Source organism: Zonotrichia leucophrys, chromosome 2, assembly GCF_028769735.1.
Source record: "Zonotrichia leucophrys gambelii isolate GWCS_2022_RI chromosome 2, RI_Zleu_2.0, whole genome shotgun sequence".
Lineage (NCBI taxonomy): Eukaryota > Metazoa > Chordata > Aves > Passeriformes > Passerellidae > Zonotrichia > Zonotrichia leucophrys.
Genome location: NC_088171.1, coordinates 9,047,051 through 9,119,139, shown reverse-complemented (window position 1 = coordinate 9,119,139; position 72,089 = coordinate 9,047,051). Strand labels below are relative to the sequence as shown.

Sequence of the window (72,089 nt, the reverse complement as noted above, 5' to 3'; positions counted from 1 at the left end):
CTCCCAAATTACTGAACAATAGAGAATTGGATAAGATCACTCAGGCTATTTTTCTAATATTTTAGAGTAGTAGTTGCCTGCTCAAGCCTTTGATCTCATAACATTGCCAGCTGACAATAGATAAATAAGTGTTACAGACAATACAGCAAGAATGAAAATCGGTGCATTTTCTAGGGAGGCACTGAGATGTGAAGTGATAGGAGATTAAAGTGTAAGTGAAGGGCAAATTTTGCTCTCAGCTGTCTGATGCACATGCAGCCTTCTGAATATGGCCTGTTGCAGGAGGATCAGCTGAAATTGTTGATTCAACAAATAGAGAAAAAAAGCAGTTATCCAGTGTGGGTTTTGGTTGTGTTTTTTTTTTTAATTCCCTCAGCTGATGGGACACTTATTTGTTAATCATGTTATATATATTATATTAACATCATTTGTTAATCATGATATACAGTTAATAATGCTGAAGGAAAAGGGCAACTGTATAACCAAGCAACTGAAAAACCATTCTCTCCAGGAAGGAAAAGATGGGAAAAGAGACTCCCATTTTATATCTGTTCTTCTGGATTGAGTGAAATAAAAACTCATCAGGTTTCTAAGGCGCCTTCTCAGAGTCTGGGAGGAGCAGTGAGGCAGAGCTCTGTGAAGCACTGGGTTCTGAAGGCTTGGGGGTCCTGAGCCCTCCAGACTCAGGGGCACAGCCACAAGTGTGCCCAAAGGGACCATGGAGGCTCAGGGTGGGTGTGCAGCCACCTCAGCATCCTTTCCAGAAATATTAAGGGCCACAGATGAAGCAAATGGGAGATGGTTGCAAAAGGCCACAGAGCACTCCCAAAGCCACCATAATTTTGTAGTAAAGAGAGATGGGAATCAGCCAGAGAACAGCTGGTAAAACCAACTCTGCTTTCCTATTTCACTGGCTGGTACATGAACTGCAGGCATTGGGTAAAATAGATATTACTGACTCCTTGGCTTGGTCAGTGCAGAAACACATTCTCCTGAAGGACCTGCCCAGAGTTTTCTGTAGGCAGTACTGTGTGTATTGAGGTGAATAGGCTGAAAGGAATACACCCATACATTTTAGCAGTAGTATAGGAAAACAAACTTTCCTTTTTTCCTTTTCCTCACACCAAATAAACACCAATAACACCCAGAGACAATATTCAACAAAGGCACAGTGATCTCTGGATATCAAGGCCCTAAGACCCTGGTTTGTTACCCCTGTGGGATTTTGCTGTGTGACTGAAGTCCAACATAGAACTTGGCTCTGAACCAAACCCAAGGCCAGCAGAGCCTGAGTTTGTAGTTTTTTAAGAGATCCAATCCTGCCATATGTTTACCAGCGATATCATAATTGTCTGTGCATCCTCAGTCTGCTATGGATTTTGCAGCAGCTGTCAATAGCACTCATTCATCACGGGCCCAGGATAATTGAAGCGCTCCATCTGCTGCAGGGCCACTATTACCAACACTGATACTTGTGTCAGTAACTTACTGAACAAGGGCCTGAACTTGCTCCTAGTGGGAAATCAGTGGGAGGATTCCTGTTGGCAGAGGGGAGGCAGCCCTAACCCTTTCAGTACTGGAAACCTCAGCATCCAGTTCACCATCCAGACCCTCTGTGCCCCTGGACCTCTGGGTGGGAGCAAACACAGGCACAGCTCTGCTGTGATCACACAGCCTTTGCAAATTTGTCTTGCAAGGCACTTTGGAGCACAAATCCCCACTGAGGGAAAGGGCAGGTACAGCAGAAAAAAGCTCTGGGCTGAAGGAGCACATGATGTGGGCTCACATGGACAAGAGAGGCAGAATTTGAGTTGTGCACTCAGTTTAAAGCCTCTGCCTGCATAAACAGACAGACATGTTTACAGGAAAGTGCTAAAGGAATTAATCTGTTACTCAGCAACACTAATCAAGACTCCTACCCCATGCAGTTCACAAAGTCCTACATCTGTGCATACCTTTATATTCCTGTTCACAGCCAGCACCATTCCATCTTCTGTCTGCTGTACAAACAGAAGGAAAAAACAAGATCTGCAAAAGAAAACTGGCTATTGTGATAAAGCATTATTTTTCTCACATAAAAAGAATATTTTGTATCATTTGCTTGTTCTCTTTTCTCTTATTTTATCTACTTATTTTCTTGCAAGAAAAGAACAAACTTTTGAAAACCAAGGCAAGTTATGACCTTTTTAACAAAGAAGGGAAAACAGGAGCTGTTGTCATGCTGTTGTGAGTGCAGATGAGATCAAACTAGAACTTTAAATCAGAGCACCCTTGAACTTTCAAGGTCAGGTTCACCTCTAAAGTTTGCTGCTAAGGCAAGTCAAAGCCTCTGCTCAGATGGATGGGGATAGCTCCCACTGAGCTCAGCCTGCCCTCCCCGATTGTCACGGTAATATTTTTGTTGTGCTTGTTTACTCCAGTGCAGGTTCTCAAGGATCTGACTTCATTTTCATTCTTTCCTGTCCGTACCCAGTATAAGAAAGGCCACTTTCTCAAATATATTTAGGTTCTCTCTGTGCACACAATGATGTAATCGTAGGAAAATGAGAACTTTAGTGAGGACAGCTGTCCCTGAAGTGTCACTTCAATGGCAAAAAACAAAGAGTGCTGAAGGTTCAAAGAAGATAACACTACAAGGTCTCAAAATACAAAGCAAAACCCAGTGATTTCTCTTTTCATCACAGGAGCAGAGAAAGTGAGGCCCCCTTCTTCTGGGCAGTGATTTAGATGTTTTTTGAAATATTTTGTTGTTTGGTACATTCTAGACCTGAAAGGTTTCAACAGATAGATAGCAATTTTTAAATTGGATCAATGGCAATAGCAGAAAAGGGCAGCACTTGTTTGAATTTCCCGCCAGTGAAGTCCTCCAGAGCATTTTATAGTACCACAAGATGGAGGAAATCATATAAGATCTCTGCATTGAAATGACTGGAAAAACTGTAAAGGAAATTTCCTTTACAGCTGTCTTTGTCTTCTGTGCATGTCTCCTTATTTTTTCCAATACACCAGGAGTCAAGGTAGCTTTTTTTTTTTCAAGCAAAATGGGCAGGGAGAAAAGAGAGAAGAAAAATCAACAATGAGGAATAGTTTGATGAGTGGCTGAAGTCAAAATACAGACAACCTAAAAAATCATAGACATATTCCTCTGGTAAAGAGAATAATTTCATATCAGAAGGAAGACAAAAGATTATTTTTTTATAAACTTTGATTTTTAGAAGAGACATAAAGAATCTGACTAAAAAAAAATACCTTTCTTTTCAATATTTAATGAGCCTTTATTTTTGTCCATCTACTCTCAGGACATGAAAACAAGCCTCTAACAGAGGAACACACTCTCCAGCTGCAGTGTAACAGATGTGCAAACCATTAGTATCTGCTACCCATTCCAAGTCATTAAATCCGAAACCCTGCAGGAGGAGTCAAAGGTACCACCAGGGGACCTGTGGCAGTGATGGTGTTTCTACTTAGCTGATTTCACTGGAAAGGGCCAGTGCTTCACCTTGAGGCACAGAGGAGAGTGAGGAACCCAGATCTGGATTAAACATGGATGATATTACTATGGAAATGTACAGCTGGAGTCATAAGATGCATTTTCAGACCCCCTCAGCGTGGTGAAGGGGAGATACATGGTGTGTCACTGATGAGGGAAGGTGTAAATACCATCCAATGGACAGAGTTAAAACAGAGAAGACCCTAAAATGCTGCAGTGTCTGGGGAAAAGGGCAGAGGCAGGGTTTGTTTCCTGAGAGCTCAGCTCCAACAGAGAAATGGATGGTTCAAGTTGGACTCGAGAGAGTGTTACTGCCCAGACAGGGTCTGTGCGCACCAGGTGACCCAGGATTTGGGAACCACCTTGTCATTTGCATCCAGTGCCTCTGAAAAAAAACCCCTCATCACAAGGTAACCAGCACTGAAGAGGGACAGTCCAAGGACTGAATACAAAGATGGATCTGCCCATGAAGGCAACAAAAGTGCAAGCTGGGGAGCTGAATCTTCAGAAATGCCCCTGGCCCCTGCCACCAGTCTCCGTGGTGGGCACTGAAACTGGACCTCAGCAGAGCCTGACCAGAACAAAATTAAACACCTCAAGCATCTCCCAGAAAGCCAGACAGCTTGGTTTGCCTCAAGCACATCCAGATGCCCTTCCCTCCTCAGAAGACACTGTTCCTCTGGGACAGAATTCCTCGATCTTCAGACGCCCAAATTCGCGGCATTTTTGTCGGCTGCGTGGCATTCCAGCCGCCGGCCGGCTTTCTGATGTCGCATGTGGGTGAGCTTTTGCTCACTCCCTTGCCATCTCTCTGCAAGCTGTGGGAGCCAGAGTGGGGCAAGTGTCACAGGCAATATGCAGCAGCAATTCCGGAAACTTTATTGCTCAGAAGTGGCACTCGGCCAGGAGAGGAGAAAGAGAAGAGCTCATGGTTGTGTGCTTGCACACACTGACAAAACTGCTACTGATGAATCAGAGGGAGAAATCTGGAGAGGTGACCTTGGGAGGTCACAGAAGACTCGTTTTTGCCAACAAATATGAACATTTGCAATCATGCTGTGGCATGATGCCAGTCACTGTTTTATGTGCTATCTCATCAAAACATATGAATTTTCAATAGCTGTTTTAGAGTCCTACTTGCTGCGGCGTTATATCTCTCCCACTCCTACAGGTTTTGGATTTTTGTACAGATACAAAAGCAGGGTATTGAGGAAAGCTGGCACTTGGGGTGGCATTGTTTCCCATGAACATTTTCCTGCATTCTGAAAATCGCCGACTGGTCAAGTGCCGGAAGGTCACTAAGCAACGTGGCAAAACTGATGACAGAAGGGAGGCAAAAAAATCTCTGGAAAAATGAAACTCCTCCACTGTCCGGCCTGGAAGGTCAAAAACTGCCATTTTGAGATTGCTTGTGTTAAGGGAGGCTCACCCACCCTAGGTGTCAGCCCTTCAGAGAGAACTACTGTAAATATCGCCATCTGTGATGCTCCTGGTGAAGGACTCTGCTGATGTAAAGGTTATTACTCATTTATAAACATATGGCTGCTGTAATCCTTCGTTCCTCTGTTCATAGTGGGGTTTGGGTTTGATTGAGCTCGGTTTCAAAACAAAGATTTTTTTTTTTTCCCCTACTCAGCACTAAAGGGACATTATATATTTGATTTATATTAATAAAAACAACAAGCAACCCACTGTGGCAAATTTTTAAATCAATAGATGTGATCTGACTGAAAAAAAAAAATCCCATTGAAAGCAGTGGGTCTGAAGGAGCACCACCCAGTGCTGCCTGAAATCAAATCTGCAGTGACTGAAAAAGATTGTGAACAAAAAGGCAGAGGATTCTGCTATTCATCATTGTCCCAACTAAACAAAATAATACAAAATAATCTAACAGCAAATGTATGCTTTTCTGGCATTATTTCCATTTTGTAAATCCAGAGAGATAAAACACTGAGGTTTGTAGTACGTGAGCTGACAGCATCTTTCAGTGATACTGTGGTGGCGAAGGCTCTGAAAATGTGTTTTCAAACTATGGATTTTATTGCCTGTGTGTGTGATGTGTGAATACTTGAGTATATACATGCCTTTCAAATGAGCCCTTTAGATCTAAGATCCCATTTCCTCCATATAGTCAACAAAGACCATAAAGCAATTTCTGTAGGAGCAAGAGTTCACATAGAAGACCTGAAAGCTAAAAATTCCCACCAAACCAGTTCAGACACAATGCACAGTTTACCTGTTGTCTGTCTGCTTCCAGGAGCAAGGGGACCAGTTCATCTGGCTTATTGTAAATATCTAGCCCAGGCTGAGATGAACTGCTTCCTAAACTCCTTTGTCTTTGGGGAGAGTTTTATAAGGCCCTTGATTAAGAGTTTTGATGGCAGCAGAGCCTGTGTGTGCATGGCTATCCATAATATTATGCAAACCCTGGGGGGGGGAAGTATTTTGTTCATTGCTGCATTGAAATACCTTGCAGCAAACCACACCCCCATCCCCAAATGGGCATGGCTGGATTCACATAACAAGACATCTCTCTCTATACTTTTGACCAGCAGATTGAATAAAATCAGAGCTACCAATATATGATCCTGTCTCCTGAGAAACATTTTTCCTGATGGGGATCTCATCTGCCATATTTTAGATAGTGTCTAAAAAACCTTGTCACTGATATTGCCTTGGATTACTCTAAAAGAATACTTTAGCACCCAGCCCACATTTCATCATTAATAATATTTATGTAATGCAGCTGCAAGGCTGAGCAGCACATTACGTCACCTCAGCTGAATGAAGAGCAAGTTGCACTTTCTAGATCACAGCACTGCCATGTTTGCATTATGTATGCTGGAATTCAGTAATGAAAAAATTTAAATGATGGGAACAATTAATCTGGCTTTGGGATTTTTAAAATTAAGGTTGCAGAATGAAGATGAAAATGTACTTCAGCATCTCAGGGGTTTTAACTTTTTAATGTTTAAATCAACTTTGAAAGTATTTCCTTTTATGGAATGCTGAGGTAATTATTTTTATATGTAATCTTTTGTTAAAACTAATTTGTGAGCCCCTGAAATAGAGTTGGAAAAAGTAATGGAATTTATTGAGGGATCCTCACATCCATGAGAAAGCTTCAAATACAGAGATCTAAATTATTTTTTTATGTGAAAGTGCGTGAACATCCCTGATTTATGGCATCTGAACACCAAACTGCCAGTCCTTCCTGGATTGCTGTGAGATGGCATTTGCACTACAACAGAGCTCTCAGCACTTTCTTGCAGCAGAATTAAACATATCCAGGCAGCTGGCTGCTTCATTTTCTGACAGAGTGTGTAAATGTCCAGGTTTTGGAATGTTTCAGATGGTAACACCTAGTATGCTGAAAAATTTCACCTCTACATGTTTGTGTTTTTCCTCTCATCCATGTCATGTAGCCTTTGAGCATGCAGGGTTTCACCCTTGCTACATGCCTGGAAGAGATTTATTAATTGCAGCTACTTGAATGGAACAGAATAGAAGCACAGAGAATATAAATGACTTGGCAGAGCCAGAAATAGAATCAAGATTTCCTAAAACCCATTCCTGTGCCTCAACCACAAACCTATTCCGGGGAAAAGACCAGGAAGTGTACCATAACTTTTTTCCCAAACATTCATTCCATTAAATCTCTGCAAAAAGGTCTGTGGACATTCTTGCTACAGTTAAAACAGCAGCATAATTCAGTTTACCTTGAACCTGTTCCCAACAGGCTTAAGACAAATCAAAATGCCTGTGCAGTGCAGGTATTAGCTTTATTTTTAAGCCCAGTGTTTAAGTGTTGATGATTTTTCATGCCCTGAGTTACGTGTCAGAAGAATTCAAATCTGCTTCTCACACCTTGTAAAATTCAGAAATACTCAGATTTAGGGACTTTTATTCAACTAATAATTACAAGCAGACCATTTCTTGCAGATTTGCTTCTCTATGAATCTTAGCATTAAGCTTTTAGCTACAATCACTCTCCACAAAGCTCAGAAAATTGTCTGTTGTTTCAAGCTCATTGTTTAAGAGTTTTTACAAAACAGCTCCAGAGGGCAGTTTCACCATTCCAAGGCACCATGACTGGTGAAAATACCTGCAATACTTCTTTTCGTTTTCTCCCCCAAAATTCCCTAATAAACACTAGAAGTGAGTTTGCCAAGTCTGTACTTACAGGCGTAATCTCCTATTGACACATGTATAAATTACAAGGGCAGAAGCACTACCCAGTCACAGGGTAACGCTCTATCAGTGAGATTTCTGGGATTTTTCAGCAGTGTACTCTGCATATGGCAACTGCTGGCTAGTGTTTGCCTATTCTTCACTTGCTTAAAGCCTCTGGTTTTGTCTTGAGGGTCCACCTAAGGTCAACTTCCCACCCCCCAGCAGTGGCATAGAAAACTGCTCTGAAGGTGGAAGAAAATGCCTCTCCTCACTGAGCAGCCAGTGTTGATAAAACAGCTCTCTGTTGGAATAGCTCTAAGGGCAAACAGTGAGGAGGTTTACCCATTCAAACAAAGTTAAGAGTGAGCAAATTCTCTTAAAGATGTACCTATGTCTGAGATCTTTGTTTCGTTTTCAGTTACTTGATAGAAAATAAAGATAAAGCCAAGAGCAGGCTGCATTGAAAAAATCCTCTGTGCTCCTGAAGATATTTCCTTTGTGTTCAAGAGAAAAACACAAGAGAAGGCCACTTTAGCTAAACTTGTAATAATATTTTTTTAAAAATAAATAACAAACTCTTATATGTATATATATACATATTGAGCCCTTTTTAACCTTTGCTTTCTCACTGTTTCTAAAAAAGAACAAGAATGGGGAAAGTACATGTTTTGCCATGTCTAGTTTACTCCCTTTTATGGGGTCAGGTCTTTAAAGAAAACCATCCAAGGTGAAGCTGTGTGATTTGTAAACACAAGATGGTGATTGTATCATGAAATCTGCATATAATTCTGTCACCTGTTTCCACTTGCCTGTCCTCTCCTGGTGTGTCTGGGGGCACCTCTGGCAGCATGTCCACAAGGACTTCCCTAAAAATGTGTCCACTGATAAAGTAGGACTGTGGGGTTTTCTTAGGGGTTGTCTGGCTTGGGGATGAGATTTGACAGGTTGGTCCAGTTTCAAATTTAGACAAGGGCCAAACTGGAAATTCAAGATGCTGTTAGATGAGGACCACAAACGAAGAACGAGTTAAGCCTGAAACATGGAGGCAACCCAGAACCGCCTCTGCCACACACACCAGGATCAAATAATGACTCAGAGCCCCCTGAAAGAGATGCAAGTCAGGAGCCTGCCCCACACAAACACACCTCCTCCTGCTTCCAGGGATGTGTCCTTTGAAGTAGATGTCCTGAAATTCATGTGTAGAATCCCCAGGGATGTGAACAATGGCTTGACTGCCGCTCTTGTTTAAAGGGGAGGAAGAGAAATCCTGAAATCCCCTGTACCTCCTCCAGCCTCAGCTTCAGCTGTCTTTACATTTTCTGCTGTTTGAAGGTGAAGGGCTTCTCTCTGCTGCCCATCAGCAGACTGGCCTTTTGGCCTCCTCCATGCAGCCAGTCACACCGAGGTGCTGCTCTCCTCCCAGGGCTGAGCCTGCTCTGGGCTGGCTCGACAGGCAAGGTGTGCTCAGCAGAACTGTGCTGTAGACTGCACATCTTGCTGTCTGGGGGCCAAATCATCGAGTGCATGGAATGGCTTCAGCAAACAGGCTTTTGGGAATGATTCTGGGCCTTGGGGCTGTCAGGACAGCATCTTCCTCCATCCTGTTTCCCAGTTGCTGCCTGGCCACAGGCAGGGAGTAGTTTCTGCTGCCTCAGCCCAAACCCAACAAACCTGTGGTGATAGACAGTGTGGAAATGTGCTCTGTATTGGGTGCCTGGGCTCACTCTGACCCTGCAGTCCTCCAGTATATTTCCATGGATGGCTCCTGCATCGTGAGCTGCTCCTCTTGCACCAAGATATCTTCAGTGAAGCCTTTCCGCATCTGCCTGGCTGGCCCTGCTCTCCAACAACAAGAAAGCATCCTGGTGTCCTTCCAGTGCATATTCTCAATTTAACAGGTTCTTACACAACCTGACTGTTTCTTTGCTTACCTCCCAGGTGGCATTTGCCGTGGTGAGGAGTTCAGGCCTATTCAGTGAGAGCAGGACCACATCAGAAAAGGCAGTGCAGACAGAAAACTTCACCTTCTCCAGAACTATGAGCTCATTCGCAGAGATAGAGCACTTAAAATGAATTAGTGTATTCCAACACAGCAAAAGCTATAAATAGAGTGCTTATAAATAAACCAGTTTTGTCCCCTGCTCAGGCACCAATTCAGCAGTCTCTTCCTCTGTGTCTAGCACAAGCATGTACTTACATCCCGCTGATTGCAATGGGATAAGGCACTTGCTTTCAATTAGGCATGTTTTGCTTAATGTAAGCCATAATGCTAAATCTATCCAGGTACCAGCCCTCCTTTCCTGTTAAATCAATAGTGCTTAGAAGCCTAACTCCCCACTGTGAATCTGGATTTTACATTTTAGGACAACTTCTATGTTTTATGAATAAGAGGTAGATATTTCCTGTTTCCAAGGCTTCTGTTTGCTGTTCCTGAGGGACTACCCTTCCCTGCATAAGGGAGCCACTATTTGCATAGACCATCTTCCTTGTTCCAGCACATGAGCAGCCTCCTGATGATGTTGTGAAAGAGAAAACATCACAACTGTTAGCAAATCTCCTGAAACAAGGTTTAATTTGAAAGCAAATACGTGCAGTTATCACATGTAAGCAACTCTAAACACACAACACTATCGTATCAAACACATTTTGATAGGCCAAATCTAAAAACCCTGAATCTTTCAGAGATGTGCATTTCTGGATTGGCATGAGGAGCCAGAACATATGGCTCAAAGACATCTGCTTGGCCAGACACCCTGAGGACAGTGTTGGCATACCCAAGGAAGTGGCCAAAAGTTTGATATGAACCCATGCAAACTTGGACACAGGTTCATGCCACCACTCAAACCAACTAGGCACAGAGTGAAAATATCCACCAGACATCATTATGCAGAGATGCTTAAGATGCCCAAATTGGACTCTCTGAGCCTATAAACAGCTTTTCATAGTAATTCAGGCAGGGAGCCTGGTGTGAGTGCACAGAACCATAATTTGCACCATAATTTCAGTTCTAACACACCATCTCTACTTATCTGATTTTGCAGTTTAAGTCTAGCTTGAAAGCTTATATTGACACACAGAAATACCTGAGGTAAGAAATTGCCTTAAATACAGCCGTTATTTACCTGCAAATTGCAAACATGGTTTTGCCCTTGCTGTGTTTGCCAGCTCAAGAAATGTCATGTGGATATGTGAGACGCCTCTGAGCCTGCCATCAGGTCACTGGCCTCTCCAATGAGTCTGGCTGCCTCTTTAACCATTTTCTCCTTGGCTGCTCTTTACATCAGAGTGCAAAGCTTTTTCCTCACAGAAGTGCTGTGTTTTCCTGCTTACCATTTTATTTTCTTTAAATTTAGCTGCAAGCTCATTTTCTTTGCTTATTTTCACATGCTTTCTGTACATGCACCGAAAATACAATCATCAGTGCTTTGTTTTGTTTTTAAATACAGCAGCTAGTTCCAGAACAAGCTGGTGCAAGCAAATGAAAAATCTCCCACATTTATATCAGCTGTGCAGCAGAGCAATGCCCAACACCAAGATAAGACATTGGCTTTTGAAATGGCCTTTTTCTCCAGCCTTAACAACTAGGTCTTCTGATTCAGCCTTAGCACTGGGAAGAATGTCATTGTTTTAAGGAATTCTGACATAATTAATATCCTATATTAAACTTAATGCTGGGGCTGAATTTATACACAATTAAGTCAGACATTTAAAAAAAATCCCTTTCCCCACCGAGATGCCAGGATAATCTTTGCCTGGGCAAGTGAAGAAAATTATTTTCAATCTCAATCTCTTTAAATGATAAAGGTCTCTGTATGTACACAGGGTAGGAATGGTTTCGGTATCTTTTGGACTGTCAAATGGCAACTGTTGGGCTCTTCCACCCTGCCTCTGAAACCTTCTGAGCACAAAAACCTCTAAGCACAAAACATTCTGCAGAGCCCCCTTGTCTTCTGTGGGCTTTGAGGGAGCTGTTAGGTTCAGCTGAGCACCCCACCAGGCAAAATTAACCCCATTTCTTGCTGGAGGTTTCTCCTGCCTTTTGTTAAGAAGTGGGGCCGAAAGAAGTTTTGGGTTGTTCACATCTGAGCTGTTTCAGAGAAATCTATTTGTTCTCACAAGGGAAATACTTTCTTTGTATAACTTTGATTTGATTTTTTTTGCAAGGAGAATGGTAAGAACATTGAAAACAGTAGAAAATTTCATTTTATCTTGGTCAGCTTGCTCAAAAAAAATCTTACCCTTTAAAACAAATTTGTAGTGTGTTCCAGCCATGGTGTCTGGAGATGCCTAAAGAATCTGCCAATGTCACCTGGACCTCAAGAACAAACATATCCATCTTGAAAGAAGACAGATTAAAATAAAGGGGCGAGCTCTACTCCCACAGAAATTTACCCAGCAGAAACATTTCTAAAGCACCAGCAGTGGCTGAGTCCTCAAATATTCTGTATTAAGTACTGTCTCTGGAGAGGTGCTTAAAAATTCATAATACGGTGTGTCTATTGATGTATTTAACGGAACTCTGGAGTAAGGAAGTGGAACTCTCCACCACTGTCAAGATAACACTGCCAAATTTTCCTTTGGATCTGTACACCTCCAGATGAAAACCTGAGTTCCCTAGGGGCCCAGATATTATAGTTGGAGCTGACAGCTTGGATCTCTATTGTGAGAAATTATTCATGATATTAGCAGTTCTTTCCTCTTAAGGCAAGCATGTGAAATATTACATCTTCACTCAGATTTCCTGCAATAACCTGATACATAACTCAATATTAGGGGACATTCATCAGCAAAAACAAACGTGTAAGTGTTAGTGCAGCAGTATAATATAACAGAACTCAATACCAGGATGTAGCTGCTGAAATGAACTTGCAAAAAATAGCAGCTCTACAGACATTACATCAAGTGTGGAGCCTTTTAGGGAAGGCAGGGAGATACATGCACTGTGAGCTTCTCTTGCTATATATCACATCTTTCCTCTGCATGAGAGAAGTTCAGCTTCAGAACGGAACTGCACTCTCTATTGCACTGTGAAAATATTTGCCCTTTTTTTATCTGTTACCCCAGTCTAACACTGTCAATAACCTAATTGTGGAATATATGGGAGTAAGCTGTGGGTTGCTATTGAGATGCTTCCCCTGAAGATCTGATACCAAACATGTAAGAAACAAGAGGGGGTTTGAGCCCTGCTTTGGAACAGAGTAAAGCTCCTCCTTGGGTGATGGTTTTCTGCTTATGTGACTCTGAGCTCAGAATTTACCCCTCAGGAGTAGTGAGGCATGAGGAGAGGACACGTGCAGGGGACGTGCACTACACACACCTAAAATGAAAGCAAATTTCAGTCATAAAGGAGTCTCAGCTTGAATAAAGTGCAAATTAAAACAGCCGCCATTATTCTCTGCATTTAACCAAAACCTGGCTGTACCTAAAAGGCTCTGAATGAGGTAGTTTTTATAATTTTCATATTCTTATACAATAAATCGTACTTTTCCCTGAGCAAATGGACAAGGATGCAGTTGATGATTTGACTTCAAACTTTTGATTCAGGTTTCACAGTGTAATCATCTTGCGGAGTGTAGGCTCTCTCTGCTCGCTCAGGCCCACGTTATGCAGGCTTTGAAACACAAAGAGCAGCAAAGACTGAGTGAAAACCCTTCTAACTTCAACATCTGAGTGACCCTGTTCTCCTTCTGAAAAGGACATTGAGGTTTAAAAGCAAATTCTGCCCTGTGGTCTACACAATTTTAAGTAATCACAGGCCCATATAATGAGCAGCTGTAAAATCCTAAAAAATGAAGCCTCTTTTCCCAGCAAAAGAGGAATAATTCTACAGTGCTATTTAATTTATACTTTTCCAGATGTGTTTGAAAAGCAGAATTATAGTCTATAGCTCCTATCTGCACTGGATAGCTTTATATGGCATCTGCTTTTCCAGAATCCAACAATCCCTGAAATACCTAAGGAAGTCTAAAGTCTTAAGAGGTCACAATGCAAAAGACTTTGGCCTGAATTAGCACAAAGTTCCACAGCACCACATGTAAAATCATATATTCCTGGAACTAGGATGAAGGGCAGGATCAAGAGGTAGTCACGAGCATGAGGTAGGCAGGGATGCTTTTGCATGGTAAATAATGCTCCAGAAAAGGTGGATGCACCAGGGATGGGGGCAGATCCAGGCTTGATGATCTATAATGGTGAAAGAAGTTGTGCCTTCTTCCTAAGAGGGATGTTTCTCTTTCCTGGCAGGAAAGCTGCTGCAGCTCCATCCTGCCAGGAACAGCAGCACTTTGGAACAGTGGGGCCCTGGCAGCCCCTGGCAGCCCTGCCATAGGCAAGTGGATGCTTTGTTGACCCCAGATGAATTCACAATACTGCTCTGAAGAGGGTAAAATTTTTTCACAAAATTACAAATGGAAAGATTGAAGGAATTCCTTATGACTTATCTTGTGGCTAGTGGCAGGAATAAAATGTGCACTTCCTGCCTGAAAGCCATGCCTTTACCCATAAGGCCACCCTCACGTCCCACTGACATAGCTGAAGAATTACATTGGATGAGTCACCAGTAACTATTTATATTTGAGGGCTTAGAGCACTTGCTGTTAACCAGAACACAGAAGTTGTGCCGGGCTGATGCAGAGAACAACTTGTGGATGCCCAGGGAAGGTCTCACTTGCATTTCCAATCTGTCCTCCCACACTATCTTTGTCATAGGGCAACAAGTAGCACAGTGGCATTTTATGTGTTGATTTTTTTCCCCACCCACTCTGATTTCCGCCTCCAATTTGACCTTTTGTTTGCCAGAGATGTCCACTGAAAAGGCAACTGGGTCATCACACCAGGAAAGACCAAACATTTTGATGGTCCCCAGGACACTTTTCTACATATTTTCTACTACAGTTCAAAAGGGGAGATTAAAGGTTTGCATGGTGCATTGCATTCAAAAAGATCCCATGGATTCTTTTAACATTTTGGTCTACAAAGAATTAAACTGGCAAAATATGAATTTGCACTGACTGCACCTTTGGGTGCTGTAAACCTGAATAACATTTTGTAATTCCCATCCACTGGCAACACAGTCCTCTCCCAGTGGGGAATTTACTATGGCCTTTGCAGATTAGGTTAAAAAGTCCAGATTCAAATGGAAGAATAAATAATTGAGCATTATTTTAAAAGCTATAATAAGGCTATAATTGATTCTTAAGGTAGGTTTAATACATGGTGATTCAGTTTAGAGTCCAACAGGTTTCATTTAACCAGAGCTCACAAACATCTATTACATTTCCTTTTGACATGCTTATAACCATCCATAATAATTATGTATGTAACACACTCATAAATCCACTGACTCTATATTAAACCTCTCTGAACCCTTTCTAAGTGGAATCTTAATACAAAGGGTGAGAAAGGAACTCCATTATGGAAATAGACCCAGGTATCAGGAAACATCCAACATTAACAATTTCAAGCACATGCGAGAGAAGAGCAATGTTTTGCCAGTTGTGTGCAACTATGTGTGCAAAGCATATTCTAATGAAATTGGGAGAGAAATCAATACCTATATTCTGAAAACAGTGAACTGTGGAGCAGTAGATATCTCCATGATGCCCTATTAATATCTGCCTCATTGCATATGTCAGTATGTGTCTTATTTTTGTTCTTTCAAAGAAATTATATTTTCTAGGGGGTTTTTTTAACTTCAAAATAATAATGAAAACACAGATATGTATTTCTAAACATACATCAAGGCCAAATCTTGCTCTTCACTGCAGCCATTACCCTGAAATTTGAGCACTTTGTAGTAAAAGCACAGTGCTATCTTGGAAAGAAGTTTGCATGGCAGCAGCCACACTGCCTTAATAAAATGCAAGTTTTGTCTCTCCCACATGCAAATTTTTTTCCCATAGATTTCAGCGGCCAGAAACTCTAACACAATCTGAGTATTTTGAAAAGAAACTAGTAGATGGATTAATGCAAAAGTGAAGTGCTCAGACCCTTTTGCAGGGGCTTGCACACTGGATTGTCTGCAGAAGCATTACTCAACCTTTCTGACTCCCTGAGGAAGGAAAAGAAGGAGGCATTTTCATTTTTCAGAGATGCATTTATGCTGTATAATCCTGGGCAAGGATCACTCCAGCGTGATTGTTTAATCATTTCTTTAAAACAATGCAAATGGAAGACAAAGTTATTTTGATTCACCACAGGCTGAAAGGCCTTGGCTGAGATTTCATAGCAGACAATAGAAGAAAGACTGCAAAGAGATAACAAGGAAAACATGATTAAATCACAGAAGTGACATAAAATCAATAGAAGGAGGCAAGGATCAATAATTCTTTGCTCTGAGTAACAGTCAGTCGGGCTTGTACTCATTTTTAGATTTTTCCAAGATTATTTCCTCTTTGATTTGTGTATAGAGAGACTCTCTTTACAATATTGCTCTTTTAGCATTTTTATTAAAACTATTCTTTTGTAGGTATTTATTGCTTATTCATTTATGCTGGCTTATGCAGGAGCCTATGACTAATCACAAAATAATAATATAGAGCAATTATTTAAGAAAAGTTAATGTTACTTCATAGCCACAGTAAAAAGGAATTTTCAGCTTTTCACAGCTGTACAGCAGGTTTCATCTAGTTCTTCATTTATTGTGTCAGTTCACAGTATTTGTTGCTAAATGTCCAGAAGGCAGCAACAATTCATTAAATCCAGGCATTCCAAAAGAGAGCAGATGAAGCAGAGATTCACCACCATGGTGTCAGAAGGATCTATTGCATTTATGCTGGATTGAAGGAGGAAGAGGACCAGACAAATTGCATTCTGCAAATTGCCTGCATTTTACAAACCCATCACAGACCTGCAAGCCTATCTCTCAAGTTTTCCTAAAAATAACCTGTTACAAAGTGCCCAAGCCTCTACAATATTCCAGAATAAAAGACCTGTGCTGATGCAGACCCACAGCACCACCAATTCATCCCATGGTGTAAGAGAAGAATATAAATGGTCCTGGTCCTGGGTTAACAATTAACACAGTGCTAAGCCCCAGCCCCTGACAACTCTTCCTGTATCTGATTGCCACTGGGTCTAAAGATGTAACTGCCCAAATGTTGTGCCCCACACTTTGGTGTCACTGGAAAGCCCTAAGGTGATTGTGCAACATCCACAGATCCTGAAACTTCAATGTCAGCTTTCATAACTATCCTCTGTGGGATTATCCTACTGTACCAGCAGCTTTGACAGTTTAAAATTCATTTGTCAGGCTACAGAAAACATAAGTTAGGATTGCAAACCTTAGCAGGTAAAGAAAAAGTTGTTTTTCTTTGCAATCTAATGCTTTTTCTCTTAGGTTTCATTCTAGTCTGGTTTTCCTTTGGATCCTCAAAGTTTATTTAGGACAGGGGATAATGGCTTTAAACTCAAGGAAGGAAGTTTAGATTAGATATTAGGATGAAATTCTCTGCTATGAGGGTGGTGAGGCCCTGGCACAGGTTGCTCAGAGAAGCTGGGGATGCCCCATCCCTGGAAGTGTCCAAGGCTGGGCTGGATGGGGCTTGGAGCATCCTGGGATAATTGAAGGTGTCCCTGCCCACGTCAGGCTAGGTGGAACTCAATGATCTTTAAGGTGTCTTCCAGCCAGTATCATTCTATGATTCTAATATTATTTCCGCTTTATGAGGGTAGGAAATTATGAAACGCTTACCTGGATGACTCTCTTAACTGATATTTAAAACACCATCAAACCCCAGAACAATTTCACTGTTTTGACCACAATAGAACCAGGAGTTTGTCCCAAATACTTGGTAAAGTCAGGGCAGTTGGTAAGATCAAGTGGTTTTATGTCCTAGGAGTATTTTAGCTCTTACATCTAAAACCTGTGAAGAACCAGCTCAGTTCATTTTGATGTCCTTCTCCCACAATATCTGAAAGAGCTTCACTTCACAGAGAGCGGTTTGAAGTGGGAAAACACCATGACCAAGAGGTCCCTCCAAAAGCATTGAGGGGTACAGAGGTATTCCCTTCAAGTATATTCTACCTATAATTATCTCCCAACTCTTGTGTGCATTCCCTCAGGTGCTTTGACTTCAAGCACCTTCAAATACACCTGATTGTATAATGATAAACTTACTAAAATTGCAATCAATTGGAGTTCTTCACAATCTGCCCTTGATCCTCTGGCCAGATGAAGCAGAAATACACACAACGGAGCACACTCTGATCATTCTAGAGGTGGCAGAAGTTTAGAAAGAAATATATTGTAAGGACAAACAGAAAAGAAGAAATCCCACAGCTCTGGGAGATGAAACAACTGTTCACCTTTAAGTATAAGGAATGGGAGGTCTCAACAGCACACTCTACATATTCTCTGGTGACTTCTACATGAGCAGAGCGCAGAAAGCATGGATCCCTCCTGATTTAGTGATCATAAGGACAGGAAAAAAGAGACAATCTGCTGAACTATTTGATCACTAAAACACCCTACCAAGGTGAAGAAGACAGTTGGAATAAAGCTGTGATGGCAGGAGTTGCAGCCACGTGTTAATGCTGCCAATTTTGGTAATAATTACACACTCCAGGAAATTCAGATTTCTGCCTGTACACAGGACTGGGAAAGTCCTTGAACACTTGGTCAATATCCAAGTGCACACAGTTGATCTGAGTGCCTCAGGTACATGAGGCAGGTACCAGAATTATGGAAAGCAGCATTCTCCAAAAATATCCTCATTGCAAAATACTCCCCCTCAGTGGAAATTGGTTCATTGTAGACTATATTAGGATAATATTATATGTCATATATAATTATATATAATATACATTATATATAATTATATGTAATATTACCACTGAAAACCATCTTGTTAGATCTTATAATCATCTCACAACATTTCCTTTCAAAGTCATGTCCAGTGCTGAAACTGGTTCAGAAGGGTCAAGAGGAGACACCAACAACTGTCAAATTTTATTCTTTGGAAGCTCCCCAAGAAAGAGAGCACAGGTTGCCAAGTTTCAGAGGAGCTGAGATACCATTAACTTCATAGATCCTTCCCATTCAGGCCAATTCTTCCACAAATTAAAAAGGCTTCTGAGAATGGATTATAGAAATATAGCATAAATATGACACAGGGAATGCTTAATACAGCACCTACATTAGAATCAGAGATTCTAATGCATCTTTAAAGCAGAGTTGCTTGGTTTTGATTTTCTTACCTTGTAAATATAGTGGAAGAATCATGTATGTATTTTTGTCCATATAAAGCTCCTTCTAGTGGTCCTCTAAAAACAGAAAGGAAAGAGACATGACTGCAGCATCTCCACTGTTTGGACAGGACATTAGTATTTGGCAGGGATATAAGAAATTACACCAACTTGTGTGAAATCCCTATTGCAAGGGAAAATGTAGAATTATGAGATTTCAGCAGCAGTCAGCTAATGGAAAACTCAGCCTGTTTGTGCCTTTTTGGTCTGTCTGCAGATCAGAAATGTCCATATGCCCTAGAAATAGCATATCACTAGCTGCTGTAACTGCCAGGGCTAAAAATTGGTCCCTGTAGATGACAAGGCTGGAATAATGGTGGGTGAACAGTATGGGACTGGGTGGTGGCAGCAGCCTATCAGGACTTAACTAAGTTAAATAAAGGATTAAGCAAAATCTGAATTCACTCTCTGCCCTGTGGCCCTCTCCATCAGTGTCAAAATTGTTCAATGGCCAACACAGCTGGACCCATGAGACAGAAGGAAAAGTGATGAGTAAGATGATGGGTCTCTTTAAACTCAGAAAATTCTAAATTATTTCACTTTTGAAGTGTGTAACGGTCAATTATATGAAGAGCTGCACACAGCTTCATTTCACTGACAGTGGAACAGTGAACAGTGTGAATCCAAACACCCTCGTGAGCCAGAGAGGTGTGATGGTGTAACACCACTGGGCAAAGGTTCAAATGGCATCCCTGGACTGTTTGCACCTCCTTGCTCTGCTCACACCTTGCAAATGCAACCAAAATTGTTTCTATGTTGGCCAATCTAATCTATAATAATACCAAAAAAATCAGGAGCATTTTGAAGGCAATATTTTTCATGCGAAGGCAGCAACAACTCGGGCCAATGCCATACCGGGTAATGCTGCTAAATGGTAAACATGGAAATAGAATATTTGAGGAAAGTAGCTTGGAGAACATTAAAATGGAAAGAGATGTTTTCATTGCGGTATCAAAGTTATTCTCCTCTTCATGAGGACCCACAGGATTTACATTGCTACTTCAGCAAGGAGCACTCTGAAGCACCCCAGGTTCTTCTGTTGGTCCACAGTTCTTCTAAAAAAACACAAGAAAAAAGTCTCTTTCCCTCAGCTGAGCACACTCTGGGCATATAAATAATGGAAAAAGCAATCTGTAGTTGTTCAGGAGTTCTAGGCTTGTATATTCTAAAATTTTCCTCCTGGAAAATATGCTGAAAATATGGGTTTCTAGATGTTTCTTTTGCTCTGTGGTATGAAAAGGGAAAAAAACCACCAAAATATTTAATGATTTTTTTTTCAAAAATATCACATTTTAGTCTTTTATAGTTTTCGGTGATAAGCAGATACTGCCTTCAAGCTGGAAGTTTTCATTTAACTTGTTTTTAATTGCAATCAGGAGTTTATAGTACAACTATATATAACTCCATAAATCATCATTAAAATGCCTCCAGTCACGAAACAATGACCAGAACAATAATCACAAAAGTGAGAGATTTACACTCCAACTGAGACAATAGCACAAGAAAGCAAATGTTTGCACTCTTCAAGAATATCAGTGTCGTTTATAAAGTATGAGTAATAAAATCAATACAGTTGATATTAATCAGTATCTTGGGTGGACCTTGTTCTTGTACTTAAGATAGGCCTTCTGATAAGATAGTTAGCTATTCGTATTCCTTTCCAGAAAATTAAAATATATTTCCTTGAAGATATAACTTGCCAGCTATAATAACGTGCCATTATGCTGATGATTTACAAACATATTGTAAAACACAGCAATGCAACAGCTGTGGAAATAAAATAATCAGCCTTCCACCTCTCTGCTACATCGGGTCAAACCTCTTATTTGCCTGTAATGACAATAAGGAATAAATAAATACCCCAGTACGTGATGAGGGGGGTGAGGCTGGCTACTCCTGAGAATGTGCTTTGCATGGCAATCAATGATGTGTACTGAGGGAGCACATTTAACCACTCACTATTTATAGCACATGGAAAGGCTGTCTGTTCCAGAGACTCTTACCTAAGCTGAACTAGAGAGGCACTTATAAAATTGAATCTGCTGCTCAGAGCTTGGGCTCTGCTGTAAATTACAACCCATAGTCCTGCCTGGCTGCTGAGCCATGGTGAGCTCACCAGGCTGCTCTGTGTGCTTTTTATGCAGCTGTGTCAGGTGCACACAGGAAATAATAATCAGGAGGCAGAGAAACACATCACAGAAAAAGAAAATATTGAGCAAGAGCGGCTTCTGAAAGGATGCATTACTTTGTCTTTACAGTGCACTCCTAGCTCAGCAGCCCTGCTGCAGTCTCATATTAATGTTGGTAATATTAATCCAAACTCATGCCATTGTTTTGAAGAAAAGAGAGGAACTGATTCTTTGCAGGTCACAATCTTTCTCTCTGTTTTCCCTCTGATTTGTGCCTCTTTTATGGGGCTCTGTCGCGCTGTGACATTTGCAGGTCACAGTAGCAGTCATTGGGTGTAACACCTCTTTAAGCTTATCTGCAGAAAAGAACCTGGCAATGATCTACCTGGAGCTTTTTACTGCTGGAGATGATCCAGGTTTTCCTTTCCTTCCTTGCCACCCCCTTCTCATCACATGAAGTAAATACTAAACCTGCCTTGCTGAGCTTGTGTTTTGCAGGAAAGGGGCTGAAGGTCCAAGGTCAACAGAACATAACTTCCTTCAAAACAATGGAATTATTTGGGCCTTTCCATTGGCTTACAGAGAGCAGGTTTCTATCCCCAATCAGCACCACAAACAAACCTGAATCATTGGGCTGTACAGTGAGACACCCAGCACATTGGGTAATTCAGCTGGCTGACGAGCTGCAGCAAATTATACAGGTTTGGGTCCAAAATTAAATTTGCATTATTGCTGTTAAAATTAATCAGATAATGTTTTATTTGATTCAATTCAGTTAAAAGTCTCATAACAGTCCTTGCATACTTCCTACCTTTTGATTGAAGTCACTAAGAACTACCCCCATTGTGCAGGGACCAGCAAAGTAAAACTAAAATATTAAAAACTGTTTTGCCTGCCAAGCACAAAGAAGTGTTAAGCTGGCAGAGCTTGGAGCCTGCCAGAACCTCATGATTTCAGTGCTTGTGTTTGTCCAATAAAAATAATTCTGAACATTTTAGATCTCAACACAGCAACTCACAGCATAAAAATAGAATGCTTTGGGATATCAGTTGTGCCGGCAGACATGCACTTTCACAGAAATCAGCTGCATCCCACAGAGCTGGGACTGCTTCTGGAAAAAGTTCATGCTCATCTGAGTCCAGCAATCCAGTACAGCGCTGCTGAAACACTGACCTCTGTAGCAAGATTGTCTTGTCTCAACCCACCACAATGGAAAATATTGTAGATTTAGGGAAGCACTGATGCAAAGTATGAGCTGGCATGGGTGATTTAGAAAGAAAAGAGAATGGTCAGCCTTTTTTTATTCCTCAGAACTATAAATCTTAGAACAGGGCATGTTTATTGCTATATACACGTGTGTGCACACAGGCAAAATGCGTCTAGAGGTGCTTGTGTGTCCAAAGTCTTTCCAAGACAGAAAGATCTGTCCCTGAAGACAGATTTATTGTTGTGACTGTTGTTGTTTCTCTCTGTAGAAAAATATTTTCTTATCTTGGACCACATTTTTCTCAATACACAAGTCGAGTCTTGTCCAGGTAAGGTAATCAGAATAAGATCAAATGGACGAGAAGTTATAATCTGGCTGAAAAATCAGGTTTGAAAAATCCAGCATTATGTCTGTGAGCAGGAGAAAAGACCTCAGAGGCCTTTCCACCAGAAGTTCTTTCTCTGGAATAATTCTGCAGCAGGAACACCATGATCATGGTGAGACTGACAGGTTTCTTCTGAGCTCCCTCTAGTGAACCCAGTGACCAGCTCCTGCTCCCTTCCATTGAGACACCCTCAGCCCAAGCCAGATTTATAACAAATTGATATTTTCTTTTAGTGTAGACACTCCTTGCTTGTAGACATGGTTATTATTTTTCTCCTGAGTCACTGATGGAAGAAGATGAGGCTTTGGGAAATTAGGGGCGGGATCCTCTTATCACATCTCTATCTGTAGCCCATGAGAAGTTCAACATTTACTATAAACCACATGTCTGGGCTCCACCTATAGTCAGCACAGAGAGACATAAATACCTCCAGAAGGCCATTCATTGCTGTCTATCTCTTTTCACTGGCAACAGGAGACTCCAGATAGCCCTTTCAGATTAGATAACTAAGTGTCAAAGGGATAAAATTAGGTGAGATGAATCTCTTATGATTTGAATTCTCCATTATGAGGCCCTGCTGTTACTCTTCTTTAAACATGTTCTTCTTTAAAAAAAATTATGTTCCTAGCTTCAGTCTAGAATGGTGACCACTTGCATTGAACAGAGCAGAAGCAGAGAAACCTTCTAAAAAGGATGAGCCCAGCACCATTCCAAAGCAGGCAGTAGGGTACCCACAACTGTCTCCAATGGAAAATAACTCCTGGATGTAAATGCTGAACATTTGAGTTCACTGCAAGTTCAGACAACCTTTGAACCATTGACGTAGAAGCGTAAATTCCCCAAGAACTAAGCAAATAGTTGCTGGGGTGAGTTCATCCTTTCTTCTTCTGTGAGACATCCATAGGAAAACATTTTCTTGAATACTTTTACACTGTCACAGATTGGGTTTCTACATGAAGAGATTATTCATTAAAATGTGACTCTGAGAAGTGAAACAAACATTATTAAAGGTTGAAATGCAACATCACCCAAAGGCACTGACTGAAACTGAGGTGCCATTGAGCCAGGGAGTGTGTAAATACCTTGGGGCCAGACTCATGTAGTTTTGATCCCATTGGATAATCCCAAATAGCCTCACAGAAGCCGATGGGATTGCTCAAGGAGTGTGTTACTCAATGGGAATAGAACCAAATTTGGTTTACCCTGAGGACCTTGCAAGAGCAAATAATATGAATTAAATACTTGGTCCTATTACAGACGAGAGTAAAGAAAACAAAACAAAACAATTAATTTCAAAGACCCATATTTGACCCAAAGTATAGGCAAAGAGATTACACATCATCCACCTGCTTGATGCTACATGTTTGTCATTCCCAATGAAAGAAAAAGAAATATGCAAAATTTGTGGGGAAAAACACAATCAAAATTTCTACAAACACTATTATTGGCAACCATATAAATGGACACATATCTCCATTGCACACTTCTCCTTCAGTTTGCTTTCTAATTTGAAAAGATGAATTACACAGTCTGGTTAGGTCACATGACATGGCATTATTCTCTTTCTTGATGGCCTAAACCTAGTGAGAAATGGTTTTGAGCTCAATATTTTTCCATCGAAAACCTCCAGTTACATGAAAACAGTGATTGTGAAAAAGTCCCACTTATTTAGTGATAACACAAGGCCAGAGAGGAGGTTCTGGCCAGAAGAAAACATGTTTGCGTGTATGAGAAAGAGACAGTAAAAGTGTTAATACCCCAATGGCTAAGACATAATGAGGGATTATTTAAAAAAAAAAAAAAAAAAAGCAGATACTGTCCCTATGGTGATGAATTATTTATTCAAATGATCAAGTTCTCATAGGAACGACTGGGAAAATTCACTCCCCACAGGGCACAGTGATTAGGACCCATGCTGGAAACATGGGAAACCCCACCCTTAGTCTCCATTCTCCAGCAAGCAAAGACCATCCTGCAGTCTTTTGCATCTCAGGTGCAAGTGAAGACGGCTGGCAAGTATATTTTTCTTCTCACTTTTTTGTTTTGTTTTGTATTTGTGGAAAATCTGCTGGCTCTTTATTTCACCCTGATGCTAAAAGGGGTTCAAGTTCTTTTTACACTTAATGGTGGGAAAAATCCACTCCAAGTCCTGCCACTGAGGACTCACATCATTCGGGTATTTGGATTCACATCTGTTCAGGGAGCCAGCAAAATAACTGAATTTTGGAAGGAAATCAGGAAACTTTTAGTATGATTCCTTTCAAAAAAACCCAAAAAAACAGTTCTAAACTCATCTACATAAAGACAATTCCTCATTTAAACCTTCACCAGGGCAGGTAGAAGCAGGGCCCAGGAGTGAGCAATACCCACTCTGGGTCATGGGGTGGGGAAAGGACAGAAGTGCACAACTCCAGGAAATGCCTGGAAATGCTGGGACTCCTTTGAATCTGATCACTGCCTGATTGCACCACTGCACACACCAAAAACCACACTGGCTCTCCCAGAGAATGATGCAACTTTGTGGGAGAGCTACAAAGGTACCCTCTAATGCTTCCCTAGGTTAAGATGTCAGGGTTCTTAAAGGAAGTTTTCTGAATATCATCATTCTAACAGCCTCTGTCCCCTGTGAAATAGATCTTTCAATGTGGAAATAGCAGGTGTCGGGAAAAAAGAGCTTTCCACACCCTATATGAAATCCCCTTCACTGAAAATCAACCAGATAATTGTTGGTAAATGTAAATGGAACACAAATAGCTCTTCTTCTATTTTAACCTTCCTGTGTTTTGCAGCATTCACCCAATATTCTGCAGGTCATTAAGAAAATAAAGGTGTGTGAACATCACCAAGAAGTTGGGGGCAAGCTGGGAGTGAGTTGCAGATTTGAACCCTGTGTGTATGTGTGCATCTACACACATTACACAGCAAAATCTCATAGGGTTTGGCAAGTTCATCTTTAACACAGATAAAGAATTTCAGTCAATGGTGGTGTGGCATAAAAATGATAACAGATTGCAGATTTTGATTCATAAACTGGGAAGTTACTGGAAACATTAATCAGGAACACAGCAGGGGAACGCCTAGAAAGCTATTGTTTAATTAAAGATAGTCATAACTACAGAGAAATCATGTATGGAAATCAGCATTCTCAACTCCTGGATATAGCACCATGCAAAAGCATAAACTCATACACAAAGGGTTGAAGGGCAGGTGACTCTGTTCATGAGGAACTGTCTATAGTTTAAGTTAATGTGAAATCAGGCCAGGATAGGACAGGACAACTCAAAAGGATTTGTGTATGTGTGATCATTGCTCATATTGTTATGCCAGTGACCTGAAAGAAACAATGAACCAGGAGATTAAATTAACCAGGTTGTACCTGCACAGAGGTACATTAATGAGAAGTCATTAATGAGGACTCCAAAGCTAGGCTTAATTCACTGGATTAAGAACATGTGATGAATGAAACTGAACACTGCAGATGATACAGACTAAATAATAGAAAATAATACTAAGAACAAGCAAGAAGTATTAAAGAGAAGCAGAACTCTTTAACCCAGGTGAATTTTAGTGCTGGATTGCTCCAACAGCACCTGTTGGAGCAATCCCATCTTAGACAAAGCAGAACTAGGTTGCTGCAGTGATTGGTGTCTCCAGAGTAACATTTAGAGACTGAATACTACAAGAAACTGGATAATGCTGAAAAGGAAAGTTAGAAAAGAATGGAGGGGGGGGAAAGAAATAGACATAACTCCAAGACTGCAAATCAAAGGACACAAGTTTCAGACAGAACAAATGATCTACCATAATAGAGTTTCCAGAGACACAGACACAGTAGTGACCACTAAAGTGGATGATAAACCCTCAAACCAAAGGGAAAGTTGTCATATCTATTGTGCAAATCACTCCTGCACTTGAGTTCCATAACACCCTTTCCCCGTTGTGTTTGTTTCAATAACAAGGTAGAGAGCTGTTTGTGATTTCACACTTAAATACAGCTCAAAAAACTGGGACCATGATTTCAGTAATGGCTTGTGGTTGCCACTGTAATAATAATAATAATAATAATAATAATAATAATAATAATAATAATAATAATAATAATAATTTTAGTTTTGAAAGGATGCAATAGAAAGAGAAGTAATCCAGGGCACTCAGAGCAACACTTGGATTCAGGAAGTTTGTCTGCATCGACATGTTCAGAGAGGATTATTCACATTCATTATAACGAAAAGTACATCTATGGCACATGAGAGCCTGGTTCTGGGTCTTTTAAACTGGCAACATTCTTTTGGTATATTTAATGTAAGGTTTTGATGATGACAGAGAGTATTAGAAAGGTCTAAGCATACTGGGAATGACAGATGCCAAGACCCTGTCTCCATTATTGATAGATCTTTCTTGAAAACAAAAAACCTGAGAAGACAAGGCTGACAGTGACTAGTGAAGGCATCCTCACCTAGACTTCATTTTGCAGAGCAGTTGTAAACAGGAGCTATAACTCACAACCCAGACAGGACAGATCCAGATGGGCCCTTTGGCTTCCTTCCATAACAAAATCTTTAATTTTCCTGAAGAAAATAACAACTCTATGCACATGCTGCTTACTTCAGAGCAAAACTTGGTTTACAAACTCAAGCAGTTTAAGGATTAAAAAGTATAGTCTATCTCAGCAAATGAACTTTATCAAAGTGCAGGGAAAATCAAGCCTTCAGGTAAACAGGAGCATTTGCCAAGTGGAAATCCCAGCTCTTTGTATATTTAGTAATGAGTGAAGATAAGATTTCTTTTTTTGACAGCATGATGGATACAATCATAAAAGGAATCATGCTGCTGTAACAGAGTATACTTGAAGAGTGAATTTGAAGGCTGTGTCTTTATTCCCAAACACAACTTACCTTTCTTTTATTTAGAATACATGAAAGCTAGTTTTTCTGGCATGTGAAAATGTTAAAGTTTTTTGGTTTTTTATTTTTTTTTCTTTACTTCCTGTACCCCAATATGGATGTGTTCTGTTTAATTGTCAAATTCAGATCTGCTTCCCAGTTCAATAATCACTGACTCATTTAAGCATATTTATTTAATTTTTTTTTATAGATAGAAAGGTACAGTAAGCAAAGAAACACAAGGTCTCGGATGAACATGAGCTCATAAATTGTTGCATGTGATTCTGCTACTGTAGGTTAAAGGAGGGGGCAGCACCAAGAATGTGGTGAAACCAGCTGCTTTGAACCCTGGTATTTCAGCATAAAAGCCACAAATCTTCCATAGATTAAAAATGAAATTAGTTTATTGGTCTCAGCCTGTTACACTTTGGATGCTTAGCCACATCACAAAATGAATCAGATCTGATGTGACTGACAGTCTCTGCACTGAGAAAAACCTTGTAGCTGCTGGCCACTGATGACTGAAATCTAATGAGCCAGCTCTGCTGGAAAGCTCATGCACAGAGAAATTCTGCTGTACTTCACTCAAGAGACAGAGCTCCAAGATGACAATCTTATTTATCTTAGCATTCACCTTGAAGGGGCTTGAAACCCTCACAAGAAGGACTTAACTAAGCACAGGTTCCAGAAGTGTGGTGGGCATTCATCTTAAGAGATGCTGTAATAATTCTTGTGAGATTCTCCTTTCCCTCAAAAATGTGCTGAGGAAAGCCCAGGGCACATTACTTCATAAAATTAAGCTCACAAATTGCACAAGTAACAGAGCCATATTCCAGCTCATCTCCTCCTTGGACCCAGGATGCATCAAGAGATTCCAGCAGAAAGGAGATCAAAGTGTGAAAACAGCTTACCCCACAACACATTCACAGGGATAGTCTCTGGTTCCATGATTGGCCTCAAAATGAGCTCATGAAGATGAAATTATAATTGTAGCTGATGTCATCAGGACAAGAGTCCAACTCACCTACCTGGGGAAAGATTCCTGGGGTCACTGACAGCTGTGCCTGGCTGGCTGTCCATGGAGGGAAGGAAGCCTCCTCCAAGCCAAGCCATGTCCTCCACACTACTTAGATCATGCAACAGACATTTGCAAGGCTGAACTTTCCCAGGTTTAACCTCTTATCAAAATTAGATACAGGACCCCAACATAAAATAAGATAATAAAATCATTAAGGTTGGAAAATACCTCTAAGATCATCACGTCCAAAGATCTGCACCTTCACACCAAACAGTGCCAGCTGAGATCCTTCTCAGTCTGGTACTTGACAGTCTAAAAAATTAAAAAATTGTTCTATAGCAGGACTAAATGCTCCTTATCACTCTTCAACAGAGAATGAGCAGGTAAAGTGTACCATTCTGAAAGAAAAACCAGACATTTTTGCTCATATTACTTTTTGAAATGTCTTAAGTTGAAATTTTCTGCATTTCTTAGCAAGGAAGAATAGAACAGTGTTCTCAGGAGGCAAAAAAAAAAAAAAAAGCTGGACAATCTGGACAGTAGATTTTCATTCATAGATCCATGAGAAATCATCCACAAAGATACTCATTGCAAAGGTTGTTGCCTGCAGACCCCTGTTTCCCCAGGAGCAATGGTGAAGGAGAGAAGCCCATTTATGATCAGAGCTGAGAGTATTGGTGGCATCTCCAGCACAGGCAAAAAGATGGCTTCTAGTTGACCCCTAGGTGCAAATTTTCTTGCCTAAAATATGAAGATTGGAATATTTCAGTCATTCCCATAACAATTTCAGAGAGGAAGGATTGAAGATGTACTTCTTAATTTAATCTAGGATGAAAAATTTCCCAGCACAATAATTTTTAATCTTGTTTTTAAAAAGAAATTCAGAGAAAAGTTGTTAGATTTCTATGTCAAGACAAAAAAAATGTAGATTTTGATCAAAAATGTCAATGGTTTTGCTTCTTAGAAACATCTCTTTATAGTTTATGTCTGCATTTTAGAAGGATTACCTATTTGTTCTGGGAACTCTATCAAATTTGAAAATAAATTAAGTTCTTTGGAGCGGAGATATTTATGATCTCCCATAAACTATATTAGACTTCAATAACTCTCTTAAGGCATTCTTTGGCCTGCACACATATAGAAAACCTGGTCTAAGAGAGTCCTACTCAAACAGGTTTGTTCAGAGAGGTGTCCATTCCTTCTGTATATATTCCCATAAAGTGGCCTGCTCACAGTGAGATGAGGGGTTTGAAGAAAACTTTGGATTTTCTTTCCAATCTGGAGAGAAACAGGTTCCCTGATATTTTTTTGTTTTCATCTCTCTTGCTCTCAGCCCATGAGGCCTTTTTGTTCTGTAGAGAAGCATGAATAACGTATATTTTAAATACTGTAGCATAGATCTCAGAAACCATGCAGTGTTTTAAGAAGGCCTCTCCAAAGTCATGGGGATGTTTTACAGAAATAGAGAGTACAGATACTTTGTCAAAACAAGATCTGCCCTCTTTGAGCTTGTCAATGCATTGCACTGACATAATCAGAGGCAAATATTTGAAATCATGTTAATATGTGAATATGCCAGATTACGATATTACTCCTATAATTATTGACAGTATATGAACCAAACATGACTTTTATGGAGTCATTCCAGTGCATTTTGCCAATACAGATCAGGAGTAGTGTTTGCAATAATTTCTTTTGAAAAACATGGGCCTATAACCCTCAACAGGAAGCTGCATGCCTTCCTTGGGGAAGAAAAAGATTGTTCAGAAACTCCAAGAGTCTGAGAAGGATTCTTCAGCCCTCCTCGAAGAGGACTGTGTGGTCAGCAGTTACCTGTGAAGTACCTGCTGCTGGGAAATCTGCAAAGGGCAGAAAGGGGGAGTTGCAGTTCCCTCTTGATGAAGCACAGCAGATGATGTACAGTGTTGTAGCCAGTGCCCCTAATATGCACTTGCTGCAAAATCTGCATTTTTAATAATGAAGCTATGAATAAGTGTAAATATGCTGTGATCCTGATCACACCACAGGTAAAGATGAACATGATCCTGATCTGGGATCAGGAACCAAAGTTAGATAAGTTTCTTGGGATCATTTCTTATAGTATCCCATGTGTTAGGCAGAATCTAAGAGGTTTTTAAACACCAAATTTGAGGATTCTAACATTTTTAAACTTTAGGGGCAAAAAAGATCAAACAAAAGAAAATCTCTATCTTAGATTCAGGGTGTGAGAGTGATTTAATACATTAAAAGGACTAGGATTAGAACCAGCAGCACTGGGCTTTTCAGTATCCCAGCCAGCTGGACTTGGCTTCACAGGTCTCAGTCTGTGTGGATCACAACAGGAATACACAATAGGTATAAACAAAGGCAGAATTTAATTACAAGTGCACATTTTTATTGCACAATGGTCTTTCAAAAATGCCCATGTGAAGTAGAACCGTGAGGCTGAGTTTGATCATTTGTTGGAGGTTCTTTGTTAAACAGAATGAGTGCAGTGTAACACACAGAATACGCTGACATCTCATGGGCCTGACATTTACTAAGGTAATAAATTAAAGTAATTATGTTAATGTATAATAAATGCATTCAACAGGAAATAAAAACTGCACAGTGCAAGAACAAAAAAAATTGTTTTTCTAAGTGGCTGTCATGTACAGAACATTAAGATCTTAGAAGAGGTTTTTTGGAGGCTGATAATCTAAGCATAGATTGAAATAATCCTTATTTCTAGGGAAAATAATAGTAAGCTTTTAACATCAGATTAGAAAATGTGAATACAAATTAAAGATATCCATTATCTTCATTGTGTTTGTGACTTGAAAAATGAAAGATGTGGAGTTCTTTTGCTTCTTTCCTCTGCAGGACTTGCCATTCACAGCCTGATTCTTGATTCACCAAACAACTTGGGCAACATTATGTTACCTGAGTGACATTTTCAAAAGCCACTTATGGATTCAAGGAAGCACTGTGGCGGCAAGGCTGAATTAGTCACCACACTGCATCTCACCAACCATAACGAGCCACTCAGGCTCTCCCAGCTTCCTGCACCTACAAGCAACATGAACTTGCCTAGACTGATCCACAGCATCCAGCTGGGCTGGTGGATGAGAGGCTGGACATGACCCAGCACTGTGCCCTCGCAGCCCAGAAAGCCAATTGTGTTCTGGGCAGCATCAAAATTATTAGGTTGGATGTTGGAAAATGTTCTTCACCCACAGGGTGCTTGGGCACTGGAACAGGCTCTCCAGGGCAGTGGTCACAGCACCAAGGCTGACAAAGTTCAAGAAGAATTTGGACAATGTTCTCAGGCACATGGTGGGATTCTTGGGGCTGCCCAGTGCAGGCCAGAGACTGGACTGTGATGATCCTTGTGGTTCCCTTTGATCTCAGAATATTCTGGGATTCCGTGATTGTATGGAAAAGAATGGTGTCCAACTGGCTGAGGAAGGTGATTCTGAGGGAGGTGATTCTGGCCCTCTGTTCTGCCCTCATGAGAGCCCACCTGTCTCCAGCTCTGGGGTCCCCAACATAAGAAAGATATGAACTTGCTGGAGCAAGTCCAGAGGAGGCCACAAAGATGCTCAGAAGGCTCGAACACTTGTCCCATGAAGACAGAGTGAGAGAGTTGAGGTTATCCAGTCTGGAGACTTGAAGGCTCCGGGGACACCTTATAGCATCTTCCATTACCTCAAGGGACCACACGAGAGCTGGAGAGGGACTTTTACAGGGGCATGGAGGGATAGGGGAAGGGGGAAAGGCTTCAAACTGAGAGAAGGGAGGTTGAGATCCTAGGAGGAAATTTTTCCTGTGAGCATCGTGAGGCCCTGAGAGGTGGCTGATGCCCCATCCCTGGCAGTGTCTCCAAGGCCAGGTTGGATGGGGCTTTGAACACTGTTCTAGTGGAAGGTGTCCCTGTCCAGGGCAGGAGAGTCAGAACTGGATGGTCTCCAAGGTCTCTGCCAACCCAAAGCATTCTGTGATAAACCTATCCTGTACATTTGCCACAAGTGAGGATGCCTTCTCACAGTGACTTGTGAAGCTGTCACAATTCAATTCTGTTCCAGAGATTGCAGATGCACAGCTCATTGCTTAAAAAGGATCACTGTGCTGCCAAATCACCAGGAGTCCTTAAAACCTTTTCCCCCTTGGCTCCGGCCAAGTTCAGAGACTACTGCTGGCCAAACCTCAAAATGATTATTTACACAAAAAGGTGTTTAAAGGGAGAGTTTCCTGTTGGCTCCAAATAATTAATTCTTTCAAAATTACTGAAGCTCACACATCATTTAAAACTGTCTATTCAGCATAGATACTCCAATTATGTAAGTATCCAGTTCTGTTTGAATCACTCTGAATATAATTGCTGCAGCAATATCTGGAGATGAGTTTGGCCAGAAAGCTTTAAAATGTGTGGATGACACCTTCAGCTAAGAAAAGTGATGCATTTCTCCCACTGCATCCTATCAGAAACAGCTGAGGACTTTATAAAAGTTTCATTTTGCTACATCAGAGTGCAAATCATAATATGCCTCATTCTGTAAATTGTTCCACTTACTTCAATGGGCCTTCACACAGATAAGGTGAAGTACAAAAAGTACAAATAAAAGGGTAGGCTCTTTGAAGAAGAGATGTTCTTATATTTGTCTGGGTAAAGCAGAGTAAGGTGCTTCTCTCTTGGCTTCTAAGCTTTGCTGCAATAAACAAAAATGAATAAAAATAGCAATATCAAGCTGCACCAATGTCTGCAGCTTGTTTGGCTTGCCCTGGGATTCAACTGGATACTAATGCACAAAAATACTGATTAAAGCTGAGCAGTTTTGCCCCAAATTGAATTCATTTTAACAGCATAAAGGAAAGGGAAATATTATCCTGCTCTTTGCCCAGAATATTTAGATATAATGACATAATATGCACACATTCCAAAAAATTGCCTGTCTTCAGGTAGTGCATTTTGGAGTGATTTCAAATCCCCTTAGGTTATATCAGCAAAATACTTTCCCCTGCCTCAAAAATCACTAAGCTCTCAGTGCCCAATTGTCTGTGTCACCTTGTTTACATGGTGGGTAATTTTCTAGCCTACGGTCTGTGCCTTATTTTGTCAGGCTGCCCTTATGCTACTCTGTGACGATTTTCAAGTCTCCATGCATAAATTATGATTTATTTTGCTTTCTGAAAGAAAGGCTGAGTGAAGTAATAAAGTGTGGGGTTTTTTTAGTTTCGTTTTTTTTTTTTATGATGAATATTTCAAGAGTGTGCTTTTTCCTTCTGAAGAAAACTCTGCACCTCCAGCAAGTATTTTTTTTTTCTATACAGAAAAATAAACACAGAGAAGAGCTGAAATAAAAACAGCATCCCTTCTTGTTTGAACCTTGAAAGATGCAGAGATCTCACAACTCCAGCACTGGGGTGAGAGATGCATCATACTCCTTGGTTATCAATGTTAATTTGCATTTAGCATGGTTCACTGTGTGCTATGGTATTGCCACTGCATTGTTACTCCATGCCCACAAAGAAGCCATGCACAGAAAACATGGTTACATTAATAAAAAAAGCATCAACATCAACTCTGCCTGATTCTGAGCACTAATGAAGCAAATTGCTCTTCAAAACTTACTTAGATGTTTTTACAACAGCAAGGAGCAAAAGATAAGGCCATAATTGAACTGTTGCCCAAAGGCAATTACTGATTGGAATTGATTCATTCTACAAACAAATTTGACCAATAGATTATTTGTCATGTTACAGCAGATTTGGGCAATACTGCTGCAGTTGTGAAAGAGACACAAACATCCAGCATGAATAGTTAGCACAGTTTGTTACCCTGTAGAGCTGCTTGTTGAATTACTCACTGGGAACTGAGCAGGGCACGCTACTTTGATGCTATAAAGCCATAGTGTTACCTCCCTGCTTTTATGTATGAATCTCAGGAATTGTTAACAGCAACACAAGCAGTTTGCTCTGAGCAACACAAATGTGACGGACTTAACATCAAAGTGATGCAAAATCCACCGAGAACAACAGAAAGGCTCCTATGGAATCCAGAGGACTTTGAATCAAGGCCTACCAGGGCCAAGTCTGCTGTTCTAATGGGTTTTCTAAGGGGATCCTGTGGGAAAATGGAAAAAGGATTCCAGTTTCTTGAATCCAAGGTCTACTGCTGCTTCGAGCTACTGCATCTGCAAAATCACTTGTTCAGCCTCTTTCCTCTTCCAGCCCGTGACAAAACAGCACAGGAGCTCTGAGCTTCATGGTTGCACGAAGGACTCTTTGCATTCAAGAAACTTCCCTCCCTCCCTTCCTCTTTCCCTCCCTCTGTCCCTCCCTTCCTCTGTTCCTCCAGTAAAGATGCTCCAGAATCCATCCAAGGTAAAAAAAATCATTGCTGCTACTCAGAAGGAGGCTGCATGAAAGAGGTCCTTGCATCACCAGCTGTCAGAGGATAGTGGGGTTGAGGTGCTGATCTTCCTGCAGTTACCCAAGTCCTTCCACACTTGAAGATCAAGATGCTGAACTGGGCACTGCTAAACTATTTCTCAAACCAACATGGAAGCTCAGAATGATGTGCAGTGTGACAGACTGCTCCTAGTTCTGGCTTCATACAGGACTCAGAGCTGTGTCAATGACTTAGGGTTTCTGCAAAAATCAAGGTTTTGGTTTTGTCATTGGAAGCCCCACATGGCTTGAGATGAGAGAGCAGAAGTCTTCCTGAACTGTCACACAATTCAGTTGCAGATGTGAACAGTGAAAGATGTTCTGAGGTTTTCTGATGTTAATTTAAGTAACTTTATGAGTTGTCCATGTGGAGGATTGGGCCCTTCCCTGCTCATAAGGACAGCTGATGGAGCATCCCACATGCCATTTCCTCAGCTCCCATATCTACATCTTCCCTTGGAAAGGACAGGGTTTTGTTAAGCTTTCAGGAACATTTCAAAGGCCTTTTCTCCGCTATCAAGGTGTTTTAGAGGGAAAGGGCATAAATGAGCAATATGATAGATACAGGGAGTTCTTATTTTGGTTGGGCAACAGATGAGGCATGTGGGTAATTTATTGCACTATAATTGTGTTATGTGATATCGATGCTGCAGTATTAATGACTGCAAAGTGCCCAGATTGATTCAGATGGCCATTTACTGTCATTATTACAAATCTAAATAAATAAATAAGAGCAGTTGAACTGATGTAGCTGAGAAATGTTTCAAAGTCACCCGGTGACATACATGTAGGCTCTTGTGAACAGGGAGTGACTCAAACAATATTGGGGACACTTTTTATTGGGGTCAGAAAGAAATAGAACAATTAAGTCATTTTCAGTCATATACAATATATTAGGAACTGTTTTAACAAGCACATTGCTAAACTGACTGCCATGAACAAAGCGTTTTAAAAAGCTGGGGTGTAAATATGCCAGGGAAAAAGAAAGAAAACATGTAAACTATGCTCAAAAATAGTCTGCAAATGTAAGGAAACAAGAAAAACTAAGACAATCATGCACATACCTCTCCTGCTACCATGGCCCAGTGAATACAGTGGTTACCATGGCTGGATCTGGCTATGAGGTGGACTTTAGAGGGCAAGCTTTGTTTCTGATCTCTGCCCAAACAGAGAGCCTTGATCCAGTCTGTTGGTTTGTGTACTTTGAACGAGCCAACCTCACACTGCAAGAGCCAGCAAGTTAAGTTTGAATTTATCTCATGCCTTCAGGTTTCTCTTAGCATCCCCTGTCTGGCTGTCATATCACACAGAGGGGGAGATGCGCTATCACTCGATATTCCAAAATATGACTCTGCATTTTTTCCCTAAAACACAACTGTGCAAGTCAGACAGCCAAGAATTACTTGCATTTCCCAATTCTTTTTATGTATCCATGGGGGTTTTTTTTCTTTCTTTTCTGAAAAGAAAAAAACTAAAATGTCGATCTTGCTAAAAGCTAATAATTTCATTAACCATTTGTGGGGAGTATTAACATATATTAAATACAGGCTCTTTATTTACGCTAAACATTTTGTTAGCTTCCAGAGTCATTGATACTGAAAAATATGAGAGCAAGTCTCTTGGAATAAATAGCTTCTTCATACTGAGGTACATTTGTGGATAGGTGGGACCCAAAGACAGCCAAGTAAGAACCTGCTGGTATTGATCTGCATGGAGAAAAAGATCTATTTTGGCTCCTCATACACCCACAACCTCTAACGATCATTGACTCTGTTGCCCAGATAAATTCCTTAGATAAACAACCAAAACCCAAATTAACATACGAACCATTAATAATCCAGTCAACAATTTTTATAACAATGACAACAAGAAAAAGATACGATTTCTTTTGAAGGTTTATTCTTAGCAATGTTTATGTGATGTGAACTTTGAATCTAAGTCACCTGCCAACAACCAGGAAAGCAAGTCAACTTTACAACTGAGACTAAACATTAGATATTCTTGTACTCATGGCTGCTGCTTCATCTCAGTATGTCCTCATTTTATGGGCTATCAGAAGCTAAGAAATATGTGTTGTGGCCATTTCTCACCTCACAATTCAATGGACAGAACAACAAGAAAAATAATATTTGGATATTTGGCTATAAAGCTGTTATTTATGTTTTTCAATTTAAGAAAAGTGAAAAATAAAGCTCCAAAACTTGCCCATTTGGTATGTTGCTGCTTTTTTGTCTTTGTCTTTTTTTTTTTTTTTTTTTTTTTAGCTTAACACCTGCTTTCAAATTTCTGCTGCAGAAAAGCTGTGTAAGCCGTGAGGAAGGTGCTCAGGGGTTACTCCCAACATCGAGCTCCCCTAGCGGCTGCTTCCCTCCCACCGTCCCCGTGGACAGAAACACCTCGCTTGGGATTTTCCCCATTCACGACCAGAAGGAAATGATTGCAAAAGGGATGTGGATACAATCCAAGAAAGAAAAAAAAATTATACTCACTCCCACCTGGGACTTTTGGAATGAGAAACTGTTGGGTTATTCAAGGAGAAATGAAAAGACCTAAAAGAGAAATATAAGGGTTTCTCTATAAACCTATAATCAGACATTACATATTGCCCTGATGAAGATATAAGGAAACACGTGGGAAATTCTGCTTTAAAGTTTGGTTCAACAGCAAATACACAGCAAAACCTAGATAACAATGTCTTATGAATCATTCTGCCTACAAAAATTTTTGCATGTATGATGAAAGGCTCTATTGACCATATCCGAGACAATGATCAGCATTAATCCACTAGCAAATGGATATAAAAACTGCAAAATCAATGCACAGTTATTCTGGAAAGCAAATATTTTCTACTTCTCCATACACACAAAATGTTTTCTTTTCTTGTAGCAGAAATGCTCACAGACTAATGCCAGACTAAGGGCACAGTAAAGTAATACCAGGTTTCATCTGCATGGCATCCTGAATTTTACCATCAAAGCAAAATGTGTGGAAAACTACAAGCTTAATTTTTCTTGTTGGTGCCAGGGTTTTGGCATTTTTGGAAGAAAACACCAAAGAGCAAGACTTGTTCTGCTTGTCATGATAGAGGTGCCAGCTAGCCAGTAATTCTGAACTGAAATTTCCAAGTTGACTTTCAAGATAGGTATTGCAATACCACAAGGATGGGCAACAAGGATGTGCACCAATTCCTTTAAAGAAAATGGGTTAACACTGCCATGAAGGAGGGTGGGGTATATAAAAAGAATCAAACAAAACTTCAGGTGAAAATCCTTCCTGAGTGTCCTTCTATTTACACCAGTTTTACTCTAGTATAACCTCTGTTTTCACTGAAGTTATTCATGATCTGCTTCTTGTTTGCTGTGATCCCAAATTTCTTGGGAAGTGCCACAGGTGCAAAGAGGCTACAAGGTTTCATGCTCTAAAAATGGAGAATTTATTTTAAAAATTATACATGAGGACAAATGTTGGCTATTAAGGATGATAAATAGCTGAGATCCAGTTAAAAGTCACACAGCATTTGCTTGTGTAGTTATCTGTATTTTGAGATTCATCAACCAAAATGTTTCAGCACAAGGAAAATTTGGAAACTTCAAATGGCCAATGAGCAACCTCTCTTGCACACTCTGAACCCTTCCTTAGCTTAATGCAGAGCCTGCAGCCATCAGCAAATCTGGATTTCATAAAAAATAAGGTAAATAATGTCTGATTCTCAAAGAACTTGTCTGGGGGTTGGGTGCATCCATCAGTGCCCCTCTGCAGCCCAGGCTGGGTGGGGATGGCCCAGGACAGCGCTGGCAATGGCCCCATCCATGCCACCATGGTGGGAGCTTCCAGTGGGTTTGGCTGAGCCCCTGGAAGAGCCTGTGTGTCAGTGAGGAGTGCAGGGCCATGGGGCTGTGCTGGGTGCCTGTGCTGGGACTCACTGGGGTTCGTAGGGGATGCTCCCACCATGGTGTGAGCTCCCAGTGGGTTTGGCTGAGCCTGGAAGATCCTACGTGTCAGCAAGGAGTGTGGGGCCGTGGGGCTGTGCTGGGTACCTGCACAGGGACTCTCTGGGGTCCGTACTGGATGCTCCAACATGATGGGACTGTGGTGTGGATCAGGGTCTCGATGACCCAGGGACCCCAGCATTGCAGCAGGGCTCTGGGGGTTGTGAGGAGCTCCACAACGGACCTGGCGCTGTGGGCAGGGCAGCAGAGCCGGGCACTTGCACGGAGCGGCCTCGCTCAGGGGCCTCCCCGGCACCCTCACGCTGGGCAGTCCTGCGGGACCCGGGGCCTATGGGGACCACGGTGGCTGTGGGCTCTGGACCATCCAAGGAAGGCGTCGGTGCCGGCCGGGGGCTGCTGCAGCTCTGGGGTGTTTGCTGTGGGAGGTGTGGGGCGGGCAGGGCTCGGCTCGGGGCTCCCCGCAGCCCGGGGCCGGGGCTGGGCCGGCGGGCCGGGGGCAGGGCCGGGACCCCCGCCCCCCGTGCTGCCGGCAGCGCGGAGCGGGGACTCGGGGGCTGTTGTTTTCCCAGAAGCTGTGGCATTTAAATAATAATTAAAAAGAAAGAAGAAAAGCTCCTGGTGGGGAGGAGAGGCAGGGTGCATCCCGGAGGCTCGGCGGGGCGGGCGGGAGCGCCGGCCCCGTTCCCCCCCGGCTTCCCCCGGTGTCCCCCTCGCACCCCCGGCTCCCCCCGCCCGGCTCCCGGCGGGGCCGCCGCCAGCTCCAGCCTGCGCTGAGGCTGAGCAGAGCCTCCCCGCTCCCCCAGCTCTGCTTTCTTTCACATCTAATTTGATAGGAGGGGGATTTCGAGCTTCCCACAGTTACAACTTTTCTTGATTTCTCCCTCCCCCCCCCCCCCCCCCCGCGCATTTCGCATTTATTACTTGCATTTAATTAATTCCTTCTTTGCGTTTCCTTTCCCTGTTAATCTTTGGGTGACTGCTTTGTACATATGGCAATCTGATAATGAGGGAGTTTGTCCTTATTCTCTAGACTTCTTCACTGCGATGTCCACCCATCCAGTGCCTGGGATATCGATCTTCTTTCCATGGGGAGGGGGACAAGGTAAGAGGGGTGATAAAAGTTTTGCAGTATTCCACACCATTAAGAATAGCTTTTATTCCTTGGCGCTGTTTAATCAACTGTTATATCAAGTCATGCTGTTTAGGCAACCACATCAAAAGAACATACCCTCTTTTGTATAAATTATATATTCCTTGTATCTGTCTTCTCGCATGCACGCAGACGGGGAGATAAAACTTAAGTTTGTTTTTTAATAGCATGAAGCAGGTATTTAGCTGTTATACAACTTGTTTCTGCAACTAAGTTGGTTGATAACAACCCAGGAGCCAAGCTACTGACTTTCTAACTTTTTACCCATTTCCAAGTCAAAACGCCTCAATTTAAAGGTCGGAAAGAGAAATCGACGACTCACTGAAACTCCACAAAGAAACATAAATAGCAGAAGAAAAGCATAGTCTAAGAAAGATGAAAGAGCACCAGTTAGAGTCGGCACCAGTTAGAGTTCGGACCACTTCTTTCACCTCTTTTCTAAAGTTTACCTGAAAAGACTACTTTGTCCCTTGAAAAGTCCGTGCTGACCTGTTTGTTGCAGTCTGCGGATATACAACTTTTTTACCACTTAAAACTAATTTTAAAATCCATTTTTAGGGTTTAAGTTGGTTACTATTCAGCTCAATGTCACAGACCAGAAAACTTCCATCTAGTTTTTCACCCCAAAGAGCTCTTTTTATTTCTTTTTTTTTCCTTTTTCTGCCTCTTTTTCTTTTTCAAACCCCACAACTCAAATAAAGTTTATTTTTTGGATGTATTTTGTTTTTCTGAGAAAATGGACTTTGAATTACTTTAGCACACCATCCTGGAATTTCTAAATACTCCTAAAAAACTTCTGAAACTTTCTAGATCCTAGGACAAATTGTTTTTTCTCAGGAGGAAAAGCAAATGAGCACTTTGCAGGCAGAGAAGTGTTTGTTCATATGGAACTCTACTGTTCTGTCTAACCTGCTCTATCAGCCTCATCTCTGCAATTTTGCTCGTCTCTCAACACCTTTGTCTGATTAGTAGCTTTTGGAGATCGGGATAAAGACATCACTTGCCACGCTGCATGAGATAACAATTAATTTAACATTAAACTTATCCCCTTTCCATTCACTTTGCTTGGATCGATCTCTGTTAATTGTGTTTGCGGATGCTTTCAACACTATGCTTTTCTTAAAAACTTAATGACACCCCGCAAGGAGGTGTAAGAGTCTAAAACGCTCCTCTCCGACTTTGACCAAAGAAACAAAGAATATAGCCCCAGCGTGCTCAGGAGACCATCTATTTTTAATCAGTTGACTATTCGTGCACTTCCGAAGATACAACGTTGTTTTAAACTGGGTGATAGTCATGATTTTATTTAAAAAAAAAAGTGCCCCATTGCAGTTGTGTGATACACAAGTCAGACACACTAACTTCATTTAACTGCCGCTTCGCATCAGACCTGTTTCTGCTGTTAAATGGTCATTTATCAGCTAAAAGGCGAGTGTGTTTAAAAATGTATGTCTTTGGGAGGGAGAGCAATCTCCCTTTTCAGGGGCAAGAAACCTGTTACAAAGCCATTTAGGTGGGTGCGCTCTGAAATGGCATTATTCCCCCCCGGGGCGTTAATATTACCCAAGTATGTTCCTATTTGCACGGCTCCCCGATAATTCGGCATTTTATTTAACCACAACTGCCCTTAGAAACTTGATTTGCACTGAAGCAGCCTGCTAATCTTAATTTTTTTTCCCCTCTTTCAGAGAGGCATCTGTTCCTCTTGCTGACAAATGTACCATTCTGCCAAGAAAGTTTTTGGAGGAAAAAAAAAAAAACAGGAGAAGAAAAAAAAAAAGAAAGAAAAAAGAAAGAAAAAAAAAAGCATGTAATTGATGTTATCCCAAGAAAGCGCGATCTCCACCCCTCTCTGCTCCAAGCCCTTCAGGTAAAAGGGAAAAAAAATCTTTCAAGAATTTGTTGCCTTTTTGAGGGTTAACATCAGAAGACAAGCTTGCCTCGCCTTGGCCAATCAGCTCTCGGCCCTGGCAGCTATAATATAGAACTAAAGGCAGACTCCTCTCACTAGCGTCTTGCTTTGCTACCATTAAAATCAGACCCTTTTTTTGTCTCTCGATTGCTGTCTCCCGACCAAACTCCGATGTGTTCCGTTATCAGCGACCTAAAGCCTGCCATTCCAGCACCTGTCTTGCTAGGGATCGGTGGATAGTATACGATTCAGAAAGCAGACAAGGACATAGGAGGAGAGAGAGCTCTAGAGAGACAGCCAGGGATAGGCACAGAAAGCTTTGAAGTAATTGGATTCAATGGACGAAATGCTGCTGTTGACAAGAATTCTCTTGGTGGGCTTCATCTGCGCTCTTTTAGTCTCCTCTGGGCTGACTTGTGGACCAGGCAGGGGCATTGGAAAAAGGAGACACCCCAAAAAGCTGACCCCTTTAGCCTATAAGCAGTTTATTCCCAATGTGGCAGAGAAGACCCTAGGGGCCAGTGGAAGATATGAAGGGAAGATCACAAGAAACTCCGAGAGATTTAAAGAACTAACCCCAAATTACAACCCTGACATTATTTTTAAGGATGAAGAGAACACGGGAGCTGACAGACTGATGACTCAGGTAGAGCCACAGAGATACCTGTATTTGTGTTTGTTAACCTCTCTGAGCAATCCTAAAGGACGCATCTGTCTTAGTATTTTTGAAAGCCCCCCCCCCTTTCCCTCTCCCCCTCTCCCCCCGCCCCTCCAAACTCGACTAGTTTCCCCATTGAATGTAAATAGCATCTATCCGGCCAAGTTAGCCGGGGCTGGAGCCGGAGCTGTTTCGATATTTGGTGGGGGAATCTGTGTGATACTTACAGTCATTACCGTGCCATGGCGTTCCCTGTAACTTGGTTAGAGATTGCTGTTTGCATTTGTCCCCAAGGATGCACTTTGATCAAACGAATTGCATACAGCTCAGAGGACCCCAAGTGTATAGTGACCGCCAGGCCACCCACTCATTATTACAAACGTAGTCCGCGGTTGCTGCGCCGGCTGACTTGATTTTTTGCTCTATTTATTTTATTTAATTTCTCTTTTTTTTTTTCTTTTCATTTCATTTTAACCTTCTATATTATTATTATTGTTGTCGCGAGCATATTCTAAATTTAGTAGGCATGCAGTCGTGCACTCACAAAAGGCAGCTGAAGCCGGATCGACCATTCCTCATCTGATTCCGTATTATATAGCTCGTATTGCAATACCATCATTTGCAATTGTGCCCATCAGAGCGTAAATATATTGATATTTCTTTAAGGATGCTCGCCGCCGATGCTCTGGTACTTCCATAGGGGAGGGACTTGCAACTTATCGGCATTGCATCACCTTCTGTTTTAAAAAATCTGATGGCACAAGGTTTACAACTGGGTAAATATTGGATTTCGGGTGGAATCGGATTGCGGAACTATTTTATGAACAAAAAGAAAGAATGGGAAAAAAAGATAAAGGTGAGAGAAAGAGAGAGAGAAAGAGAACCGCTCCGAGTCACCTCGTAATTATAATTCATGCTCAACAGAGAGCTCAGCGAAGTCAATTGCTCTGCTAATCCCGGAGTTTCAGAAACTACATGCAATCTAGACACTGGAAATGGGTTTCCTCCAAATATAGGTCAACAGCGCTTTTTTAATATTAATACATTTAAGCCCCACCTTCAGTGCTAGAGCAGGACTCGCCTGGAAGGACTAGGCGGGGAGTGGACGCGGGGAAGGGGGGGTGGGGGGTGGAATTTCCCAAACTCTCCCCGTTCCTCGGCCTGATTTTCCGCACGTTGCCGGGTCTCTCGGGGCGAGGGACCGGCGGCCGCCACCATCTCTTCCCGACCACCTTAAATCGCACCGCACCTCGGAGCGCGGCGGCGCCTCCGCCCGCCGCCGCCGCCGCCCCGCGCAGGGCTGCGGAGCGGAGCGGAGCGGGTGCCGGTCCCCGCTCGGGCGCGGCCCGCGCCCCTCCGCGCACCCGCGCTCCTCCGCCCCCGCTGCCTCCGGAGCCGCATCTCTCGCATTTTCAGCTCCACTTACTCCCCTCGCGTATCGATCGCGGCGGCTCGGGTTTCACCCTTCCCTCCGCAGCCCGGCGGCAGCGGCGGCGGCGGCGGCTCCGCGGGAGACGGGCTCCCGCCGGGGCTCTGCGCATCCCTCCGTGCGCGGCTGCGCCGGTGCGTGTGCGCGGCGGAGCGGAGCGGAGCGGGGCGGCGGGCGCGGGGGGCGCGGGGGGAGCCGGGCACGCTCGGGAGCGGGGCGCTGCGGGCCGGGGACGCGCTGCGGGCTGACCCCGGCCCCGCGGCTCTCCCGGGGCACGCCGCGCCGGCTACGCGGCTGGCCGCTCCCGCTGCATTAGCTGGCAGCGTCTGAACTCCTGACCTTCTGTCAGCTTCCCTCAGACGAACGAAACGAAAACAAATACTTTTCCCCCCCCTCTCCTTCAGTGCTTGTTCCCGTGCCTTAGACACAAAGGGGGGAGGTGGGCTGAGAGCGGCGGGGCCGGGGAGGCAGCAGGGCCGGGTACCCGCGGGCAGAGAGGGGAGCGAGATCGGGGAGCGAGCGGGGCTCCGGCACCCCGGGCCGGGCAGGGAGCGGGAAGCGGAGCGGGGCCGGGCAGCGAGCACTGCCGGCCCTCGCTCCCGGGCACGGCCCGGGGTGCGGTCGTGCCGCTGGCCTCCCTGCCTTGCTTTCCTCTCCTTCTCTCTCTCGCTCGGCCGGGAACCTCTGGTTAAATCCCAGCCTTTAAACTCCGGCCTCGGGAGCCCTTCAACCATGGAGAGATCTTTCATGGACAGAATCGTTAAACTTGCAGAGTGGTTGCCGAATGCATTAGTCGCTAGTTAATATTAACTCCAGAAGGGTGGGGGAGAACGCAAACAGAGGTAGGTAAGTCAGGTTCTCAACTTTGCAGGTGACACCAGCAGTTTGCTAAGGGCTCCCCCCTTCCTCCCTTTCCTCCCCCGCCACCCCGGCCATTGGCTGGATCGGGGAGAGAGATAAGGAGGCCAGGTCAGTATGATAAAGCTGGAATTTGTATGAAATAAAATAGCAATCTCGTGTAATGCAGGCAGACAACCAGTGCGTGATGTGAGGAATTTAGAGATCAACTTGGCATTTAGGAAGCCCACCAGGTTGTTTACACTGACAGGTACCTGTTAAGTGTTTCCTTCAAGCAATTCATTTGTGAAGAGATTAGGAGCTGGCAGGAGAGGGCTTGTTGAACAACTTTGCCTCCACACAAAGCGTTAGTGGAGGCAGCCCTGCTGAGCTTCACGGTGGCTGAACAGAATTGGGCTTGATTTGTGGCACACGACCCGATGAATTAATAAATAGTCTGGGCTTCACGGCTTTTGACTCTGACAATCCAGCTCAGGCAGTATAAAAGGGAGAAAAGTCCTTTAGGAGGCCGTTTCTCCTTCTTTATTTGGCCTGGAGCCGGGGAGTGGTGCTGGCAGGGCCGGAGCGGCCAGAGGAGCCCCCCGGCGCTGCCCGCGTCCCTGCCCGCGCCCGCTCCGCCCGTGCGGGGCACGACATCGCCATCGCCGTGTCGCGCAGCGCTGTCGCCTTATCGGCAGCTGGGCCGTTTGATCCTTCTCCCCCTTTCCCCTGTAAATCAGTGATGGAGCGTATCTATCCACTCAGGTGTGAGAGGGAGAGAGGGAAAAAATAAAATAAATCAAACTCAACTTCCTTGTCCCGCTGCACTTTGCTGCCGGGAACGGTGCCGAATCCAAACACCCGTCTCTCTCCATAAAACGGTAGGCCAGAGAGTCCAAAGTGAGCTCGTGACTGTGTTTTATATCTCTCGGGGACTTTTATATCTCTTTATATCAACCTGTGTGTTGCTGGAATCACTTTTATGGCTGTTGGTGAACACATGGAAACTTCCTTGCTAAGCAACCTTGTTACGTCCCTAAAAGTAGCGTCGTCTGAGTAATGGAGGGGCTTTGGGTTCCTGGGAGCTGTGAAAGGGGGACTCTGTGGTGTTTATTGAGCACACTGGGGAGGATGGTCCTGCAGAAGGCCAAGCATAGCAGTCAGGCCAGCAAAAGTGTGGGGAGAGCAGCTTACTGCATCCCGCCGTGGCTTACAGCCACATCGCTCTTTGCATCAAGAGAGCAACGTCGGGTAGATGCACCTGCATCTGCGTTGTTCTCCTCTCAAAAAGGGAGAAAAAAGCTGTCAACGTGTCTGTTTCTAACTCTGTACCTTTAGTCAAGTGCTTTTCAATACTTTCGGTGCTGATTTCCTGTTTCTGTCGGGCTGAGAGTCCTTTTCCCCTGTCGCCACTGTGTCTATTCCCCGCCTGGCTAAGATGGGAATCTCCCTAAAACTTTCAGGGTTTCAGGTCACCTCTTTTCCTCACTTTCCCCTGTCCTGTGTCCCTCATTACTCGATCCCTACGTGCTCCCGGTGCTGCTGGGCCCAGTTCAGCCCAGGGAAGGCTGGTGGCTCTGGAGGGTCAATGAAAAACCCTGCAGTACTTTCTGCACGGAGTTGGAAGGGTTTCACTCCACACAAAGGGGCTCCTAGCTTGCATAGCATCCCTGCTCCGCTTAACTTCCCTCCTTGGCCCTCCCTTGCTTTTCATCTTCCCACTAAGAGCTATATTATTGTATGGATTTGCTCGGCTTTGTAGGCGAGCGCCGATGTATGTTTGAAGCAGAATGAATGCTCCCAGCCCATGCAGCTTTGAGGGCTCTAATGAGTGATGGGCGAAGGGAGAGGAGAAAAAAAACACCCCTCCCTCCAGCACATAAAGGCTGTTAACATGTATTGATACCCTTTTCAACACAGAATTAAGCTGAAAAGACCCGCACAGACATTCCGGGGGGGAATCCGTGACTCTGAGATATATGGCGAGTGTTTGTTCTGGGCAGAAACTTTGCTCTCGGGAAGGGACAGGGCACTTAGCGGCAGGAATTTGCTCCGTGCAAGTGCCTTTGGATCGCCAGCGCCGGCAGAGGGGGGTCCCCCTGTCCCCGCAGCAGGTGCCAGGGCTGGGAGAAGGTCCGTCCCTGTGTTTCGTGGTGTTTGAGTCTCTGTTCATCCCGTGTCCCCAGATTCACTCTCTCCCTCCTCACCCACCTCCCCGTCCCTCTCTGGCAGCGGAGGTGAAGATGCTCAGCCCTGGCTGAGCCCATCCTGGGGCGCGTTTGGCGGGGAGGGCAGGAATGCCGCCTCTTTGGCGGGAGAGGGAAGCGGGATGCGGCCCAGGAGGATATCGATAACGAAGGGGGGGTGTTCCCCTGGCTGCAGCACCCCCACAATGACCCTTTCCTATCCGCCCGTGTCCCCGCAGCGCTGCAAGGACAAGCTGAACGCTCTGGCGATCTCGGTGATGAACCAGTGGCCCGGGGTAAAGTTGCGGGTGACCGAGGGCTGGGACGAGGACGGCCACCACTCCGAGGAGTCCCTGCACTACGAGGGCCGCGCCGTGGACATCACCACGTCGGACCGGGACCGCAGCAAGTACGGCATGCTGGCCCGCCTGGCCGTCGAGGCTGGCTTCGACTGGGTCTACTACGAGTCCAAGGCGCACATCCACTGCTCCGTCAAAGCAGGTAAGAGTCGTGCCGAGGTGGGGAGACATCCCAGGGCAGCGACTCAGCGCCCTAGAGCCTTCTGTGGCCTGTGTCTGCCGCCGGGCTCCATCTGTCCCTGCACTGTCCCCAACGCCCCGCCGGGGCTCCCGCGGGGATGGGAGCAGAGCCCCGGGGACCTTCCCCCGCCTCTTAGCGACCCCGTCGGAGCAGAGGTGGGGGAAAGAAAAGAGTGAGGGGGAAGGATAAAACAAAGCCCAGCCAGCTGCAGCAGTTTTTCACAGCACTTTTATTTGGGTGATTTGCTTGGCCAGCCTCCCCACGAGAGCTGCGCCGCAGCCACACACCCTTCTCCTCCCCCCGTGGGGTCTGATGCTTTCCCCATCCAAGGAGCGTGTTCAACACAAACACTCGTGGCCGTCTCCAGCCGCCCCGCTGGCTGCACGCCTTACTCGCGAGCGCTAATCTCTGAGTGGGAGCCGGCCAGGAAAATAAATAAGTAAAGTGGTCCCCAGCCTCCTTCAGCGGTAGCCGCTAGGAAATTCCCAGATAGGGATACACATACACATAATTTTTTTTCCTCCCCTCCCCTGTGCTTACAACGCCACACGCTGTCTCAACCCGGGAACAGCTCGCAAGAAATCCCCGACTCGCCGTTTCTTTTCTTGACACTTGACACGTTTTTTGGTGGAGCAAATCTGTCAGCGAGTGACAGCCCCCAGCTCCACCGCCTCCCTCCATTCAGCTGTAAGACATCGAAAGCTCTTTTTAAGAGCATACCCTAGCCCAGCAACCTGCTGGATGTGTCAGGAGACACTTGGCTGCAAAAGAAAATAATGGGCTTTCTTTAAATATAGCTGTTTGCTTCGAACCCATGGCAGGGAAACAGCCCAGCCATGCCGTGCCCACCCTGCAGGAGGGGTTCAGGTCCCCTGCTCCATCCCAGAGCTCCCCAGGGGCTGAGCACCTCTCCTGGCCCATGTGGGCTTTGTCCTGAGAGAACTGCTTTTGTTCAGCTCCTGGGTCCTTTCTAGGCGAAAAGAGGCCCTGCAAAGCTGTCAGCTGTGTGGAGATCTGAAGCTCCCCTTTCAATAGCCGAGATGGGCTTTGTAGCGCAAGGTGTCCGATTGTGGTGTGTGGTGACCTTAGCCCAGGAGCACCTCCTAATCCACCCCAGGGGTGTTTCACAGGACGGGAGCCACCCCAAGCTGCTTATTGAGATTCGGCACACAAGGACTCGGGGGCAATATTTGGAGGGTGTCAGGCAGGGTCGTGTGACTGTACGAGGCAGGCTGAAGGGAGCAGGCTTGAATTCCACTCTCTCAGCCTGATCTTAAACTGTCCAAACCTCATTTCATGACAGAGCATCTCATGAGAAGATTAAATCCCATAATGCCAGCAGGAAGATTCTTTATCTAGATCTCTGTTTGCAAAAAGTATGATCCAGGAGACTGGAATGCAAAGAAGAGTTCCCCCAAGGCCTGAATTATTGTCACCAGAACAGAGGAGGGAGAGGCAGGGGTGGTAAAAGGGACATTGATAATGCGCTACAGCAAGTATTTAGAGCAAGCTTCTACATTTAAAATTCAAATACAGATCTTGAGTGCCTTGGAAAAGTGGCTCTGCTGTGCAAATAGTGCTTGGAAGGTCCTGGGTTTTTGGAGAGTATGTGTGTGAATTGGCACATAGGGTTTCTGCACCTGAACAAATAGGGAGGGGGAGAAAAGGGGGGGAAGAAGCTGGGAAAAAAATGGAAGTGTCCTCTCTTCCAAGAGTGTCTGCATTTATTACATGAATCAGAATGACAATGCTGATCCTTTATTGGATTTTAATTAGAGAACCCAAACAAGCGCTGCTCAAAGAAGCAGATTTTCACACCTCTGCCAATTCACTGGCATGTTTGTAGAGCTGCTACACTACTACATCTATTCATCAAGTCCCTGAATATGCAAACAAAGCTCTAGCCAGACCTTTACTGCCAGCTTGTAGGAAGGTGTAGTTTACTAGCAGAGGCCTCCACATAAAGCACATAGCTTGTTTGTTGCCATGTCCTCCCTGAAGAGGGAGGCCTTGGAGATCTTGCTGCTTCATTTCTGAAGGAGAAGTGATAAAGTCATTAGCAAATCAATAACGGTCTAATTTTCACCCTTCCTGTCCTTCCTGAGAAAGTCATTAGGAGACACTCCAAGGATTTGTTTAAATCCTAGGAATTTCAGTAGCAGTCACAGAGACAAAATATAAAATCTGTCCATCTTTAGGATCTAAATCTGCAGGTCTCCTGACTGGTATAGGGAGTAACTGACAGAAAGCAGGGAAAGGCAAGGAAGGGATGGGGAATCTCAACACTTGCTACCATGACATACTGTGGGATATCAACCAATATTTAAAAAACCAGAGTGGTTAGGAACACTGCAAGTCCCTCTGTTAAGACAGAGATCAGCCTGGAGCACAGCAGACTTCTTTTCCCACCACCCCACAGGTGGCTGAACTTCCAAAAAGTGATTTACAAGAGAGACAGAGCCTCATTGATACTTTTGCTTTCTTTAAGTCTGAGATTGTTCCTCTCAGTAGTACAGGAAAGCAGCAAAAGCTGCTCTAAACTCTGAGTAACTCCCAAGAGTTACTCAGGAGGAGGCATTTGCCTGGGCCTGGCACAGTGTTGGGCTGCTCTGGGACCACACGCTCTGAGGCAGGGAAGAGCCTGCTTCTCCTAGGAGGGAGGGAGAGATTTCTTTCTTTTTGGGAGAGGATTGAAGCAGAGTGCTGGAGATGCCAGGCAAGGTGCTGTGAATGTGGGATGTGCCCCAGTAGCCACCATGCTGAGGAAGGCTGGAGGCAGCACGGGGGCTTGTGCAGCACTATGCAGGGGGATTTGGGAAATTTGGGTTGTGGCTTTGCAGTGGCAAAATTTGTGTGCAACCTGGGGCAAAGTCTCCTCCTGTTCTTTGCTGTTTGCTGCCCTAGATGTGCTCCTTGAGTAAGAGCTGAGTGGGGACCCTGAGCATCGAGAGCACAGGCACTTGCTTAGAGAAGAAACTTTATGCCAGCAAAATGACTCGGCTTTGAAAGCCTGAAAGTTATCTGGCATCAGGTGTCAGTGCAGGGTAAACAGTAGCCAAATGGGAAGTTCTTCCAGAAGAGATTTTGTTCTGGAACAGTTTTCTCAGTGGAAATATTTTGGCTCATTTCCCTTATGAGACAAATCACTCTTGTAACTCCTAACCTAGAGGAGATTTTGCACTGGCTCAAATCTGGCAGGAAGGGGATTCTCACTTGACCCACTGAGTACAAATGGGGTGTGCTCATAGATAAGGGTGAAGGAATTTCAGAGGCTGTGTCCTGAGCTTTCTTGGTGGGTTGGGGTGGCTGGGGAAGCAATAAGTTCCTGCATGCTCCCATGCCCCATCCTGGGCAAGAAAAAAAAAAAGGAAAAAAAATACACATGTGCCTCCTCTAACCCTGCTGTGCCTCTCTCCTTGCACAGAAAACTCAGTGGCGGCCAAATCCGGTGGTTGCTTCCCCGGCTCGGCCACGGTGCACCTGGAGAAAGGTGGGACCAAGCTGGTGAAGGACCTGAGGCCTGGAGACCGGGTGCTGGTGGCCGACACCGAAGGCCGTCTGCTCTACAGCGACTTCCTCACCTTCCTGGACCGCGAGGACGGCTCCCACAAGCTCTTCTACGTCATCGAGACGCGGCAGCCCCGGGCCCAGCTGCTGCTGACGGCCGCCCACCTCCTGTTCGTGGCCCCCCAGCAGAACCAGTCGGAGGCAGGGAGCACCGGCGGCCGGGCGCTGTTCGCCAGCCGCGTGCGGCCGGGCCAGCGCGTCTTCGTGCTGGGCGAGGGCGGGCGGCGGCTGCTGCCGGCGGCCGTGCACCGCGTGTCGCTGCGGGAGGAGGCGTCGGGAGCCTACGCGCCACTCACCGCCCAGGGCACCATCCTCATCGACCGCGTGCTGGCCTCGTGCTACGCCGTCATCGAGGAGCACAGCTGGGCGCACTGGGCCTTCGCTCCCTTCCGCCTGCTGCAGGCCCTGCTGGCCGCCCTCTGTCCCGCCGGGATGGGGTGCCCCATGGGAGACCCCACGGCCCCCGGCATCCACTGGTACTCTCGGCTCCTCTACCGCATCGGCAGCTGGGTGCTGGATAGTGACTCTCTGCACCCGCTGGGCATGATGGTGTCGTCCAGCTGAGGGCACCCCGCGCCAGCCCGCCAGGCTCCAACGGAGAGACAGAGACACGGAGGGAGAGAGAGAGAGAGAGAGAAAGGAGAGAAAAAAAAAAGAGAAAAAAAAAGAAAAGAAAAGAAAACGCTAAAAGAAAAAAAAAAAGGAAAAATTACATATTTTTAAAAAAGAGCACGAATAAGACTTAAAAATAATAATAATAAAATAATAATAATTAAGTAGGACAGTCCAAAGTAGACTTAAAGGGAAACAAAGACCCCTGGAAGTTCTGTTCTGTTTAGTTTATAAATATATATATATTTTTATTTGTTCTTTTATTTTGTTTGTTGTTTGTTTTTTTTTTTTTCCTCCTCTCCTGGATATTTATTTCTTTGGTATTTTGAATAGATGTTTTAAATGATATGAACCGGACCTTCAAGAGCCTTAAATAGTTTCTTTGATAATTTATTATCATGTGAACTGTACTCACAGGAGAAAAAAATTATTTTGTGAGGCCAAGCAAAACTGCGCAGAGTCTATTTTTCTACATGTCACGTGTGTCCTGACTTTCAGAAAGCAAAATTCTGTACTTTCCCATCTCTCCATTACATTGCTCTTTCATTTCAGCAAGTCTAAAAAACAAGAAAACAAACAAACAAACACACACAAAAAAGACAAACTTCATGGGGGTCCGTAAATTATATTTTTATACACAGAATTGTAAATTAGATTTTTTTGAGAGATCAATACTTAACTGAATCACATTTCGTTTTTTGAAATAGTGTAAAATATGAGAATATATTATTTTAATTTAAATAGTTGCAAATGTAACATCATTTCCTGTATTGTTTTCCATGTTTTGCTTTGTAAAAAACATCATTTGGCCACGTTCATGGAAGTTCATGGAAGTCGAGACTGTTACACAAACTTTTTATTTGCAAAAACCGTAAGAAACTTTGTTATTTTTAACTTCAGAAAAAGTTTATTAGAAAATAATATTTTTTAAAAAGCGCACATGGCGGCAATTCTGTGACGATGGAGATGGTAGTTTGTACAGAGGGGGGAAAAGGATGTTTTGCATTAATAAATTGAGAAATAACTGCTGTAAATTTACTAAAATGTATTTTTGAATATTTTGTAATAGTTTTAATAGTTTTATAGAAATAAAATGTGCCATGCACAGTTTGGTTAGTATATAATAACTAAGAGTTCCTGGTGCATCCCATTTTTTTTTCCTTTTTGCTTGTTGGTTTAGGAAACATGATACCTAAATGAGTGCCCTTTATTTTATTTAGATGTGTTGCTTATAACATTTTATTTTGGTACTTTAATTAAGGAAACGAATCCATCACATCTGTGCATAACCTGGAATCTCTTGTACTGACAGTAGAACCTCACTTATTTGCACGAGTGACCAGCAGACGGGTTTCCCTTTGCCAGAGCCCTGGCTCCCCACCCCTGCTCAGGCAATGCTCCTCTCTTCCAGCTGCAGCCCTGACTCCATGCTCACTTCCCAGTCTGGAATGGAGACTGTAGATGGCTCTGAAAATTGATTTCTGAGGATGCTAAATCAAGTTTTCCCTTTGAAGTGCATTAATGTGAAGGCAGGCAGCTGCCTTCTCCTTGTGGCAACCCCGGGGTTTCAGTGGGCTTCAATCTGGGTGCCCAGAAGATGGAAATCTGAGGGAGAGACATTGACTTTGGTGAGTTAGAGGGATTCAGGTGGCTGATGCTGGAAGAAGGATCATGAGATCCACCAGATTTCACTGGCTGCTTTGAGTAACAGCACGGAGTTTGCGGCCACTGACAACAGAGCAAAGCACCCTTTGCAAAACAAACAAAAGGATAAAGATTTGTTCATTTATGCTGAGAGACTTTCCTTAGCTGTAATGCAGGAGTCTGTCCCCAGCCACCCATGGGTGAATGTGCTGGAGATGTGCTTCAGGAGCTGAGTGGTGGGGCCAGTGCTGCATCCCCTGCCTGGTCCCAGCCCCAACCCACCCTGAGGGGATCATCCTTGACAGGTGCTGATCAGTGAGGTTCTGCTGCACCACGTGCTCCTCCATTGAGGGTTTCCAGGATCCCTTTAAAAATTTTGCAAAACATTGTGTGTGCATGTGTGTGCGCGTCTGCGACGGGACCGTGCTGGAAGGGAGCTTGCCTTGAATGTCTTCTCACCTTTTCTTTGGTTTCCATTACTTGCCAGTCTAGGATGTTCACCCACCAGGCCTTTTGCTCCAGACACAGCCATGTTCTCTGCTGGGATGGATGGCAGCTCCACAGCCTCCCAGAACGTCCCTGCCTGGGGCCATCTCCAGAGAGTGTTGACCATGCCCTTCCACGCTGAAATCCCAGGAGCTTCTGGAGCGCAGTCAGGAGCTGGAGGCCGAGTTCCACACACGAGCACTGCTGTGTGAAGTCCTGACAGATGGATGTGGTTTCTCCTTCCTGTCAACTTCTAGTCCAGCCCCACTTCCAACCTCCAAAGCTTGGACATGGCCAAGGTGATGAGACTTTGGAGTGACCACAGTGTGCTGCAGCACCAGGAGAGGAACCAAGCCACCCTCATGCCTGCCCAACGAGAGGCATCACGGGGGACGTGGACTGCCTGGTGGGTGCTGAGGACCTGCTGCCCACCCCAGCTTGGACTCTGTCACCTCCCTGTCTTTGGGGTGTGCTGAGGGCTGCAAACCCAGATGATCTGGGGCATGTGAGAATGTGACCCTGGAACAAATGAGTCTCTGCTGTAAGAGTCTGGCCTTAGTTTGGCAGCGTCTGGGTGTCTGAGCTCTCTTACCCTGTCTCTAAGAGGTGGTAGCCATTTTAAAAGGCCTCTACACTCAAAGAAATGACCATGTTGGAAGGTGCCTTCTCCAGAGGTTGAGTGGTGGAGGTGTTTAGGGATGTCAATGATCAAACTTAAAGCCACTGGCTGGAGGGCTTCAATCTAAATTGCAACTGAGATGTTTAAGAGCCGTCAGACGAGAGCCCACACTTGTGTCAGGGCAGGGCACATGCCTGGATGGGACCACACCAGACATTGCCTCATTTAATCTTCACCCAAAGGCCGAGATGAGCTCAGGTCTTTGTGGTGTGAGAGAAGCTTAGATGCTCTTACACTGGGATCAGCCTGTTTCACTGAGCAGAGAAACGCTGTGCCACATTTCCCGTCACACCTACTCCAAGCAGTTTTACGTCTTCCTCTCACCGTGTCTGAATTCCACCTCTCCCTCTGGCTCCTCTCATCAGGATCACCCCTCTGTGGTGTGTTAGAAGTGCTTCCTTAGATGGGTCAATCCAACCCACAGCCACAGCTCTTGTATGAAGGATGTACTGTCATAACCTTGTGCAAAACATCTAGGAGATGTCACTGTCCGTTTTCAGGGTCCGAGTATGGCAATAGTTTGTATAAAATGTACACATAGTGGTGGCTACAGAATAGTTTATGACTAAATACATATCTATTACTGTCAAAATAATGTATAAGAATGTACTTGAAGCTATTATCCTTGTGCTCTGTTGTCTGAATAATTAAAGAAATTACAGAGACTTCCTGAAATGTCTGATATGTGATGGCATTCCTATTGCACAGCTCTGAGGAGTTTACACTGATGAAATTGAAATGCAGAGTGGGGATCCTGCGGGATTTGGTATTGGACTCTTCAAACATACCAGGAATTGTGCCAGTGGGGCTTCATGCGGTGGCCACAGCCTCCTTCTCCTCCCACCCACAGCCACGTGGGCAGTCTGTCATTTACCTGTGAAATATTGCGTGGCTCTGCAAAGCCAACTCATTTGGAAGGGCTCTTTGGGGTGGCAGAGGTGCCCTGAAGGGCAGCCACCAGCAGCTGCCTGTCCTCTCCACCTCCCCCAGCCAAGCCAATGTGAGAAATGACCCTAATGAGACTGGGACGAGTCTGTGTTTACTCGACCAATAGTTCAGGCAGTGCCCTGGTGCTCAAACCCTCCAAAGGGAGGCTTGGATGTGCCATTAAAGAGGATCACATCCACAGTGCAATTAAAATCCAAGCCAGGTGTTTCCCAGCCAGGTAGCTGTGCTGTGCCTCAGCTCTTTGTGCCCTCACAGGGAAAGTTTGCCTAGCTGGATCTTTAGACATATATATATATGCACATATATGTCTACATTATTATCCTGATATTAGGAGCTCAGCACATCCCACCAGGACATAAATATATTTACACTGGCCCTCCTGAGCATTTCCCACCATGCTGAAGCTGAGCAGGAGATGTAAATCAGCCTAGCTGGGCGATAATTGGGCAGCAGTTTTGCAGCCCCAGTACAGCAACTATTTCAATTACAGGGGGAAGGAAACCAGAAAGAGCATTTTATCTTACTCATTACTGCAAGCCATAAGGGACCACTAGATTTCTTAAGCTTTTGAAATTCTCTCTTCAGCAGTTTCTGCCTTAAAACTAGTTCAAACTTAACTGGAAAAAAGGTCAATTTTCCACGTACAGAGCCCTTCAGAGCTTTCAAAGGAGCAGTGTTAATGTGATCCTTGGCCCAGGAGGGCTGAAAGGGAAAAAAAGAATCTGTAAAAAAAAGCATCTTTACAAGCAATGGGATTGTCTCAGATTTGATAGGGGCCCCACAGCCACTGTTTGGGCCAAGATTGTTAAATACAATTTTTAATGCTTTGCGTTTAGGGTTTTTGGACTTTTGTATTTAAATAATTTTGGTTTTCAGGGATGAAAAGGAGTGAACAAATGCAGGAAATATGAGTTTAATGATCTTGTCCTGATTCCAGTGAAATCAAGAGTGGCATCCAGAGGTGATTTGGGTGCACAGGCAATTGTGCACCTTAAAGCTGAGTGCAGGACCCCATATAACTTCTTTTCCTTTCATTTTTAAGTGAGAGCAAGACATCTCTTTGGACAAATATTACTGCAAATCACGAATGAAACCACAAGGTCAGGAAATCTGTTTGGGGTAAAAGTATTTGTTTTGATGTCCTGTGACCTAAATGTGAAATAAATATTAGATTTGCTCAGTTTGGTGTGAACAAATGTCTGTTTGTATTACTGGGGAGGTGAGGTGACAAGGGATGTGACTGTGGAGGGTTCCTTGGCCACCAAACTCACATTTGGCTGCTGCCCAAGGGCAGGAGGGGTTGGACATGGGGCAAAGTTTGCCTGGGGCAGACCTCTGTGACATCAGGATGGCTCCCTTGGAAAGGGGATGTGCTCACAGGGAAACCATACTTGGCAATGCTGGATCGTTCCAAGTTTTGAGACTTTTGATGGCATTGTCTGCAAGGGAGTGGAAGATCCATCTGTGTGCAATTACAGCGACTTCCTTTTGGTCTCATGACAGACAGACACTGTGTCACAGACCTGTCACAGGCTTTCCCTGGGTGGAGGAAACTTATTTACAGGCAGGATACAGATCAGGCTTTGGCTAGTGCATTTCATGGGCCTTTTTTTTTTTTTTTTTTTTTTTTTTTTTTGAGCAGTTCAGGCTGTAAGCAGCCCCTGGTGGTCCCAGGTCTCACCTCAGCCCATCCTGAACAATCTGCTGGAGGCCACCCTCTGTCAGATCCCACATATCTGCAAGGATGGAGGGGCTCCATCCCTCTGAGAAACTGGCATTGTTAAATAAGCTAGCAGTTTTCCTAAATAGAGCAGCCTTGCATCCCATCCACCAAGAATCTTCCTTTACAGTCTCCTTGCATTTATTCTGTGAGGAAGGAGAGCAAAGAGTTAAAACAAGATTGGTTTTAAGAAATCCCATACTCGGAATCTGGGACATTCAGAGCTCTGCCAAGCTCTGCTGCTGCTCCTGCAGCCTGCCCTGAGCACAGAACTGAAACCTCACTCACCCAGCTCACCTCTTCCTTGTCAGTCAGCCCCATCCTGTTTTCTACAGCAGTGAGAACTGGTTTTAATTATTAGACAGTAATGAATGAAAATAAATATTAGTCTCAGGATTGCTCATGAACAATTCTCTTGGAATAGTCACAGGTTGGGTGTAAGCTTTGTTGGCTTTGCCAAATGATGCCCTTTCTACTCAGCAAAGTTCTGGAAACAGGAGTGTAATAAATGTTCAGTATCAAACAAGTCTGTTCTGGCAGAGTATTTGTGAACAACCATTTTGTGCTAACACCAATAGAAGCTATGACGTTCACAGGCATCAGAAAGTCCAACTGCCATTCAAATATCTGCAAATAATGAATATGTGATCCCACAAATAACAACAAACCAAGCTGGTTGCTTTCATTGAGGAAAATGATTATGAATCACTGTGTACTGTGGGCTCAATCCAACAACAACCAGCGTCAAAAGAAGTTTTTCCACAACTTCAAACAAGCAGGGAGCTGAGCTGTGTTTGCTCAGCTTTACCTGGTGTATCCAACACTCTCATATTGCACCATCAAGTAATAGGATTTATCAGGCCAGTAAGAATTTCCTAGGGCAGCCAAGAGTGGGCACATTTCACCTCCTGACTGCGAATGTGCAGCTCCCACTAATGTCAGCAGGGTTATGTATGGGCAAAATGAGGTCAGACTGTGTTGCCCTACTTTATGTGCCCTGTGGTATTACACTCAATTAAGTTTTGTCTCCCAGGACACAGCCTCTCTCCCACTTAAGTCACCAGGAACTTTGTCACTGCACAACAGTGCAGGAGGAGGAGGCATGAAATACCAATCTTTGATGCAGAGTGCAGTGAGTTTTAACCCGTGTGTTCAGGAACTTTCAGCTGCACTTCAAAAAGGGTGGGTTAAATTCAGTAAAAAAATTACCAGATCCATGAAAATCCAACATGGAGAATCTTCAGGAGAAGGTAACAGCTTTGCAAACTCACCCAGAGCGTTGCAGAGTGTAGCAGACTCAGCAAGAGCTGCTTCCCAAGGCAGCATCTTTCCTGCCCTCTGCCAACAGCCCTCCCTGATCCCTGCAGCAAGATCCTGAATATCATGGGCAACACCTCTTAGGCAGCAGACAATCAGTCACATCTTCTGTGTGGGTGACCACGTGCTTGACTACTTTGAAAATATTAACCACTCTTATGAACTGAAACTATAAATAGCTGTAGGAAGGAGAAAACAGTAAAAAAAATTCCTCATTGCAAACAAGTTGCCAGAGCAGACTTTGAGTGAAGCAGGTTTGGTCCTTGCCCCTTTGATGGGGTTTCTTCTGATTTTGAGCAAGTAGCTTGTTGTCCCTTTGGCTTTACCAGAGATGGGCAGAAAAAACATTACTGAGGATATTTTTCCACAGTCTATGGGGCCATCATGATGGGAAACACAGTGGATCAGATATCAGATATCTACTGCCTATGTGCCACTCTGAGGGATCTCCTCTATGGTGGTGTGCTTCTTGCCAGTGTGCTTCCTGCCAGATTTTTAATTCCGTTCTAAATACCTTTGGAAAGGAGGACAGATGGTTTTTTACATAATGCTAAACTCTGCATTACATACATACATCACAAGGAGGACCAACAAGGCTTTAGTCAGATCAAGAGTAAGAAATAATTTTGGCTTCTGATTGTGTCTCCACCATGGAGAGGAGATCCTTGCTGGCTGTAGAGTCTGGCTGGACAAGATCTCTGTGGGCAAATGAGTGAGCTGAGGCACCAAGAGCTCACAGAGACAGCTGCAAATATGTTTGAATGTAGGTGTCCTGACCTTACTTCTGAATTCTGCCTAAAATGTCATGTCAGCCTTTTGCAGAGGCTCCCCATGGAGTCCAGGCTACATTGGGAGCATCTTTGTTTCATCCAGTGGTTCCCATGTGGAGTGGATATGGATTTTCCTTAGCTGTGTGCAGGGACCAAGCTCTGGGCCCACATCTTCACCCCTTTCTGTTCTGGGCTGGGGTAAACCCAGTGTAGCCCAAACCCAGAGCTTTATTTGGGGCTGGCTCTCTACTGAGGGATTAGAACTTCAGAGAGGCCACAAACCTCAGTGCCTCTCTTTCCAAGAGCAGGGCACACTTGTTCAGCCTTGCCTGTGTAGGTATAAACACTGTGCACATACAGCCCAGTTAATTAAAAACTATTCCCACTCAATTCTCCCCCAGGGGAAGGAAGGGAGAAGATAAATGCTCATGGGAGGGGTGCTCATCACATTGCTTAATGTGATTTGGAGTGGGACATGCTGTGCTGTGGGGGGCTGAGGGAGCACCATGGAGAGCTGTCCCTGGACAGAAATCACCCTTAATATGTGCAATGTGGAAGGGAAGGAGTGATGTGCTTCCAAGAGAGAGAGCAGGAGACCAAAAACTTGCTCCCCAAGGCAAGGAGGCACAGATGGAGGCTTGCCCTGACACCCACCCAACACAGAATTCTTGCTTGGGACTTTTGGGGGTCTTGGGAACCTCCCAAGTTCCCAGTTTTTGGGCAGGTCAGGCAAAGGACGGGAGAAATCCCCAGCACCTGAGTGTGGGCAGGACACAGCCTGGTCTGTGCTCTGGTGTGCCTGAGTGGCTCAGCTCTGCCACCAGGAGCTGTCCTGGGCATCAGACACAGAACAGCCACAGCTCTCCACCCTCTGCTCCCAAGTCACTCATGGGAGTCACTGATGGACGCACCAGGAATCACTGGGGACACTCCAGGAGTCACTCATGGGCACACCGGGAGACCCTGGGGACATACCAGAAGTCACTGGGGACACTCCAGGAGCCACTGGGGACACACCAGCAGTCACTCACAGACACACCAGAAGTCACTGGGGACACACCAGGAAATCACTCATGGATATACCAGGAAATCACTGATGGACACACCAGGAGGCACTCACGGACACACCAGGAGTCACTGGGCCTGCCTTAGGGCTGTGTGGATGTGCAAGGGCTCACAGGGAGCAAGTGCAGATGCCTCAGGAGCTCTGGTGCCTTCCAGCAGGTGCTGAACAACACCAGGGGCAGAAGAAAAGCTGTAGCTTTGTGGGATCTGCTGGCTGCAGCCAAAGCTGACCTATGTGCACCACCAAGGTTCTGGGCATGCCAAGTGTTCGTGCCTTTCCCAAACCAGGATTAAACCAAGTGCATTTAGAAACAGGCAGGGTGCTGCCACTCCTCAGGGCAGGGGGATGTGTCTGTGCAGCCCCTGCCCCACCAGGGACTCAGCATGGAGACATCTGGACAGCAGTGGTGCCATTCCTGAGGGAGATGTGCCGTGGGTTCCTCACCTGGGGCTCAGGCTCTTGTGAACCTGTGACTAAAGAAGCTTGCAGGGTAGGACCAAAGTGTCCCAAATGTTCAAAATGAGAGAAAAGACAGATTTCATCCTATAGGTCCCCATATTGCTGCTTTACAAATGTAAAAAAGGCCAAGTTAGGACTCTCCTCGAAGCTGCCCCTTGCACCAGGGAAGTGTTTTGCCTGATCACAAAATGTTCCTTTTTAGGGGTGTTTTTTTTCTCTTAGCAAGGAAATACCTGAACATTGTTTATCAACTGAAGCAAGGAATGAAATAAACCTAAATGTTTCACCTCATTTGGGTGTAACTGAATATGCAGGAAAATTGGAATATCTTCCTGTAGATTATACATTGGAGCTATTTTTTTCCTATTTATATGGATCTTGACAGGACAGAACTCTTTATTGAGAGTTAAATAATGACATCTGCTATCAGGAATATCAAATCCAGTAGAAGATGTTTCATATTAAAATAGAAACTCATGGCCAAATTTCCTCTTGATGAATACAGACACAGCTTTATAAACTTCTTCAAAGTTTCACTCTTTACACCAGAATAAAATTCAGCTCAGGGAGTTTCTATTAACACTTATTCACATGTGCAAAAAGAGTCTGCTTTTAAAAAGTGTCTCACAACAACAACAAGAAGAAAAAAAGGCAGAAACAAACCCTCAGACCTCTCAGGCTTTGTTGCATTAGGTGGAATTGAAGTGACCTCTAGTGATTCCCTGCTAACCGTGCAGCTTGGCAGCTGCCTGCGCTGAGCTCAGGGCTGAGAGGGGATGTGTGCTGCTCTTTCAGCTGGTAAAAATGCAATCAATATCTGATTAAGGCAAAATTACGGCAATTAACAGCCTTTACAATAGCAATTCTTACAATTCAAGTGTAGAATGTTTTCCCAATCTCTACTGTTCCTTTCCATGCAAGCTGTGCATTGTTAAAAGGAGTGTTTTTATCAGTCTGCTTAAAAATCAGCAACACAATGAATTTATTAGTAACTTATCATCCATGTGTCTTTTGGCAGTGCTGACGTGCTGTTCTGTAGGAATAGACAGGACAGGAAGTGCATTAGATTTGTGATTTAACTCATTTGTTCCTATTTTTTGGAACAGTCACAGGCTGATCACAAAATTATTACCAGTTGTGTAGGGAGTGTTGCTGTGGGGCTAAGCCATCCCCATTCCCAGGTTCAAGCAGAGATTATCACCTCTGCAAGGTCATCTTTCCTCTCCCAGACTATTAAGGTTTTTTTTTTTTAAAAAAAAGAGCATAGAGAGAGAGGATGTTACAATTCATCAGCGGTGGGGGAAATGAAAATTGTGTATCAGCCAAATTATGTCAGTTTACCACGAAAATCAATACCAAAGGGGGTTAGAAATGGGATGTCATCATTCAGAGGCAATGCAGGAGAAGATCTGTCAGCAGCAAGACGGCTGTGAGCTCTGTCCCTGCATTCCCCAGGGATAGCTCAGGGCTGAGGAAGGCAGAAAAAATCATTGATTCCTCTGGCTCAGGAGATTGGGATGGGCACAAAGGAGATGCTCAGGAGATGCTGAGCTCTGCTGGGACTCAGAATATAGATATTTAAAAAACAAGCCTTTCATAGATCAGATGTGTCAATCTCTGAATCAGAGCTGGGTGAAAACCAGGACCCTATTCCTACCAGAAGAAAACCCACTGAGCTGCTTTGGTTTCCTTCATGTTTTGAAGAATTAATCTCTGACCTCTGATTCTTTCCTGCCCTATCTCTACGTCCATTAAATCCATGAGGTGTGACATCTGCAGGAAGGAGGACAAGAGCATTGCTTCTGTCTTGCTCTCTCTCCCTGCTGTCAGCTCTCCACGACGGCCATACCAAGAACAAAACGCAATTTAAATCATTCCCAGGGCTGATTTTGCATTCCCTGTAATTTTCATGGAGGCTGTGCCACAGCCTCTGCAATGGAATGAGCTCCCTTGTTGCGGTCAGTGCCAGGCTGATCACCCACTTGCAATAAAGATCCTTTTTTCCCCCTGGATTTGTCAGCACCTTCCACTCCCACCAGCCAGTGCTATTTGTGACATTCCTCAGGCACACTTCAGAAGGACTTCACATGGAAATGAGGAGTTCTGCAATGGGAGTTTCCAGACTCACTGTCTCAGCCTGACCCTCTGCCTGCCCAACTCAGCCCTGTCAGGGATTCTGGGGACCCTCCTGCCTCTCTGTGGTGTCCATGGTGTAAAACCAGGCTGTATTCCTAAAAACCTTCTGCTTTCTACCCCCAAAATGCAAGGCTGGACCTGAGTGTTGGGCTGTAGTTGTCAGAGTATGATTTCACCTGCCACTGCTCAGGAGCATCTTCAGAGTTCAGCCTCCTCCGTCCTGAGGCATGAAAGAACTTGGAGGAGTAAAATGATGCATGTGTTTGTCCAGGGCTAGAAATCAGCCAGAGAAAACCCATTTGTCTCCCCAGAATGAATCCAGCCACCAGAGAGTGCCAGCCCAAGCTCTGCTCTGCCTGGGCAAACCTGCAGAGCCATGACTGGGGCCAAGCAACAGGTCCCATCCACATTTCTGTGTGAAGGCAAATATGGCTCAATCTCTGTTTGCTTTTAAGGCTTAGAGACTGAAGGGAAACATTTTTGTTTGTTGTGAGCAGCATAATCAATAAAAACAGGTGGATGGGTAAAAGCAGGGGGCTCAGCATGGGATGATCTGGTGCTAACCCTGAATTATCTTTTAGGCTGAGGCATCTTTATTGGTGTTAAACCAAAACAGAATCCTTCTGTGCATCAGTTAATTTCTTTCACAAAGAAACATGCACATTTTATTAAGCTCCTTATAAATTTCATTTTCATTTTGGATTAAATGATATAATTTTAATGAAAGGCAGCAGCTAGAAAAATGCATTTTGTCTTGAAAGAATCACTTTCTGGTAAAGCACCATTTCCTATTTTTTAAAGCCAGGACTCTGATAATCCAAATACTTGCATAGCCTTTTGTTACCAACCCTGAAAGCTGTAAAAATATGATTTATTTTCCACATGCATGCTGTGGGTTTATTTTTCCAGCTAAGGAATGAGAATACAGAAGCTAGTTTCACTTTTGTGGTCTAATAGGTCAGTGCAGATTTACCATTTTAAACATGTGCAGCCATAAATACAAAACAAAACAAACTGTTGCTGCTGCTGTGATCCAAACCCCAAATTAAAAACAAATACAAATTAGAAATCCCCTTTAGAAACCTCATCTGTCTAAAGCTGCTGAAATATTGTCTTGATGACAGAACTTCTCACATAACAACACTGCATAATAGGTTGACCATTTAGAGTGTTTTCACTAAACTTTTGTTTGTTTTGAATATCCTCAGAGGCATTTTTAAATTTGACTCTGTGAGCATGTGTTTGCATGTCAATCCCAGATTGTGTTGGTTTTTTTCAAGTTATCTTCCAGCCTTCATTGTCTGCAGCGAAAATGTTAAACATGTGAATCTGAAATGTTAAGAAAAATGAAATAAGGAAATTTAAATAAAACTTGCTCTTGTGTTTAGGTAGTGGTAAAGCTTGCACAGTTGAAATTGGGATCAGGAGATGATTCAAAAGTAGCAGAGTGAAACATTTAAATTCTTTGATGCTGGAAACCATAGAAAAGTGTAAAGCAGCCAGCTGGGTACCAGCCCACCCAGCTCAGCCTGTCCACAGAGAGTCTCACCCCAGCCCTCCATGAGCACTTGCTTGAAGAAGGAGAAACACAGTGAATATTTTGAATATTGACATAGTGAATATATTGAATATTTTACAAAAGGTTCACTGCTGCCCGAAGGAAAGTTTTTCTAAGGGAAGGAGTTTGACAATCCATTCCTTAGAAAATACCTGGCTGAATTCATTGGGACTGGAAGCAATGGTGGATGCAGGATCAGAGGCTGCCCAAACAGCCTGGAGAAACCAGTGCTGCACACTGTGCTCCTGCAGATTCCTCACAGCCATCTCTGCAGACCTGGCTTTTCTGCCTTGGTACCCAGAGTGGATTTAGGAATGTCAAGGGAGAAGCAGGAGAGAGGAGGGGCAGCCCTGGGGCTGAGGAGTCCCCTCAGCTCCTCCCCAGCATCTCCTGCAGGGCTTTCCAAAGGGAGGAACCTCCACACTTCCCTCATGCCAGAGGGCAGTGAGTCAAAATATTACAACTACACAAGGTTCCCTGGTCCTGGTGGAGCTGCACAAGCTGCCAGGGTCCAAAAGCAAAAAAAAAAGTTACCAACAAAACCTAACACTAATGACAAGGACAATGTCTAAAAGCACAGTGAACCCCTTTGAAGGTGTTGAGATTAATGTCTCTTCTTGCTGTATCTTCCTGTGGCTTAGCCAACATTGTGAAAGCTGTAAAGTGTTGAATTTTCATTTTTAGGCCCCCTTGCACAGGGCAGAACCTGACACATGGCTGCAGGCAGACCTCACTCCTGGAGAGCAGCTGGAAAGCCCCTGAGTAGCAAAAACCCCAATGTTTTTGGAGTTTCACAAGGAAAATGACTATAAACCAGGTTTTGTAGCTTGACTTTGCATAGGAATAACCTAAAGGCTGTTGAAATGTCCAGGTAAAGACAAAGCTGTGCAGGGAAAGCTTCATTCACCCTGCAGAGAGGAGCAAGTCAAAGATAACTGAAGCACAGCTTGAAAAGCACTTTGCTGTGGTTTCCAGGAAAATGCTGATACTGGACATGGGAGGAAGAGAGAAATGGCTCATGGATACATCTGGAAATTTACTGGATCCACCACAGAAATTCAATTTGTCCCTTTAAGCCCTTAACCAAGCTGCTCTGCACCCAAAGCAGATGGGAAGCAGCACTTGGGATGACACATCCAGAGGGGATGATGTTCCACCGGTCCATCACATCAGCTGTACTGTCAGGGCAGCTGGGAAAGGAGAAACTCGAATTTGTGATAGGAGCAGAGTGCCTGAGCAAGCACAAGCCAAATATCTCAACCCTGGTATTGTAAAAAAAAAAAAAACAACAAAAAAAACCCAAAACAAAACAAAACAAAAAAAAAAACAGAGCAGGTTTTAGGTGAAAAAGGGATCAAAGATTGAGAGCCAAACAGAGAATGGGATTTATGGTACCAGACTGGGTCAGTTAATGTAGAACTGTTCTTTGATAAAGTCAGCGATTTTATTTTATTTTTAGAGAGAACAATTGATCTAAGGTGAGTTTGCAATGATGCTACATTAGTGTGTGCCACCTCAGCCTGGGAGGATGGAAACAAGCAGGGCTGATGTGCAGGCTGAGGGCTTGGCTGTGAGGGGCTGTGGAGAGCTCACTGTGAAAATGGAAGGAGGGGACAAATGGATTTCCTCACACATTGATTGTTTCACTTATCTACTCCAATGTCCTGGCAGAAATTTAGGACTGTGTGAAGGTGGGTGACAAGAGCTGACACAGTCAATAAATGTGACCAAAATACTCACCAGAAAGCCTGAGACAACCTTGACCAAATAATAGAAATTATGAAAAAATTATAATCAGAGGTGCTCCTTGTGAATAAAACGTTATTCCTGTTATAAATGGAAGGCAAGAAGGGAGACCAGAGTCCCTCAGGCATTAACCTCATCCATGTAACAATCAGGAATGCAGCATGCCTGTGCAAAAATCCAGCATGATGCTAGGAGGTGTCAGGTGAGGCATTTCCACCAGAGCTGGGGGAAAGCTTTGGGAAGAAGCACATTGGCACAGAAAAAAAGGGCGTTTGTAGTTGAATTGTTTTGCTTAGAATTCAATTGAGTCTGATGATGATGGAGATATAGGAAGGAAGTCAGGGGTTGTGTGCTCTGAAAGAGGAAGGACTGGAGATGGACCCTCTGCTGGAAGGCTGCTCATCCTTTGTGTACATTTACACTGGTCTGTTACACCACCCATTGCAAAACAAACATTCAGCAACACATCACATCTCTCCAGGAATTTCAACAGGTTTCACACATACCTCTACAGCTAATTACTTGTTACTTGAAGCAGTGATTTGTCACCATGATATTTTATGAAAAATCCCTTCGCCACGATATCTTCTCCTGGGAAGCTTCAGCTTCTCCATGTTTTCCTGTTTTGGAATCTGATTTGGAGAATTGTTTACCCAACATGTGAATTGCTTTTAATTAATGACCAATCCCAGTCCAGCTATGTCAAGACTCTGGCCAGTCATGGGTTTTTATTACTCATTCTTGTCCAGCCTTCTTTAGGTATCCTTTCTATTTCTTTAGTATATATAACATAACATAACATAACATAACATAACATAACATAACATAACATAACATAACATAACATAACATAACATCATATCATAAAGGAGCACAGGGCAGCCCCTGGTGCAGGGCCCAATTTTGGGTGGTTCCTGCATGGACAGAGTGCACAGCTCAGAGCCAGGGCTCAGTTTCTTCCCAGTATGATGAAAGGACTTTTGCCTGGCCAAACCTGAAACTCACACCCTTTTCCCTTGTCCAGTTTGGTGCCCAATTGACTATTCCTTATAGTAAGTTTTCTTCAATATTCATATAATATTCATATAATATTTATATAATATTTATATAATAGTTATATAATATTAATTATATATTATAATATATCATATATATTATATATATTATAGTATATATTATAATATATAACAATATGTTATATATATTATAATATATTGTATAAGATATAATTTATATTTAATTATATATAAAATATTTATATTTATAATTAAATATAAATTTATATATCTTTTTAATATATCCACAGTTATTATTGAACTAAAATCCTCCATTTTTCCAGCTTTATTGCAGGTAAAGAAACTGACAATTAACCTGATTCAGTTGTGAGTTAATTCATTTAATCTCCAGGTGCCCTTAATCTTGAAATTAATACCCCTAAAACATGTCTAAGTAGCATTCAACCTTCTTCCTTTAATTATGTGTATAATGAAGCTCATTTAGAGAGCAGCTAGCAGTATGGAGACCACATTGCAGGTGTTGCCCCTTTTTCCCACCCCAATCCAAATCCCCTTTTCCAGGTTAGTGTGAGTCAGGACTTCACTCAGCACCAGCAGACAACATTGGTTCTAAAATGGCACAAGGGCCTGGTGAGTTTGGGTTCTGTGAAATATGAAGAAGAATCAGTCTCAGTGGACCCAGCTTGTGGTGTGTTATGGTTTTTGCTGCCCTGTGACAGCAGGTAAAGAAGTTTCAGTGGCAGCAGTCTCCTCCTGCTCCTCCCCGCATTAATCTGCTCTGCCACACAGGACCCTGGCATCCCTCAAACACTGAAACCGAGCAAGAAACTGAAGTTAAACTATTGTCTTCTACCTGATCTCCTGAATCTGGAGGAAAGGAGGCTCAGCAGAGACCTTATCACTCTCTACCAGCACCTGAAAGGAGCTCACAGCCAGGTGGGAGTCAGTCCTCTCCCAAGGAGCAAGTGGTAGGACAAGGGCAATGGCCTCCAGTTCCACCAGGGAAGGTTTATATTGGATTTTAAGAAAGAATTGTTTCACAGAGAGGGCTGCCAAGCATTGGAACAGGCTGCCCATGGCAGTGGTGAAGTCCCATCCCTGCAGGTATTTATAAGACATGAGGATGTGGCACTTGGGGATATGGTTTAGTGCTGGGTGAACACCTGGACTTGGCATCTTGGGGGTCTTTTCCAAGCTAAGCCATTCTGTGATTCTGTGACACTTTGATTTACACCAGGAGGAGGGCTGGCATGGCACATGAGCATGGCAGGAGTTGTGTCCTGCAAGGAGTGCCCTCCCAGCAGCCCAGCCTGCAGCAGGCTGCCTTTCCAGAGCTGCTGCTTCCTTGCCTGCTCATTCTGCTCCTGTCTAAAGACTGCTGGGGATGCCAGGAGGAAAAAAATATAAATAAAAAACCTTACCCAAAGCACTGGTAATTAGTTCCTGTAAATGGGTTTCAGTCTGGTTACGTCTCTGGTTCAGTCTGATGTTAAGATTTTTTTCACACCCTTTCCAAAATCGCAAGTTAAAACTGGTTCTCTGAGAGTATTCTGGGACATTTGGTATAAACAATTCTGATGTAAAACTGCAACAAGCTGTTCTTTGGGTTGGTTTTTTTTGTGTGTTTCCTTAGGGTGCTTCAAATCATGGCACAAGAACCACACTCCTGTGGGAAACATGATCTTGCTCTCCCTGGGCAGCTGGGCAGCTCATCCAGCACTGCACAGCTCCCAGCACACCAGGCACCTCTCCTGGCACCTCTGGGCTTGGAATGGGCAGCCAAAACTCCAGAACAACCTTGTTCAAATCACTCCTCCCCATGCTTGTGCCCACCCCATCACCCCATGTGGGCCCATGTCCTTCCATCAACAAATCTTACTGGAGACAGGAGGAGGAAGGGGAAGGTGAGCTCTAACAATGGATCTCTAACTCATAAAACGGATTAGAGATGGCACAGGCTCTTCCTGGGTCCCTTGTGAGGTGGGTCCAGGCTCCCCATCCCTGTGGCTGTGCTGGAAGCGGCAGCACAGGTTGGGTAGAGGGTCAGGGAGGGGACTGGGAGGTCCTGGGGAAGGATTTCTCAGGGAATTGCATCATGGATTGCTGGCCTGGGGATGGGCAAAGGTGTGGTTGAAGGATGTACACAAGGCTTATTTAATTTTATGAGGCTGAGGAAGAAGAAAACCCTTGTGCCTTCATGCCCAGCATGAGCTCTGGTAACCAGGGCCAAAAATATCACAGAGCTGGCAAGAGTTGTTAACGGTCTGTCACACTGGCTCATCCTCCTTTGCTCATCCTCCTAAGAGAAGATTTACTCACCAACATAAAGAAATCAAAAAGAAAGTCTGAGGACTTTTGTGACACTTGGCTTTCATGTATCTTATTGTGGGTAACTTCCCGCCTCCACTCAGGAAGCAGCCCCAAATATCTTGTAAATAAACACCACCTTCATGGAGAAGGTTCTCATCCATTGTGTTGCCCTCTCTGCACTTTTAAATCAAACCCAGGAGATTTGACTAGAACGTGCCAGCATTTTTAAATTTGTTTTGATGTTTCTGCTGTTTCAGAAATGCTTGCCTTCAATACCTTGACCCCATGGCTGTAGCATTGTGTGTTTTATACAGGTTTTGTTGTAGAGCTGGTTATTTTTTATAAATTGAGATTATGGTTTGACACTCGGTTTCCCCCATGTTCTCCCTCACAACGGCTTCTTCCTGAGTTGTTTGGCACCACATGGCCTGCAAGGCCTCCTCACCCTCCCTCAGGTCTCCTCCTAATCCTTGGGATGAGCTTCACCTCCAGCCGAGGCCTCCACACCCTCTGCCCTCCCTGTGATGGACACCCAGGCTCTGGTTTGTCCCCTCCATGGTAAAGGATCAGCTGCAGCTGAATACTCCCAAGTCCATTGGGGACCTGCTGGGATTCATCCTGGAGTTCTGCAGGAGCTGCCATGTCATGGCAGGACCCTTCACTACCAAAAGTCCTGGAAGTCTCCCCTGATGGAGCTACTGAGTGTGAAAAAGGTGTGTGAGGGAAGGCCCCGGGAGCTACAGGGTTCAGCATCAGTTCCTGGAAAAGTTGTGGGGAGGATTCTACTGAGAGCTACCGAAAGGCATTTAAGGGATGATACAATCACCAGGCACCATCCCTGTGGGCTCACATGTGGAAATCCTGTCCTCAGTGCTCAGTTTGAGCAGACAGTGAAGCTGGGGGAGCTGCTGGGCCACGCTGGTGAGCAGGAGCTCGTGAGGGACTGATGGTGGGTGGAGAGGCTGAGGCCTTTCCTGGCTGGGGCTTTTCATTTGATGAGTGGGCTGGGTTTGCTTGCAGGATTTTTGGGTTCTTTTAGGGTATTTTTAGGTTTTTGAGGGTATTTATTGGTACTATTTTGATAAGACAAGTACTTCTGTGCTCAGTAAATCACTTGCTTAAGTGCCGTGAAAGGAGGGGAAAGCGAGGATGCAGCAGCTGCCAGGTGTGAGGTGCTCAGAGGATGCTGCCTCTGGGCTCAGCAATCCCTCACACCCTGCCTTGTGTGCCCACCCTGCTGGAACCCAGGACATTCCTTTGGCTGCCCTGGATGGCTCCAGACCGTGGCAAGGGCTCAGAGACCTTGGCACAGAGTCAAAACCACCTGTGCCTTTGATTTTAGCCCTTGGAAAAAGTTACCAACTTTGTGTGAGGAGTTACAAGCCACAAGGGTTTGAGTAGAATGATAGCAAATTTAGCACAGGGTGAAAAAGCAGAATTTTGGGGTTTTAGAATGGGAGTTCAAGAGGCAAGATGGAGCAATCTGGGCATGTCCTGTGCTTCTTCTCCTTCTTCTTGTCCTCCATCTTCTGCTGTGATGGTGACACTTCTGGATTGGTTTAGAGTAGAGACAGACTGTCTAACATAAGTGATGGTATTGGGAAATTATTCTAAATAAAGTACACATAGTTTTTAGTATTAAAATCTAACACCACCCCAAGGGTGGACACTGTGCCACAACCCGACCTGCTGGATAGATCTCAGCAGGTCAGAGAAAGAATGGAATAGATAAGAGAAAATAAACAGCCTTGAAAAGCAGAGCTGAGAAATCTCCACTTCTTCTCCAGTCGCAGGGCTGGGAAAAAAGACACTTCTAACACCTCAAAAGTCATCTCAACCACAGAAACCTGAGACCACCCCACCTCCTTCTGAGGCCAAACTGAGGGGGAGAAGTTGAGAAGGCAGCACCTCTGAGCAGGAGGAGCCCAAACTGGTGACACCCTGCACTCACTGTGACAACCCACAGGACCTCAGACACTTCATGGGTCAAATTCTCATCTCAAAGGGCAGAATCTCACCAGAAACAGCCACAGGAAAGAGGAGCAAGGAAACAGAGACTGATGCAGGTCTTCACTGAGGCTCCCCCAAGCTCTGTTGCACCACGGTGGCTCATGGCAGCCATTGGGTGAGCACAGCTACCACCTCTACAAACAGGTGAGGGATGGCAATGACAGGGACAGAGCTGCCAGCAGAGCCTCCTCCCACCCTCCTGAGCTGCCCTGAGATGGTACCTCTTTCCCTCGGGCAGCACAGCACAACCCTGGATGGGCTCTTGCACAGTAACAATTAAATTAAATTTCAGATACGTCATTTTAAACGTATCCAAAGTGTTTGCATTGTCATCAAACCAGTGACAGAGCTAATAAAGCCAGGGAAATATAGAGGCATTCAAGCCATTGCCATCATGCTCTTGTGTTTGACTTCATGTTTCTTGC

At 44.1% G+C, this 72,089-nt stretch overlaps 1 protein-coding gene across 1 annotated transcript; it reads left to right on the top strand.

Moving 5' to 3' along the window:
• The first annotated feature begins 42,082 nt into the window (after positions 1-42,082).
• Positions 42,083-56,670, top strand: SHH (sonic hedgehog signaling molecule). The gene is made up of 3 exons (XM_064703898.1): positions 42,083-42,616; positions 47,320-47,581; positions 51,045-56,670. The coding sequence occupies exons 1-3, from the start codon at positions 42,308-42,310 to the stop codon at positions 51,749-51,751; spliced, it is 1,278 nt and encodes a 425-aa protein (XP_064559968.1). The 5' UTR covers positions 42,083-42,307; the 3' UTR covers positions 51,752-56,670.
• Positions 56,671-72,089: the final 15,419 nt, after the last annotated feature.

What these genes read in the sequence shown, in the direction of transcription:
- SHH (XM_064703898.1), top strand. Translation starts at nt 42,308, where the DNA reads ATGGACGAAATGCTGCTGTTGACAAGAATTCTCTTGGTGGGCTTCATC. An exon ending in CTGACAGACTGATGACTCAG is followed by an intron (nt 42,617 to 47,319) that starts GTAGAGCCACAG and finishes GTGTCCCCGCAG; the next exon opens with CGCTGCAAGGACAAGCTGAA. An exon ending in CCACTGCTCCGTCAAAGCAG is followed by an intron (nt 47,582 to 51,044) that starts GTAAGAGTCGTG and finishes CTCCTTGCACAG; the next exon opens with AAAACTCAGTGGCGGCCAAA.